The sequence below is a fragment of the Henckelia pumila genome, chromosome 1 (assembly GCF_033568475.1).
Source record: "Henckelia pumila isolate YLH828 chromosome 1, ASM3356847v2, whole genome shotgun sequence".
Taxonomy (NCBI): domain Eukaryota; kingdom Viridiplantae; phylum Streptophyta; class Magnoliopsida; order Lamiales; family Gesneriaceae; genus Henckelia; species Henckelia pumila.
This window is the reverse complement of record NC_133120.1, coordinates 81644621-81716709: the sequence shown is the minus strand read 5'-3', so window position 1 is coordinate 81716709 and position 72089 is coordinate 81644621. Positions and strand designations below refer to the sequence as shown.

The window sequence follows — 72089 nt, the reverse complement described above, 5'->3', positions numbered from 1 at the left end:
AAAGAAGCAGCCAGAACTATGATTGCTGATTCAAATGTTTCCCAAAGGCTTTGGGCAGAAGCAGTTAACACAGCTTGCTATACTCAAAACAGATCTATGATTAATAAACGATTTAACAAAACTCCATATGAGATCTGGAATGGCACAAAACCTGATATTTCATACTTCAAAATTTTTGGGTGCAAATGCTTTATCCACAACAATGGCAAAAACCATTTGACAGCCTTCGATGCCAAAGCAGACGAAGGAACTTTTATTGGTTACTCAGCCGTTAGCAGAGCTTATCGAGTGTTCAATCAAAGATCACTAACGGTCGAGGAAACCATTCATGTTGTTTTTGATGAATCTACTCTTTGTACAGAACAAACTCAAGGGAGCATAAATGATCTGAGTCATAGACTGGAAAACACAAATCTACAGGAAGAGAGTGACAGTGATCTATATCCTCCAAAGAAGGATGATCCAGCTCCCTCTACCGTTTGTGATCAAACAAGGCCAGAAGTGGATCCACCGGTGGATAACGATCCTCCTGCCAATAATGATCCAGTAAACGAGGACGTTCATCAACCAATTGATGAAAACCCTTTAGGGAATTATTTTAGGTGGAACAAAAATCATCCACCTGGGTTGGTCATAGGTGACCCTTCTGCTCCTCGAAAAACACGTGGTCAAATGATTAATGAATTCTTGCATGCAGCTTTCATATCTCAGGTAGAGTCCAAGAAGATAGATGAAGCCCTATCAGATGCCAGCTGGATCGAGGCAATGCAAGAAGAACTGAATCTATTCACCCGCAACAATGTTTGGCATCTAGTTCCTCGACCGGAAAATCAAAATGTGATTGGAACTAGATGGGTGTTTCGTAACAAGCTCGATGAACATGGCACTGTTGTGCGTAACAAAGCTCGACTTGTTGCTCAAGGATTTAGACAAGAAGAAGGCATAGACTTTGAGGAATCCTTCGCGCCAGTTGCAAGACTAGAAGCAATCCGCATCTTTCTTGCTTATGCAGCCTTCAAAAATTTTAAAGTTTATCAAATGGATGTGAAGTCTGCATTCCTCAATGGTCTACTTAAAGAAGAGGTGTACGTTGAACAACCACCATGTTTTGTCAATCCTACTCATCCTCAATATATCTATAAACTTGACAAAGCTCTTTATGGATTAAAACAAGCACCACGTGCTTGGTATGACACATTACTAAAATTTTTACTGGAACATGATTTCCAAATTGGAACGGTCGATAAGACCCTGTTTAAATTTGTAAAAGGTGATCATGTGTTACTAGTACAAATTTATGTTGATGACATTATATTTGGGTCAACTAACCCCAAGTTGTGCTCAAAGTTCTCTAAGCTAATGCAGGAGAAGTTTGAAATGAGCATGATGGGCGAGCTAAACTTCTTTCTTGGACTTCAAGTGAAGCAACTTGAAACTGGAATATTTATCAATCAGTCCAAGTATGCCAAGAAATTGGTAAAGAAGTTTGGAATGGAACAATGCTCAACTGCATCTACCCCCATGAGTACATCAATCAAGCTTGATAAAGATGAAGGGGGAATTCCGGTCGAGGTAACCATGTATCGAGGCCTTATTGGCTCATTGCTTTATTTGACTGCCAGTCGACCGGATATTATGTATTCAGTCTGTCTATGTGCTAGATTTCAAGCAGCACCTAAGCAATCTCATTTCATTGCTGCCAAACGAATCATTAAATATATTAAAGGAACTACTAATGTGGGTCTTTGGTATCCCAAAGATTCAAATCTTAATCTTATTGGCTATTCAGATGCAGATTATGCAGGGTGTAGAATTGATCGCAAAAGTACAAGCGGCACATGTCAATTCCTTGGAGATAGACTGATTTCGTGGTCAAGTAAGAAGCAGACATCAATTGCTACCTCGACCGCCGAAGCAGAATACCTTGCTGCTGGCAGCTGTTGTGCTCAAATACTTTGGATTCAACAGCAGCTTAAGGATTATGGAATCCGGTCGAGTGAAGCTCCAATCTACTGTGACAATACAAGTGCCATAGCCATCACTCACAATCCAGTGATGCACTCTAGGACAAAGCACATTGATGTCAGGCATCACTTTATCCGAGATCATGTCTTAAAGAAAGAAATCAAGCTAGAATACATCTCCACCGATCAGCAAGCAGCAGACATATTCACCAAGCCTCTACCGGACGCTAAGTTTTCATATTTTCGAAATATTCTTGGCTTAGTAGATCTGAGTTAGTATGCATGTTTTTAGGGAGAATGATTGCCATTATGCCATTAAAAGCTTAGCTATTACATTGCCATAAATATTGGCATATCATCCGCCTTTAACCAGTCTCTGACAGGCTTAGTACTAGCAGCCTTGTGCTTTGAACCAGTTGATATTAATTGGGCGCGGTGATTATATTCTTCAAAACTTTTTGAATTTCAAAAATACTTTTCATGACGTCACCCTATGGCCCATAGATTCCTATATATACTGCTTTATACTCGTATATCAATCTTTCACCTTTGCTAAAAGCTTTCATATTGTATTAAACGCATCATCGAATTACTCTCTAGATTTTGCTTATTTTCTGCTCTAGTTCCTATTTACAGCTATCATGTCGATCCAGAAGACCTGCCTGGCAATCAACTTTGACTCCGTGGTTAAGGCAAACAATGCAGGAATTACAGAGGTCTTCACCATGCTTGAAGCCTCTGGACTGAAGAAATTTCTGGAATGCAGTGTCATTTGCGATTTGCCTGTTTTGAAGGAGTTCTTCACTACCGCTCAAATCGAGCATGGGACTATCAAATGCGTGATCAAGACAGAAGTCTACTCTTTCAATCAGCAGTTCTTCGCTAGCACTTTTGATCTGCCCTCCAGGGGTTTGACAAAATGCTCGGATCTTCCAGACGGTAACTGCTCTTACTGGTTGAAGGAGTTCTCAACCACTGATGCTCCAATCAAACTGCCGGCCCAGAAGACATCTCTCAAAGCTCCATTCAGGCTCTTGACCAACATCGTAGCCAAGAATCTTCTGGCCAAGGCTGGTTCTTACGACAAAGTGACACTGGAAAAATTTCAATACATGGCGTGTATTGCCTCCAAGATCAACATAAACTGGTCAGACATTCTGTTCAATATTCTATGTGAAATGATCAGGGGCAAAGGGCAATCCGAGGGATTTGCTTTGCAAATCTGCCATATCTTGGGCGTCCTTGGAGTGGACTTCTCCAAAACTGAGCCTCTGCATCCCACCAAATGGCTCAACAAGTCCACGATTCACAAATTCCTGAACAAAAAGGAGACTGCGGTCGACACCTTGCCCGCTACCGCAAAGATTATTGCTATCCCACAACCGCTTTCAACGGTTCCGATCGTGGCCAAACCAGTCGACACCAAAAAGTCCGTCAAGCGCCAACTGATCATCGAATCTGACTCTAAAGACGAATCACGTGAGAATGTTCCACTGATTCAAGCTTTCAGCAAATCATCTCCTTCTCTATCCAAAGCAGCTGTGTCATCTACGCCTGCAGGCGAGAAGAAGAGGCAGCACAAGAAGCTAAAGTCTCTGTCTGGCCTTGCTCCTACCCTGCCAACGGTCGAGACCACTACCGCTGCTGCTTCTACTGCTCCTCATCCTACAAAGGGTGTGACAATCCGGGAAGGTGCCTTATCAGCTCCTAAGGTCACTCTAGCTGATCCCAAAGACAAAGGGAAAGGTGTGATGATCTACACACCCAAGGCTCAACCAGCAGCTGCGGTAGAACTCAATTTGATCATCTCTCACGTGCTCCGTACTGTCAAGCGTCATCTACAACGTTTTGACAAATGGCATCACTCCCGCACTCACTTGACACTCGCTCAAATATTTCCTAAATGGAAATCTCTAAACGTCATTGAGCAGAAGATGCTTCTATTTGCTGATACTGAAGATATCGTGGAGGCTTTGGGAAGAAGACAGCTCATAGACTTGAAGCTTCGAGGAAGCCTGCTATCTCTGCTAATTAATGAGCGTGTCAAGAATTTCAAATCCAAGAGTCCTACCGCTGCCGATGACTTTGTGATTTTGACTGGACTACAGGATAGTCTACGTCAAATCACTCAACTACTTCAGCACTTCCAAGCTCTCAACAATGTCAACACACCAGCTTCAGCAGCCTGTTTACAAGCTTATGTGCTGGAAGGACAAGTGATGATGAAGACCTTTCTCACTCAAGATCAGGGTGAGGAAGACGTCTATGCTTTTTCTTCTTCAGATGGGATTCTGACCGATCTCATCACTGCCGACCTCTTTCAATCATCTGCTCTAAAATCGAGTGTGGCAGCCTCTTCATCGGTCGACCCCTCCTCCACCGCAGTCCAAGCAGTCACTCAACCGAAAGTAGTTGTGATTGCTCACTCCTCTCCAGTGACGACCGCTCACACCTCTCCCAGTCGTCCACAAGATGTTTTAGAAATGGTAGCACAAGAGATACCTGTCACCTCTGTGACAGAGGCTCCTTGCAGTAGTGCAGCAATAGTGCCCCCAATGGAGACACCAAGCACTATTGTATCACCTGCATCTCCAGTACAGCAAGTGACTGATGCTGATCAAGCACATCAACCGTCTCCATCCACTGAAAAGTTTATGGAAGATCTCATTATGGATGAACCAAGTGCTGATCCTGATACTCCACCAACCATATTGGCTGCAGTCGAGACTATTACATCTCCAACTGTACCATTATTGGAGGGTCCATCATCTAGCTCTCCAGCCAGATCACCATCACCACATCATCGTGAGTCAAGCCCGGTTTCACCAAGAAATGACCCACAAGGGCAAATGCTTCAGACTGATGATTCTTTGATTGACGCCATGGCCGCAGCTCTAGATCATACCTTGATTAATAGGCTACATGAGCTCACGCAAACGGTTAGGTCCTTCTCTCAAGATATCACTAACTCCTCCTTCTCCGTTGATAATTCACGCCAGACGATGATTCGGCATTTCGAGACCGTGTCTCGAGACCTTGCTCGTATGACCACAGAGATCACTAATCATCATCTCACTCAAATCAACACGCTCTCTACCGTCTCTGAACAAGTTGTCCGATCCGAAAATCGCCTTCACAAGCAGTTGAATGATCGGATGGACACTATGCAAGCTACTCTACTTGCTCAACTCGATGCAAAGATTGACAATATGCAATCCTGCCTTGGCACTCAACTCACTGAGATCATCGTTCGACTCAACCAAGGTGATGCCAAAAAGGGGGAAGAAGAGCAACGTAGAGCAGCAGAGGCAAGAAGACGAGAAGAAGAGTCCAGAAGAAAGGAAGAAGCCGACAGAAGAAGAAGAGAAGGCGACAGGTCAGGCGATAGGTCGGGAGGAGCCAGTTGGTTCAAAAGATGAACAATCTTCACTTATCTAAGCTGCATCTCATTTTGACTTTCTTCTGTAGGTGTAATAAAAATGTTTATTGTACTTAATGAAATTCATTCTCTCAATGAAGTTCATTGTACTGCTTTCATATTGTTCTTGGGGCACTTAAGTTTTGTCATCACCAAAAAGGGGGAAATTGTTGAATCCGATATTTTGGTGATAACAAACAACAACTCATCGTATAGGAATGTGCTGCCAACCATTGTATTTCAAGAATCTACTACAACTTCTACCGGAAGCTTGTCAACCGCCTTTGCTCTCGACCGGCTGAAGTCACAAGCCTATCGACTGGCTATCAAAACCAGCAGAGGATAAATCTATCTACCGGAAGCTTGTTAACCGCCTATGTCTCTCGACCGGTTGAAGTCTCAAGCCTATCGACTGGTTATTCAAACCAGCAGAGGACAAATATCCCTACCGGTAGAATGCCAACTGCCTATCAAGATATCTCGAGACAAGAACCTGTGACAAGATGTTCTTTGCAGGATCCTTTATTAAAAGCAGAACCGGCGTATCAGAAGATTTGTTGACTCCTGCAAATCAAGACAACAGGTTGTACCAAAATGGCAAAAACACAGAATGACTGCAGATAAAGCACTCGACCGTTTATTCCAGTTTTGGACCCTGGAAGTTGTCTGCAGTGTACGATCCTCATGCAGAATCATCAATGCATTTATGAGCATTAAATGTGCATTCAATGCAGCATCAGAACGTTCAAAATAAAGACGTTGATGATTGACCTATTTAAAGGGAGGATTGCTCAAGAAGTGAACAACAACAACAACAACAACAACAACAACAACAACAAAAGGAACAAGTGATACGAGACAACGAAGAGAGACATTTCAATCACTTGAATAATATCAGAAGTCCTGATCTGATATACTTGAGCACACTTACAAGATCATTCATTTTGCTGCTCAAATAAACCCTCGCCTACAGTTCACATATCTGATCGTCAAGGATCATCCTAGGGTTTCCAAGCCTCTCGACCGCTCTGCAGTTTGAGAAGCTCAATTCAACTATACTCATTGTTGAAGAGACTTGAAGCTACTCTGAAAGCTTCCACCAGTCTGATAAGAACTGAGAATCTTATCTGTGTAAATCTAGGAGTTTCGGATTAGGCATTGGATAAGTCCTAAGTCTGAAGTGGGTATATTACAAGACGTTGTAATAACCAAAGTCTTCTAGTGAATTCCTTCCTAAGTGGAAGAAGGGGAGACGTAGAAGGATTAAGCCTTCGAACTTCCATAAAATCGTGCTTTAGCCTTTACTGCCATTTATCTTACATCCTGCTCATACATTGCTTTATAAACTTTGCATCACTAAAACCTCTGAACTAGTTCCGCACTATTTAAGTTGTTCAAAACGTTTTAGAAGTTGAGAAAACAGATTAAGTGAACTAAACCTCACTTGATCATTTTAAAGAAGAAGAAGAAAAGTTTCAGAGTGTATTCACCCCCCTCTACCCTCTGAACCGATCCCAACAGATAGTATAGATTAGGGGTGAACATTCGGTTAATTCGGTCAGAAACCGAACCGAATTAACCGAATTGCATTTTGGTTAACCGAACCGAACTGAATTTATACTAAAACCGATTTAACCGAATTAAAAATTGATTAATTCGGTTAACCGACCGAATTAACCAATTTTTAAAAAAAATTTAAAAATTAAAATTTTTATAAAATTAATAATTCAAATATGATATTTTTATCATTATAAAAATATATTGAGCTTTAAAAATTAAAATAAGAAAAATTAAGTAAAATATTAAATATAAAAACATTTAAAATATATTATAAATTATATAATAAGGCCTAATAAAAAAAATTCAAAATTTAATTATTTATAATTCGGTTAACCGAATTAACCGAATTTTATTTTAGAAAACCGAAAACCGAACCGAATTAATCGATTTAACCGAAATTTTATAACATAAAAACCGAATTTTTGAATTAACCGAACCGAATTTTCTAATTGATTCGGTTCGGTCGGTTAATTCGGTTTAACTGAAATTTTGCACACCCCTAGTATAGATTGTGTAAATGTATATATATATATATATGGATTTTTATTTTACTATTTATCCAATTTTCTCTCTCTTTTCAGTTAATTTAAGTGATAATATAAATAATACATAGATAAATAATATAATTTAATAAAAAATAAATAAAAATGATAGTTAATATAATATTTGGTTTGATTGATAAATTATAGTTTGTTTGATTTGATTGATTAATTTTTATATAAAATGATAAATTATCATTTTGTCTTTTTCAATTAATAAAATATAAATAATATTATTTATAAATGATAATATAGTAATTTAAATTCAATGATTTGATTAATATAAGATAAATAATTCATAATTTGATTGATTTAAGATAAATAATTAATAGATAGATTTGTCGCTTCTGCACACGCGTTGCGTGCATGATTAAAATATGAATATTATTTATATATATATATATATATATATTATTTTTATTTTAAATCAATTTAAATTTTAAAATAAAATAAAGGCATACAAATGGAGAAAATCATGGACAAATAAAGTTTAAAATAAAAATAGAGATGTTGTTCTATTTTTTGGTTTTTTGAAGGGTATTTTAAATATTTTGTATTGGGTTTCATCAAATTAATTTTAATTCGGTTAATAAGTTGTGCTCTTCTTTAATAAGATAGTAAGATAAATGTCTAAGGGTGTTCAAGTTGGTGGAGTAGGTGAACTATTGACCAGAGGTCATGAGTTTGATTTTTTCTATCAACACCTTTTTGAACTAGTCGGTTACATAGGGCTTGCCTAGTATGGTTTACCTGGATAACGTAGTTTGTAGGCTATTGCGTTAGTCCGGGGATTTACCCAGTGCGCACCGAAGGTAGCGGCTGTTCATAATAAAATTAATATTTCATCATAAAAAGTAATACATTTTTATGGTTGGTCCAAATAAGGGTTCATTTCAACCTACTTTTACAGACATTACTTCCATGATAGATCTAAGAGTCTTCATTTATCAATATATGTGATGGTCCTCATTTATCAATACATGCGAGGTCCACTAAAAATAATTAACTTCATATTTATTGGTAAATGCACACCGTTAGATCTATGTCAAGATAGTGTCTGTATAGGTAGGATCTAACTTATCACAAATAAGATATTTGTGAACTGAAATTGACAAGTAAGACGCTTTCGCAAGAATTCTTATAGAATAAAAATAACAAAATCTTGATTTTTTTTTCGAGGAATTAGTTTCAATATAATATTTTCTTTGTGATTATAAAATTTAAATCTCGACATAAGATTCGGATGAAACAACCATTTAAAAACTAAAAATATAAAATTATTAAATTACTTTGCCCCATTGAGTTGACAATGCTTTGCCGGTTTAAATATACAATTAAACATTTGTTAACACAGGTAAACGGAAATATCCAGGAAAGATAAGGGGTAGATTCGTAAAATCACATGAGAAGAAAAAAAAGGCTCCCTATATACGCGTGATTTTGGACCGGATAAACATCGTTCAAATCTCCCTCTCTAGACGGCCCTCTGTCGCATCGTGGGCAACACGAAAATCGCATTCATTTAATGCAATATTTTTTTAAAATTAAATATAAACAAATTAACAATAGATTTTAAAATTTATATTTATATTAACTTATTTATTTATTTAATATTTTTGGTATTTCGGTCACCTCAATATATAAGTTTCGTTTTTTTTATTATCTCTAAAAATCCAAACATGTTTATGTATTTGAGGCGAAGGAATTAATAATAATTATAATAAATGAAAAAAATGAAAAATTGTCTGTCATTTGGATATTTTTATTGTGGGGGAATCTTATTCTAACTTCTTGGCGGTGACTAAAAGAGAGGAGAAAACAAAGGGATGCTAGCTTGAAATACAAGAAACCATTTTAATGGATATTATGATCGGACAAATTAAATCTCTACTATTGTCGAAATATTTAAATTTAGCAACCCATTTTCATTATTATATAATTTTTTCTCCGTAAATATTAAGAAAAAATTATTGGAAAAACAAATTATGTATATACTTCCAATTTTATCTTTATTTATTACATTCAGAAAATAGTTACACAATTTTCAAGATATAGTTGATAGGAATACATTGATAAAGAAATTTAAAAATTATTATTAAATATGATGTATCTCTATATATTTGGAACAAAAAAAAGTGATCTATATAATCGAGACGAAGTAAGTAATAACAAATTAAACCCTTTTAAATTGAAGGAAAAAAAACTATAGACTTTGAATACTATAATATTTTAATACATATATTCGAGAAACGAGGGATTATACAGGTGGGATTTTAAAATTAAAACGTTATGCAATGGTATCTCTTATGAAACATGTATCTAAAAGGTTTGTTGAACTTCTTTAATTAACACAAGTTGAAATTTTATCTTCATGATTTTGGACATATATACAATCATTGTTAAGCAATGATAATGATATCATAATCTTTGGAATATGATTTGGTTTTTTATTTAGAATATTTTTCAAGTTAATTCCTCTTATAAATACAAATTCGTGTGTTACATAAATGTTGTTTTTGTTTTAAACTCTTTTGACTTTTCAGGTGACAAGTTCCACTTTGTAGGCATGGGATCTATAAACATTGATTTGTGGTCAATATTAAATTCTCATGCAAAATTTTTTTTTATGATAATAAATTATTTTGTTTATAACAAATAAAAGTATTGTGGAAAAGGATATTTTGAAGAATAAATTCTAATGTATTTCTTGAAATTAAGGCCAGCTATTACAGAAATCTCTTGATATGACAATAATAATATAAATGGCGTTAATTAATTACCATTTAATGATGTGAACTTTTGCGTAATTTCCGTTCATGTGATTGGATGAAATTAATTAACCAGCATATTTTGCTACATTTTTTTCATATAAGGGAAAAATGTTTAGTCTATCAGTATTCAGTATCCGCAACTTTTGAAAAAAGTAATTATATATATATATATATATATTCCTTAATACATTTGATTAATTAAGTATCTTGCCCAAATATTATAGCTTCCTAAATTTATCTTTCTTAAAAATAAATGTAATATGACTGATTATTTGTTGACTCGTTTGGCAAATGATTTTCATTCAAATTCTTTGTTTTTTTTTCTTTTGGGTCGGAATTAAGGTCGATTAATATTTAGATATTTAACTAAAATAGTTGGAATTTTAAAAATAATAATTTTTTTAAACAAATTCTTTTGGGTTTAAAAACAAGTAAAGGAAGTATTCAGTTGGCAAGTCAAAATAGGCAGATGTGACATATTATCCGCCTAGTTAGTATTCTCCCCTCTTTAAATCGGCCTTAATTTATTTGAAATATTTAGTCAAGACGTAATTTTCAAGTTTAACTTCAAATTTATTTTTTTAAAAAAAAACTAACCAATTTGTTTAAAGAAATGGTCTTTATTTATTTTATTTTTGTAATGAAGTTGATAGGTTACACCTAAAAATTTACCTGGGCCCGAGCCCAATCATAAAGGTCCACTCCAAATATTTTTGAGGTCCAAGCTTATCTAAATATTATTTATATTTAATTCAAGCAGACCCTAATTTCTACAAAAGCCCATAAGAGGCTCAAGTCCGTGAAACTCTCCGAATATCTATAAATAGCTCAAGTCACCTCATTATTAAGATACACACTTTCTTTAGCACGATAACGTTTTACTCTCGATTATTATTCTTTGAGTAATAACTGACTTGAGATATAATAATCGAGAGTAAAGTTGGGTATATTCTGAAGGCGGGGGCTCTGTGCTGTTCGCTTCTCGTCTCGCTTTCTAATATCTTGTTTATCTTCTTCCCTCTTTCTTTTATTCAAGTAGTGTGGCTCTACATATTCTTCAACGCGTATGTATTTTTCAGCTCTTTTCAGTAATTCCTCTAGGTTTTTGGGCGGCCTTCCTGCTATTGATTCCTTGAACTTCCGATGGCGCAAGTTTTGCTGCATTATTCCAGCTAACAAATCATGGTTCACGTGTAAGACTTCGTGAACCGCGTGAGTAAACCGCCGAACATAGTCCCTCAAACTTTTTCCTTCTTTCTGAATGATTGTGAACAGATACGCTGCTGTTTTCGGGTATTTCTTGTTAATTGAGAATTGTTGAATGAAGCAGTCAGTAAGTTGCTCCAAATTGCTGTTTTTGGATATTTCTTGTTATTTTAGTTTGAATCAGTGCTAAGAAGACGAAAGAAAAAAAAACATGCAAATTAAAAGACTAAAATGCAATTCACGGTTAACTGAAATAAAAATTAAAAAAAATACAAATTTAAAGGACCAAATACAAATTTAAAGGACCAAAAGAGGCAATTTTCTGTTTTTTTATGCGTATTTTCATCTTATATTTCACAATTCAACTAAATAATAATAAAATAAATAAAAGTACCCGACAAATTGATAAAAATCGATGGGTGAGAAAATGATATGTGAACATGAATTAAAATAACAATCAAATTGACGAGGTCGTGTAACTTAAATTATATTTCATAATATAATATATGATATTTAAAGGTTTTAGCAATATTATTATATTGAAACTCGTGAAGAAATTTGTTTTTCCTTTCAATGTTTTCTGTTTTAATTTTTAATTTTTCATTTTTAATAACGATTTAACAAATAACAATAGTAATAGACTACTCTGTTTGAGAAATCTTGTTATAACATTCTCCGGTCGATATCTTGGCAATTATATCTCGTATTCGAGATTGAATGATAACAAAAAATTTAGCCCAATTAAAACAAAATAAAAGTTAAATAAAATATTTCCATTCAAATCAATTCATTCAATCCAAACTCAACCTAAACTTCTTCCTGTTATCTATTTTGTAAAATTCTCGACCAAGATTTTGGTTATTTAATTATTGATGATTAATTCTTTTTAAGTGGACTTTTTTTTAATTTTAAAAAAAAATCAACTCCAAATTAAACAGCACATTTATACATAATCTCAGAAGCAAAAATTAAAAATTAGACATTGTTATTTTCAAATAAACCTACTAAATAAATCAACCATTTGAACATACAAGTAATTTGAAAATTGGTTAGCTATCACACTCGATTATTAAATCATTGATGACGCTTAGCTTATAATTAACAAAGTTCGTTAGTAATTCTGCCAAATCGACATTTTTTAGTGGTTTATATATTATTGTGTTCTATAGAATAAGTACCTTTAAACCAAATTTTAAAACACAATATATTTATGCTTTTTTTTAAGACAAACAATGTCCAAATCGCTATCAAAGAGATAATTATTTATTTTCAATCCACCCTTAGATTTTCTTGAATAAATCCAAGAATTGTAACACATGAAAGTTGAAACCTTAACAGAGTATATGCAAGAGGAAACTGATCAAACGAATAGACAAAAATAAAATTAGTGTTTTCTAAATGTCAACTAATCTTAGCCGCATAAGTTAAGGGATAACACCTATTTTGGTCTCGTTTTTTTCAAAATGATCATATTTTTTTTCGAGATGCCGAATTGGTCTTTAATGTTTTGTACGTCTCCCAAATTCATCTCTTCCGTCGTTTCGTCGTTAAAAATTAAAAGATAAAAAGTTTATCTCCAGATAAATACTCATTTTGGTCCCTTTTGTTTTTTCGTTTTTTCCCCAAAATAATCCCTTTCTTTTTTAGCTGTAAAAATGATCTCTTATGTTTCGTAATTAGTTTCAATTCTATATCTACGTATATTGACATTTTTACACAAAAATCGAGTAAAACTATTTAAGATATTACGTGTGTCCAAATAAACTAGTTGTAAAATATACATCAATATCAAAATTATTTTACAAAATCGTATCTATTGATACTCACTAAAATTTGAGGGTCCTTATATGATTTCTGAATCCAACCCGAGCCCAAACTCTGAATTGCGAAGTGAACCTGAAATCAAGCAAAGATTATTAGAGAGGCCGAGTTGGTGTCCCGACATAGCTCCTCCAATGCTCAAGCAAATAGATGAGCTAGACACCCCTCAAAATGAAAGTAATAGGTTGCAAATGAAATGAGTAAACACATTATTTATATGATGTAGGGGACTACGCATATTCAGTAGGGGACCACATGAATGTAACTCACGCTCTTTTCATCATCGGCTCGCCCTTATAAGAGGATTCAAGGTATGGCCTCGCCCATGAAGCGAGGCTTAAGATTAGAGACCTCGCCCTTGACGCGAGGCTGAGGCAAATGGCTCGTCCACCCTGGGTAGACTCTACCCTAGTCATTTTTCTCTACCCTCGTCATCTTCAACTCATTGGCTCATTTGTCACAACTCCAACATGGCTCTCTTCCACTGAGGAATCCTACGTAAGGCCTCATCCCTAAGGTGAGGCTGAAGCTAGGGACCTTGCCATTGAGGCGAGGCTAAGGCTCGTCACCTCGGGCGAGCTCTACTCTAGTTACTCTCCTCCACCATCTTCACCTTCTTTCACTTCTTCATTCTTCAATTTAGTTCTCCAATCCTTGGATCATATTAAGGACACTCATGGTTAGGGCGCAACTTGTTGAGGTTGAACCTCATGCTTTGGAAAACTAGTACATATTCACTCCCCCAGTTTTAACTTCAACTCCAACTATTTCGCCCATGATCTAGAACCTCACTTCTTTGCAAACATCTTAATACCTTAGCCTTTAGCTTTACTCTAATGGCTCGCACTTACTTATAACCAACCTATCTCCTTTCATCATCTACTCTTATGGGCTGATTTTACCACTTAGAGTTGGACCCGAGCCCTAATTCTTAGATATGGTCTCGAACTAGGTCTAAGCACGTGATGAGCTCATTCGTGGGATATCACCGAAAAAAATAAAAATGTTAATCAGATGAAAACAACCATGTCAGTTTCTTATTCACTAATATGTTATATGCAAACAAATTTGTCATGACTTTTTATTATTAAAATCACAAGTTTTAGTATTTCTCTTCGAAAACTTATTTACTATAACACAATATATATGTATATATATTAATTTTTGATTTAAATAACTTTGAGTTTAAAAAATAACTGGATTGCATACAAAAAAGTTCAAAAATAATATTCGAAGAAAAAAACTGCATAATTTAACAGTAACACACAAATAGAAAAATTGAATTATTATGATAGATCTAATATCTCATGATTTGTCACGTCAACAATATATAATTAATTACGCCTATGTATAAAAATACGAACCGTTGGATGCACGGTTTGAGTATTACTCATATGCTAGGATCTCATTTACCTATATACAGCCTATGTAGTTTGCGATAGAGTTCAACCTTGCATACTACTATATTAGATTAGAGCCGAAGGATACCTAGCGTATTTCGAAAGATAGCAGTTATGAATTTTATCTTCATAAAAAATTACATCCACCCCACTTTTTTAATCTAATATACTTAAATCTGATCACTGTGTGTGATTTTTTTGTGGGTATCAATTTTAAAAAAATGTTATGTTAGGTTTAGGATAGTGTATTACCCCATAGAACTCACCCTGCCCAATTATTTACTTCAAAAAGAAAATGGTTTTTTTTAAAATAAAAAATATTTAAAACTCCAAATTAAATATCTATTGATTTGTCCTTTCTTAAAAATAATAAATAAATTATCTAATTATAAATATAAAAAATTCGGACAGACAGCAATCCAATTTAGGATATAGTGGCTACCCATCACACTCGATGATTAAATAAATAATTGACGACTCCGTGCGCTAAACTAGTTGGTGAATAAATTAGCCACTATGTCATTATATTAGTGGTCTATATATTTTATTTTCGAATAATATCAAATATCATGTTTTCATTAAAAAAATATATTATTTAAAAATATCGAAAACACATATTGTTTTTTTTTTTATAATTTTTTGACGAAAACAAATGTCCAACTCTCAATTGGGAATAATTAATTCTCAGCCTACCTTTTCAATTTCTTGAACAAATCCAAGAATTGAAGATGCGACCCATGCAAACCTTAAAAAAATCTTTGTTGTAAGAGAAAAATTACCTTTGGGGTTTTCCAAATGTCAACTAATCTTATCATATAAAATTGCCCTTTTTCCCCCAATTTTTTTTTTTTTTTTAAAAAAGGTAAAACAAATTTATAATGAAAATGAATTATAAATACACCCAACTTGCATACGAACTAAGCTTAATATGAGGTCTGTCTCACTTTAGCAGCAAGTACATCTATTTAGCTTTCAATTTTATCCACACTTTTCTGTGTCTGTCACTTTCTTGAAATTCAAAATTTGAAAAGTTCATCTTCATCGTAGATTCTCCTTTAACTCGGCTTTCACATTCTTTTTCGTTTGAGTTTGAATCCAACACCATTTGGGCCTAAAAATTTCATAGTAATGGGTCAGACAACAAAAATATTGGAAAACAGGACCCAATTTTTATCTTCGAATGTTTTTTTTTGAATTTTACTCACACGTTTGTTTTAATCGAGCGAGTTTTTTTTTTTTTTTTTATCACAAAAATTTCAATAAGATTGTATAAGTTAATTTGTGAAACGAATCTCTTATTTGACTTGATTCATATATTATTTTTAAATATAAGTTAGATATATTCGTCTCATAAATATACATCATGAGACCGTCTCCCGTAGGAGAGACCTGCTCTCAGTGGCGGAGCCACACTTAAAGCCCGGGTGGCACAAAATTTTTTCAAAAATTATATATATTAATTTTGAAAGATTTTGGAATAATTTGATGATAACCCCGGTAGTTTATTCCAAAATATTAAAACATTAAGGGGATAAAAATTGTAGCCCGAATAAAATGAAATTTTTGGCTCCAACATTGCCTGCTCTTCTTTCATACATTTAACTAGCAAATACCATAACTCAATCTGTCTTTTCTAAGTTAAAAAATACAGTTCATCGTTAATCCTCAAATGATGCAGCAACATAAACCTTTCCGAATGAGAGATACATCAAAACAAAATCTACAATCCATTGTAATGAAAGAAATAAATAGAAATTTACCGCGTTGGGTACGGATCAAAATCTCGATCACATATATCGTCATGCGACCGAATAATTCGAGACCAATATTCATTTGCAAGTGAGATATTATGAGCAAAAATGCCAACATGAGGCATAAGCAATATGCGAGGATCTTACTTACCATATGATATGTCCCGGCTGCATTTATATGGAAGATATAGATTTGAGAAATATTCGAATGGATGATTTGAAATAGAACTCTACATCTAGATTTGAAATTCACACACAAAAAAAAAGTAATCGAGGATTTAAAATTTATTATCGAATATTCAAATGGATTCATCAAAAAGTCAGATGAATTTGTTATTATAGATTTGAAAATTTTAACTTGAAAGCCATTAATTCAAAAGAAACCTTATAAAATAACATTCTCTAACTTGAGGAGCAAAAAAAAATGATGTCCAATTAGGTTTTGTTTGGACATGTACTTTAAAAACGTTTTTAGTGTTTTATATGTGAAAAAACTTAAATTATGTGTTTGGATAAAATTTTTGTAAAATATTTTTTAAAAAATGCTCTTCAAGTATAGCTTTTTAAGAACACTTAGAGATGTATTTTTAGATGTTTTTAGAATAGAACTATGGAAAACAAATATTAACAACATAACTTTTGAAATGTTAACATGTTTTTATAGAATAGTTGTCCAAACACATATTTATTTTTAAAACAACTTTTTAAACATTTTATAAATTTTTTTAAAAAAATATTTTTATAAAAACATTTTATAAATACATATCTAAACGAAACCTTAATTTCTAGAAAATCATAATGGGCTCGCCATCATATTGTTTTGAAATATATTTGGCAATTTTTAAATAATGATATACAACTATATAGCAGCTTTGGGTTTGTTTGCAGCTTTAATATTAATATTAGGCCGGCCAAAAAGGCCCGTCTAAGGGCCTTTATTCAAGTGTGCCATTGGGCCTATAAAAGCCCTACATTGTACTTGGTAGCAAATCTTCGAGACTGGCTCGACGGTCTACACCCTAACCCTTGATTTTTTCCCCCTTTAAATCAGGATCTAATGAATGAAAATTGGTCAGTAAGCAATGACCATTTTTACAATCACAAAAACTTGTATAAAATTGTCTTATGTCTCAATTTTATGAGACGAATCTTATATTCGACCTGATCCCAAAAAAATATTAATTTTCATCATAGATATGAGTCATGTCAACCTCTCTCACGGATATAGATTAATTCGTGAGACTGTCTCACAAGATATCTACTATTATATAAATTTATTCAAATTATCAATCACATGAGAGATCTGATTATATATATATATTTTTTGAGGAAAGATCTGATTATATATTTTTAAATGACTAAATCTCATCCATTTTTTTTAAAATTTTAATAAACATAAAAAGAATGCTCGTGCTCAAACTCCAGCAATTTTCCAGTTATTAATAATATTATTGAAATATTTGAATCAAATCCGATGCATGGAGTAAGTTGAGGCGTCGCTATAGGAATATTAATTATATGTAAAAAACATGGAAATATTTTTTCAAACATTCCCACACATGCATTGTACATTGGGTTGGATGTGAGCCCTATCCTTTAATTATTTTGCCTATTTCTTGATGTGATCAATCGAATGACTAGTCGGCCATAGAGAATTTGAGTACACGTGTGTAGAATTATTGCAAGATCGGGCCTTGGATTATTATATTAAATTATATTTATGAAAAAGAAGTGAAAAGGGGAAGAAAACATTGAATTATTGATGGGTAATTTTATTATATCTTTTTTTAAAAAAAAGATAGGTCATGAAACATACGTTTTGAATAAATTCATGTAAGTAGTACTTCCAAAAACTATGCCACAAATCTTGTAAGAATCCACATCTAAAAATTGACTCGACCAAAGTTCGACTTGTCTTCGAGCTTGCCCGATAAAGATAGGCAAATGTTAGCTGCCAAAAGTGATGGGGTTCCTCTTATGTAAATTATAAGATCAATTACTATTCAAGAATTGCATCTATTTTTACCTTTCCAAAGAGGGAAAATAACTTATAGAGCTGTGGTTATTTTGTCATTGTCAATATCATTATCTTATATAATTTTCTCACTCGATTTAATACTTTTCTAAAATTTAGTGTGCGTGTGTGTGTTGACATGTGCATATTATATTATATGGTTTTGGAAATTCCCTCTTTTAGGGGTGGAGATGATGCCATTAGGGCATCATAACGGGGAAGGAATTTTGAAAGTGGACCTTCACCAACTATTTTCTTTATATTAAAAAAAATCCCTAATAAAAGCTCTTTATATTAGTGCTAGCCCCAAAAGTGCAATGGATTATAACTCAATGAAAAAAGTAGAATAGAAAAATTCAAGATTTTGTGCTGGTAGCCTCCCTTTGTATTTAATTGCCACTTCCATCATTACAACTATCATCCCCCACTTTTTGTACATAATGGCACTGTGGCTTCATGGTTGATCCCCAATTAAAAAATGTCAAGTTAATCGTAACAAGAAAAAGGAAATAATACAAAAATGAATAACATGTTTTTGAAGTATAATGATATCGCAAGAGACGACATATATGCGATGTCATAAAGGCATTTTTGAAATCACATGTTCATTCAATCGTATAATTTAATTTCACAACGGCGACAAAAATTTAGTAATACCAGACATTACAACGTTGATATGACTCATGTGACCAAACCTAGCTAGCCCATTGATTGTAGAAATAGTTATTATCCATATGCTACATCAAACTAGGGCAACTTTGATATAAATGTTATTTTAAAGAGAGATTAGAGTTTCATATAAAACTTACACAACTTTGATAGTTAATTAATGTTACATATCATACATAATGATGCAGAATCATCCAAATGGACCTTATGTAACCGTCTCCCTTGTGAAAGGCTATGCCCCAACCGATGGAAAATAGTCGTTCGATGAATGCAAAACACGCGAGTCGCGTATGGAATCATGCAGGACTCGTGCGACCTCAACAATGAAGGTATACACATGGAGTTTTCGTGCCGTTTGGCTCTCAAATATGTGGGTGTTTTTTTTTAGCCATTTTTCTTGAAACAACACTTAGAAAGGATAAAAAGAATATTTGAAAACAATATTTAGACAGTCAACTATAATCTTAAAACGATGCTGGAGTGGACGGCGCCCACCTAAGCAGGGCATTGTCAGCCTAAACCTAAGCATTAATAGAGAGAGAGTAGGCCTCATTTCTATGTGATGTGTTCACTCTTTTTAGCATTATAGGTGATTCATTCATTAATACAAAAGTGCATGCAGCATCCTCTACATTTCTTATAATAATAATTGATGATTGCTCGCAGTGGAAATCATATATATATGCTGAAATGCCCCCCCCAAAAAAAAAGAAAAAAAAAAGGCTGAAAAGGGTCTTTCTCTGCATCATTTCTACGCTTTTTTCATGGCCAGTTATGATTCATTTTTATTCACAGATGGAGGAAATTTGCAGTGTTTAAGTGTTCGTTTTTGTTATAATTGCCTGCTTCCAAGGGACAGCACACACAAAATTACTGTAAAGTGAACCAACAGCTGTGAGAATCAATGCCCCATTTGGGCCTGAAATGACCATTGCTCAACACTAAATCTTGTACGTTTTGGCATTCATTGCTAGCTTCTTAAATCAATTATTATTCTTTCCACACTCTATTTGATTTGAATTCTCCAAACTTTTCCTTTATTCCATTATTATTCTCATCCTTTGATTCATTCGGATTGTTAAGCTCGGAAAAAATTCCGTTCCTAAGAAATTTTAAATTCGTGCGTGCATGTTACATATATTTGGTATTTATATGAAATGCTCGGATGCACGAAAACATGTGTACGATTAAAATTTTGACATTTTATGGTTTGGTCGAGGACAATTGTCATCGCACACCTCCGTTGGATCTCGGTTTTGGGACAACTGTAAATTTTTACATGATGATAAACATAAAATACTGTTTTTGCTAGATTACGATCATTCAATTGGGGTGATTCTATGCTACATCGGGTGAAATACTCCCTAATTTTTTCTAGATGTTCGCGCGAACATCTTCCTAAATGACAAAAAAATATCATGCTAAATGACAAAAAATACAGGCGGGGTCTACATAATTTTTTTTCAGCAAGATGTTCGCGCGAACATCTTAATAAAAAACACAAAAGAAATGTATCACACCCGGTGTAGCATAGAATCACTCATACAATTGTGTCAATGCTTCTTTAACTATATGCATATTATGATTACACGCTTTTGCGTTTTTGACTAGCAAGTAGTTTGAAAAGACCATACGAGGGCCCAAACTATAGAAACAAGTACATTTTCAAGGTTTACCATTTACATGAAAGCTAAGGCTTCCACTTGTGCCTAGCATTTGGAAGCCAACTACGCTATCAAATAATTCTTTTTCATAATTTCACCTTTATTTTTGGCTTTACATTTTCAGTCCTTCCAAACACAACTTACCTACATTTGGTCTCACACATCTCCCCTATCATATATTCATATTATACTTAGGTAGTGCTTGAGAAAACTTTTAAAAAGCATTTTTTGGATTTTTTTTTAACAAAATTTTGAAATTTTGTTAAGAAAAAGCTAATAAGTGCATCCTAGATGTCCTCCCTAAACACTACCTTATTATATCTATACTATATATAAAGAATATATGTCCATTAGAAAAAAGAAGACAATATCTTTTTTATTTTTTTTTCAAAATTACTCTCATGTGACATAGATATTAGACATTTGTTATTTCTTTTGTTTTTTTGTTTATTTCGACATTTTAAATTGTAATTAGTCCAATGATAATTTTTACAGATTTGATATTACTATTAATTTTTTTAATATTACTAATATTTGAATATAAATCAAATTAATTAGAAAAAAATTATACAAGCACACAATGCATACACCCATACACAAGTTATTAACTCCGAGGTCGATTCCAAGATCGACCATATTTTATTACTAAAACATATGTTTTTATTTTGTTTCTTATCCATGCTCTAAGTTGAAGAATGGAAATGGATACTTGGGTGGCCAAATTTAAATTACTCTCATCTCCTCTTCACTTTCATTAATCCATATGGGCAGGAGCTATCATCATCTATTCATCTTAAAACAAGCAGGCTTTGATCAATTTCTTTATGCAACGCTATAAGCTCATTTTGTGTATGTGTGGTGTGGTCCCTCACAAAAGCATTAAAATTTGACAACTAATTATTAATTATTATCACACACCTAATTAAAAACAACTTGCAATGAATTACATAATCAACGAGCAAATCCGTGGATTTATTGGATACGTTAGAGGATCGATTAGTTCACGTGGAACTACATACGCCATTAAGTTGAATATATATCATGCATACAATAAAATAAGTTAATTAAATACTTCGAGAGTCGAGACGTAGCGTTCCGATTCATAAGCTTGAATATTAAGTAACCAATTAAGCTTTTCATTTCATGATTTGTTTTGACGTTATATGTTATAATCAGTGTCGTACCTATGATTTTTAGGCTTTAAGTTTAACTTAAAAATAATTTTTTCAACTTTTTAAAAAATTAATTAAGAGAGTTTTTGAAAACTAAATATGCAAAATACTATAGACTTAAATTATAAAAAAAACATATATATAATGTTCAAAAAATTTATAATGTCATTAAATAATCACTTAAATAAAACTTTGCTATTTTATCAGCAAAAACATCAATTATATGATAATATACGAAACTCAAGAAAATGAATGCAGCAGTTGAAAAAATTTCTTACACTATACCTAAACATGCCCACGAATAAAAATATCACAAACATTCCTAACAAAATCATAAAAATTATGAAAAAAACAAAAAAAAACATATAAGTCTATGAAATCCAAGAATCAATAATAAAAGAAAGTGGTGAAAGTTTTGAAATCCAAAAGTCACTCTTCATTAATTATCTTGCGATGTGATTGAAAATTCAGATTTGGAGAGAAAGATGAGTGATGAAAAACACAAAGATGCGGTAAAAATAATTTTTTTTTTTTGGAAAAATCATGACATTTTAAAAAACATAATGGCACACATACATTAATAATAGTTTATGAAATTTTTTTGGGCCCTCTTTTGGACCTGAGCCTGAAACGTCGGACTCACTCGTCTCATGCCAGGTCCGGGCCTGGTTATAATGAGTTCATTCATTCCAGATACTCACAATTAACCTATAGAAATCATTTTCATTTTTGGGGGAGGGGATATGGACCATACAGTTGTATCCATCTACGGTTCATTAAGAGGAAAATGAAACATTCTTGGAGAATGAATTAATTGTAGCGGATGGCATCCGCATAGGATGGAAAAGGATGGTGGCCAGAATACCATGTCAAAGATTATAAGCCGATCTCGCGTATATTAACACCCAGTTCGAATAATACTAGTAATACCAGTAGGTTCGATATGAGTCCGAAATTTTATGCTCTTATATAATATAACAATCGTTTTTTTTTATGTATATTAGATAAACCATCGAGCAAACCTTATGAATATGTTGATATATGAAAGCTAGTTCCATGTTGATAAAATATGTACTTCGATGTGAGGCAGCCAGCAAAGAAATAAAGGGACCAAAAAAAAAAAATGAAAAATCCCACTTTCCAATGAAATCTCACAACACCAACATCCTCTCCAATGTCGCACTCTCCAAAAACCCACGAGCACCATCAAGGTAAAAAAAAAACAATACAAAATACAGCAATCCAATACAAACAAGATTTCTTGTTCCCCCTTATCCCACCTAGAAAAGATGCACCAAGAATTTAAAATAATTTCGAAATTTGTAATTACCATGGAATGTGGATAATTTTGCATTATCTTCTAAATAAATTAGTAAATAAATCAGGAAATGACCAAAACGACCCTATAGGATGATTGATGGGTCCAAAGGGCCATTATTCAAATGGTGAGCTTCAAATATCATGTGGGTTTGTTCACTGTAAGGTGTAGGGGGAGCATCATACATTGTACGACCAAAAAACAAGAAAAAATGTGGTGGAAAGAATTAAAAATATGTATTTTTTTATGCAATAGAAAAATAGTAAAAAGGGGTTGAGTGGCCTAAAAAGTCTGGTTTTTTTTCTTTTTTGGTAGAAGGTACACTACTCAAATACAAAGAATCCCATGATTTCAAATCCTTTAAAAGTACACAAAGATTAAATAGAGAGTATAAATCTAGGAGAAAACAAAACCCCACAAATTTCAAGAGAATAGAAGGGATGTAGAGGAACAAAGTCAGTCGCTCGAGGAAGAAAAAAAGGAAAGAAGAGGCCAAATAGCACTCATACCAAAAGAAGATATCAATTTTATTCTCTAAATATTATAATATTTAAACATTGTTTCCTTGATATTTTTTAATGAAGGCAGAAGTAACTCAAGAAAAAGAAATAAAAGGGGGATTTGAAGAGTAGACCAACTTTAGTATAAGGTCTCCAATCACAGTCAATTCGGTCAAACTTATTACAACTCAATCTAAAATCATTTAAAGCACCACCAAAAAGCAAGATTTTACTTTAAAAAACTTGTACAAAATTGTTTATTTCTTTTTTCCTCTGTGAATACAAAGTATACAAACAAGCCACACCCTCCTTACCAGATAAAAAGGGAGAAATTGTATGAGAGTTCATGAGGATTTCATGTCCCTCAAATTTGCCTGCTTTCACTCTCTCTCTCTCTCTTTTTCCCCTAAGGAGAGGATTTCGTTTTCCCCCCTTCCTTTTTCTTTCTTTCTTTCTTTCTTTTCCTTCTTCCTCTGTGCGCATAAAACAATGAAAATGGCAGATTACTAATCATCTTTTCCCCTCAATAGGAAACAACCATCATTGCTCCCAACAATCTTTTCTCAATCTTAGAAACCTGAGCTGCTTCTAGCATTGATATTCCTCCATTTCTTTCCCCCACCTTCTTTCGATATAAATATCACTCTCCCTTGCTCTTTAATCCACCCTTGTTTTCTTTTATCTGTTTCCTATCATAAATATATATATTTACGATGGATCCTTCCTCCAACTCTGTCAATGGCTTCTACAGTTTCTTGACTCGAGGGATAGATGATCTTGAACGTCTGTTTCTGTCCAACAATTTCATGTCAATCCAGTTCCTCCAAAGGGTTTTGTCCCTTTTGAGATCTTTGCACACGCGGATGACCCTTTTGGTGGGGAAGCTTCGTTTGCCGGTTGGTGAAAAATGGCTCGATGAATACATGGATGAGAGCTCCAAGCTTTGGGAAGTCTGCCATGTCCTGAAATCTGGTGTTTCGGGCATGGAGAATTACTACTCTGCATGCCTTAACATAACTTCCTCACTCGACGGCCATCGCCATTTAAGCCCTCAGCTTTCACGCCAGGTGAATGAATAGTTCACTAGCAATCAAGATTCACTTTTTTTATCGATAAAGATCAGATTTTTATCTTGATTTGATGGCTTGTATGACATTTTTTTTTTGTGCTTTCTTGCTTATTTAATTTCTTGGTTGAACAGGTTATCCGGGCTATATCTGGATGCAGAAGGGAGGCCGTGGGGCTGGAGGAAGAAAACAGGTCTCTAATAGAGACGAGAATCGAACCACTTTCATTGAAATTCGACGAAAACATTTCAGTAGAATCAAAGCTAAACGGATTCAATGGATTCAGGGGAGTGCTTTATGCAATGAGAAATGTCAGTTCATTTTTACTCCTAATTCTGCTCTATGGATTAGTTTACTGCTGGCCCGAATCAAATTTCTCAAGAAACATGGGATACGAAGGGCGCCTGTTGTTCGGATCACCTTTCATGATCTCAACAAGCAGGCTGCAGCAGAGGGTGGCGGGTGAAATCGATCAGATATCGGGCCGACCCGGAATTCTGCTGTATGAATTCAGGAGATCCAGAGAAGCCATGGATGAACTGAGGATGAAGATGGAGATGAGGAGTTCACAGGGAACAGTGGACTGGGAATCAGAAGGAGGGATAAGGGAAAGTGTGGAGAATTTGAAGGATTGTTTTGGGATTTTGAGGTCTGGGACTGAGAATATTATTGGTCAGCTTGATGATTTTTTTGATGAAATTGTGGAAGGAAGGAAGATGCTCTTGGATTTCTGCAGTCATAGGTAGAGAGAGATAAGAGAATCAAGGAGCTTTTTTCAAAAAAAAAAAAAAAAAAGGAAATACAAGTGTAGGAAAAATTAGCAGTTGGTTGAATGTAACATGTTCATGTTTTTACCCTATTTTCTCCTATTATTAAAAAAAAAAAAAAAGTAAAAAAATCCATCCCTTTATTTTCTCTCTTTTTGAACCATATGTCCCCCATCGCTTTTGTGGATTCTTTGTTTTCACAGCAGCTAAAGTTGGAGAAAAGTGAACATAACTTTCTTCCAAAGCCCCCAAAATGGAAATCCCTTCAAAGAAAAATCAGATATTAAGCAAAATAATTAGGAGCTAAATCTATGATGGAAGCCAGATTCTGCTGTAGACCACAAACTCAACAATCATCAAGATTCCAGCATGAGAATCCAATGGCCAACAACTCAAGAAAAGTCGAGCCAAATTGTTATTTATCACTGTGTGTTTATTTGTTAAAAAAAGGAACATGACAGTACAAACAACAAGCTGTAATGCAGAAGAAGCAAATTTAACCAAACATAAAAGTAGAAGCCTCCCTGTTTCTGTTCCCGTCTTCCATAAAAAGAAAGCAGTGAAAAATATATTTAAAAATAAATAAATAACTGAAACAACAAACAGAGGGGAGACACCGGAGGCCAAATCTTGATATTATATATATTCATATGTGAGAAAACTACTTCTTTATTTATTTTAAAAAGGAAAACAAAAAAGTCGTTGTAGTGTTGTTTGATTTTGTTTAGTATTAGACTTTGTGTGCGGTAAAAATGACTGCTCATTCCCAGTGGGTGGTACAGTAAAAAAGGACTGTTGGATTCCTGGGTTTGGCTTTAATGTTAAAAGCAAATGCATTTTTTTGCACTCTGTGAAGCTTTTGTCTGGTTTTGTGTGTTTCCTATGAAAGCTATGGATTTTGAGGATCAAACATTTTGCCAACTCTATATTTATATATCAATTGTTAACTAAAGAAAATTGGGGGTTTTCTTGTAAGGATAATAGTCTAAATTTTCTTCTAAGTTTTTAAGGATGTATATATAAAAGACGGACATGACTCAAAACGTGTCAATATATTTTGATGTCTCGTCAACACCGTGACAAAAAAAGACTAAAAATCAAATGTAACTTAACTTACATTACTAAAAGCAAAGTTGAATATTTGGAAGATCGAAAAACTTAATAGATAAACTTAGAGCATCATTTTTCACTATTTCCCTCTTTAATACATCGACCAAACTATTTATTTTTAACTAAGTGAATTATCTTTAAGAGTCAAGTGGGTTCAACTTTAGCGAAGAATATAAAATTATGCTCAATTAATAATTATATGTGAAGTATATTTATGCTAGAAACCTAGAATACTTCTTTCGCATCTTGGTTTTTTTTATTATTTTTTTTATAGGAAAGAAAAATTGGTGTGTATTAGAGACCAAGATTAGTAATTATACGGGTTTCTTAATTATGGATAAGATAAGATATTGGTAAATAAATTATTAATTTACCTTCAAAAAAAATAAATTATTAATTTAATTGCCCAAAGGTACCGTTCGAAGTTATAGATAAGATAATAATAGTGAGATAAATAATCTAATATGATAAAAAAATAAATACAAAATGATAGTATTTGGTTTGATTGATAAATAATAGTTTGTTTGTTTTGATTGATAAAATTTTTTTAAAAAATGATAGATTACTATTTTGTCCTTTTAAAAATTATGAAAATTTGAATAATATTATTTATTAAAGATAATATAGTAATTTAAATTGAATGCTTTGATTGATGTGAGATAAATAATGAATTATTTGATTGATGTAAGATAAATATTTAGTAAATAGATAAACAATATGACAAATTAAACATGAAATTTGATAAGATAAGATATCGATAGATTACTAATATGTGATATCTTACATTAGTGAACTCCACATATATTGATGTATTGTTAAATTTTCACCTTCAGCCGCCCAATTAAGACAGTGCCTTAACACGTAGGATGAAATTTTCCGCATGCCTTAACAAATGAAATTTTCCGCATGGATGTATGATAATTATAAGATAGCAATTAAACAAGATCAATAAAAAAAAAAAAGAAACTGAATGCCGAATGGTTTCCATATTTAAAAAAAAAAAAAGAAGAAGAAAAAGACTAGGAAAAATAAATAAGTTAAACAGGTAAAGAAATCCGCATCTATTTACTCAAGGAATCTTCATTTTTAAAAGTTAAAGAGGGTACGCAAATCACGACAGAAATTTTTAAAAATGATATATTCGACATATGTAAAATAAAAGAAACAAGGAAGCAAAATGACCTCATGAATTTGATTTTTTTTAAAAAACATAATATTAAATGTAGGATAACTTGCATTGACCTCCCCTACATTTTTTGTTTTCGACATTCACCTCTTTTTAATCATTCCATGTTATAATTTGTACATTTGATAAGAGAGATGAGTGTCAAATACATAAAATATAGGAAAGATGAATGCAAATAACCCATAAAAATTGTATTACGTATTTTTAGTAAAAGACCAGATAATTATAAATTTAACTACGGTTGTATCATCGGATATAATTTTCAAATTTAAAGAGTAACATTTCTTAATTTAGCGTGGCATTTCAAATTATATGTATAAAAAGTTTCAAGTTGCAACTTACTCGCATGGAAATTTATATCATTTTAAGATGGAAAAAGTATACTTTTGGTCCTGTAATTTGCACATTTTTTATTTTTGATCCTGTTAAAAGTAAATTTGCAATTTTAGTCCTGTAATTTACATTCTTTTTTTATTTTTGGTCCTATTAACATTGAATTCGCATTTTTAGTCCTGTAACTTTTATGAATTTTTATTTTAAGTCTTGTTAACACTGAATTTACAATTTTAATCCTATAACTTGCATTATTTTTCATTTTTAGTCCAGTTTACATATAATTTTAATTTTTTTATCTTGTAAATTTCATAAATTTTTATTTTTAGTCATATTATCGATGAATTTATATTTTTAATTCAATAAATTTCATATTTTTTATATTTTTATTCATAATATATTATGATTTACATATTTTAAAACTTTTAAAATTTAAATGAATCAACAAAAAATCAACTAAAAATTATTCGAAAATTTTTTACACTAAATATCATCTTATAAAATACATAATATAAATAAAAGTATTAATCCAATATGAATCATTTTTTTCGGTTTAGTTTTTATATATATAATCTGAAATAGAAACATATAATTTTATTTTATTTTTAATCATATTAAAGGGGAATTCAATGGTCTTGTTAACACTTAGTTTTTATTTTTAGTCATATTAAAGGCAAATTTTTTATTTTTATACTATGTAATTTGTAATTTTTTTTTCTTTTTTTATTTATATTTCTACCAAAAATTGTTTGTGATAAGCATAGATGACGTGAATACTTAAGATTTGGTTAAAACAAAAATGACCATAAATCCAAACTCAAGAAACAAAATACCAAAACGAAAATGGAATTTTGGTCGGATATAAAATTTAAAATAAAACATTATATGGTTCGATTTCATATTATATATCAAAACTAAACCCAAAAAAACATGATTCACATTAGATTAATAGTTTTATTTATATTATGTATTTTATAAGATGATATTTAGTGTAAATTTTTTTTGAATAAGTTTAGTTGAATTTTTGTTATTTAATTCGTTTAAATTTTAAAAACTTTAAAATATGTAAATCATAATATATTATAAATAAAAATATAAAAAAGTATGAAATTTATGGAATTTAAAATATAAATTCATTGATAATATGACTAAGAAAAAATATATAGAAGTTACAAGACAAAAAGTAAAAATTCAATGCAAACAGGACTAAAAATGAAAAAAATGCAAGTTACAAGACTAAAATTGTAAATTTCATGTTAACAGAACTTAAAGTTAAAAATTCATGAAAGTTACAGGACTAAAAATACGAATTAATGTTAATAGGACCAAAAACGAAAAAAAAATGCAAGTTACAGGATTAAAATTACAAAATTATTTTTAACAAGATCAAAAATGAAAAATGTGCAAATTATAAGATCAAAATTGTAATTCTCCCTTTTAAGATGGAAATTTTTTTATATAATTTTCTTGGGAGAAGTTGGATTGTCAAGACGAAGATCAAGAATCTTTGCTCATTATTATCAGAAATTCGTTTTCCTTAAATGATTTTGTTCTTCAAGCTAGCAATTATTTTTATTAAAGTCAGATTCAGAATTCAGAGAAGAAAGGGTATATATAGCAGATTGCCAGGTTGCATACAACTCTCAAAGGTTCATGTGTATTATTTATTTTACTGCAACATGCATAAAATCATGATTTGAAATGATTGTGTGTTTACATATATGATGTAATATTTATAACATACTTGACCAGGGACGATTCAATCCGTCTTAAGTCGCACGGATCGATTCGTTACAATAGTTAGTACTTTTGCATCTTATATATGTCTTCACCAGAGTGGATTATTTGAAACGTTATACGTAACCTTCTTGTTGGATTCAAGTGTAAGATATTACGCTTATCGCGCAACCCGGTGTTTAAGAAGGATTCAGATTTTGCACGTCTGTATCTTTTTGTACTGATGAAGATCATAATAATGGGCTGGAGGCGCAACTCATTGAATATTTAGTACTCATCTGGTCCGTTAATTAATCAACTGTTTGTCCACAGTTTATTCTTGTAATTATTGGATAACCATCTTTTCCTTGCGTTTGTTATATGACAAAATTGGCATGATAATGGCTTCCGTAAAGTTTGACAACCGTGCAAATTTCGAATGTGGCTAGCTTTGGGCCAGAATCATGTATTATAGGCGTAATCACCAAATTATATAATTGAGGATGCTTGTCTTTGTTTGATAGTTGCATGTATTGAAACATAGTCATCAAATTTGTTAGAAATGTGCAGGCTGTAAATTGTAATCTTGTTTCAAAATGATTGACAAGTGAACCTCTCTATTCCAGAACTATTCAATGGTGTACACTTATGCAACGTAACTATCACTCCAAATATTAATTTCTTTATTAGTGATAGTGATAGCGATTTGATTTATTTTTAAATCTTGTCAGCTTGCTCAAAACACTCTTGAAGTTAAATCTGGTCGGTCTCCAGGTTGTTGTTGTCTCTTTGTATCTTTGTACATTTAGGATCCTATGTCATTGTAATGCCATTGCATCAAGAAATCTACACAACATCTCTCTTAAAACTTCTGATAAACGATGCTGCAGCAAGAACAATTTTTTATCCAACAATCTCTATTATTTCTTCATTAATAATGTCATATATATATCCTCCACTAGATAGTAAAACTCAGATTTCATCTCTGTTTATTCCTTCTATATATAATGACACCATCGATTTGTTTCGAGCTCTATGTACATATCTACTCCAAATTATTGGAGAAATCTCCCAGCTGCATATAATAGCGCTGATGCAGGGAGATAACTTATTTGCAATTTATGACATGATCAATATTCTCATCCCGAATTGAAATATCGTACCATGAAAGTGTAAGAAAGGAGTTGGGGAACAAACAAGACAGATATGCATGTCTGGGTTGTATCTATCGTACTCATGTCGTGTTTGGTCCATACTCAATAGGATGGTCACATTTTCTATACAAAAAGCTCTTATAGTATGCAGACGACGAATGGGATAAACATTCGAACAGTATATGAGCTTTTTCTGGTTATCTAATGATAGACGTTCGACCACATCATTTCTATTTTGTGTTTTCAATAACTATAGCAGAAGTAGCTGGATTGCGATTCAAATCGAGCTTTTTCTTATAGTTCTATAAATCTATATACTTGAAATATGAGCTTCATCCAATAGAAACTAGAATGATGGATCTACTTTTATGTGTGCTTATGCTATGGTTGCATATCATCGTTCCCATTGTGTGGTGTGTGGCTCAAAAATTTTGTCAAGTAAAAGCCGAGAATTGCTTCTTAGAAACTTCTCAAACACTGTTTTAGTATCGGGTTTTCATCGCTACCTACTTCATCTCTTTGAATATTATGTCTATTTGTATTTGTACTTGGATGTTTCGAAGATCTTTAACATTTCCGAGTTTAGATTAGATTAAGTATAGATAGCTGCAGGTGGAAGAAATTCCAAATGATCGATCCATACATCATTCCAAGAAATTCTCGTACAAGGCATATTAAATTTTAAAACATATATAGATGAATCCCTTTGCGTATAATCGCAGTCTAATGGAAGTTAATGCTATCGCATATACGAGAAAAAGCAAGAACTTCATCACACGTACATATGATGTAGTACTGGACAAATTAAAGAGGTCAGGGATAGGAATAGAAGCAGCAGAAGCAACGGCAGCGGCGTCTGAAGCAGCTGCAGTTCAAATACCGAAAAGGGCTTCGACGATTTCTCGGGTTCGAGGAAGCTGACGAAGTATCAGCGGCCGGCGGCGGCGGAATCTCCATCGGAATCTTGCTGTTGAGAAGAAACCTACTCCTTAATTCTTTTGCTTTGTTTCAAATTTTGTTATTGTTATTATTTATTTTGTCATTTAAAAGGCATGTAGATCGTAGATACGACCGAATGATCCTTTTATTTTTCTTTATGCACAGCATCATTCCTATCTTCGTGAATAAGAAACAATTGTTTGTTATTCAAAAAGAAACAATTGTTTGATTCGGTTACGTTGAGACGGTTTTCTTTGTCAATTTTGTAATTAGTGTATTTTATTTTATCATCTATAAAAAAAAAATATTGTTTTTTTAAGTCAAAAATATTTTTTGTAATTATAGATAAAGAGACCGTCTCATTAATATTCAATATAGATATATGCATATTTCTGTATTAGAAATTGAAATATAAAATAAATAAATAAAAATTCCGGTCTTCAAGAAGTAGGACAATCCGGTATAATTTTTTAGTTTATATATTTGAATGGAAAATTTGCGATTTTAGTTGTTTTTTGTTTTAGTCTTATAATTTTTTAAAATTTGTTTTAGTTTTATAATTTTTCAAAGTTTGTTTTAATCTGGTAACTTGGATTTTTATTTTGTATTTTGGTCTTTTTTTTTCAATCGAAAGTCACTAAATCAATTAAATATTACTTATTTAGCACCGATACTCTCCTATATGAGTCATTTAGCAAGAATTAAACATATGTCATACAAATTAAAATCCATTACACAAAAATAAAAAAAAAAGAATAAAGAAAAAACAACAGTCAATATTCACAATTCGGGTGAAAAAAAACTTGTCGTTTTATTTTATTTTGATTAAATATATTTTAATATGTATAATATAAGTTTAATTCTAACCACACGAGTCTTACAAGAGAACATCGACATCAAATAAGTAATATTCGTGAATTTAGTGACTTCCGATGAAAAAAAAAAGACCAAAACCCAAAAAAATCCAAGTTATTGGACTAAGACCAAATTTTAAAAACATTATATGACTAAAACAAAAAACACGTCAACTTAAAGGACTAAAATTGCAATTTTTCATATTTGAATTTTGAATACACAAGATAAAATCCTTTTTTAGGATAATTCATAATAACTTGAACAGATTAACATAAGCTTTCTGGTAATTGCTAATGAAACCCAAACTTGAAAGTTGAAACTACAGACCATATATTGCTTGAACGAAAAAAAGATGACAGAATATATAAATAAATATAAAAATATAAAACACCCAAAGGCCAAAAGTGGTTCCGATCGGAGACTGCGACCCAAAAATGGAGTCTTTATCCCAAGAACCATCGTCTCCCTCTAACATGGATTACTTCACCTTACTATTTCTCCGCCCTATCGCCGCTCTTCTCTTCTCCCTCTCCATACTCTTCGTCGGTCAGCTCCTCTCTCGCCGTCTCTGAATTTTTGCCTTTGTGTGTGTTTCTGCAAGCGATCTTTAACTTGTGTTTCTCGTCTTTTTCTTTTCTGGGCTATTGAAATTATTGTGCATCTTTTGGTATGTAATCGTGAGAGGTTCCATTTGATTATAGTTTAAGCTGAATTAATATGGGAAGCTGAAAGCATGTAGAGCTTTTGTTGATTTTAGGTACTGTGTAAACTTGGCCTAATTCTCTTGATGTGGTGCCTTGAAAAGTTGGAGCAAGTTAATTTTTCTTTCTTCGGGGTTTCTTGATCTGGGTTTTCCATATTTCATAGTTTTAGGTGCGGAATAATTAATTTTCCATAATGGGATTTTGTTCCTATTGGGAAATTTTGAAACTAGCTAACAGTGGATGTTTAGCCATAAATGTGGGGTCAATTGAAAAACGAATAAATTTCACTGATAAATGTTCGTGGTTAGATAAGAAGCGTCTCATTCATTGTTATTTGTTGTTATTGTTGGCGAAAAAGATTTGGTCGTGTTCCTTTTATATCTATGGTTTGTGTATAGGTTGGCTGTTGGCATGGAAGCTGGTTCTGGTTCATGTGCCTCTAGTTCAGGAGATCTTTGGTCTGCGGAAAAAGCATGTCAGGCCTAAGCCTGCTGGCCGACGAAGATTCACTCAATTTTACAACAGAATTAATGCCCAAAATCCCTCATCAGAATGGTAGAGTTCAGTGTCACGTCTATGCTTTATCATTCTCACTTTTAAGTTGTGTATTTTGATCAAAATATCTCTTTCAGGATAATTTTCCACAGTTTTTTGGCTGAATGTTATGAAATTTGATTTGGAGAGTGCATGTTGATTTGTAAAATTAAAAATGTGCGAGAACCTAAAGAAATAGCCACAAATTAGATGCATGCACCTTTAGAGATCTTCATTTTTCTCATTTGGTGTAGAAGCTTTTCTTGATGGTCATTATGTAACACTATGTGGAATCACCATTTTCTCATGTCATCGTAATCCAGATGGGCACTAGTGGTAATACTGGTCGATCGCGGCTCAAGGCTTGAAAATTAAGGTTCATGGTCTCAGATAGGTGCATGCCAAGACCGGAATGTGGCAGGTTGAAGCTTCGTTGTTGCAAAATTTTGTGTATTTCAAGTTCTTTTGCATGCTTGAAACTAAGAAATATCGGAACCCAATTTGTGTAATCAATCATGCTATATTTATTGTTTGGTAATGGCCACGTATTCATTCGACATTTTCAGTATAGACACTCGTATCTCTGCCATCCGAAATGGCAGATCAATGGTTTGTATCAATGTAATTGGGACCAACAATAGTATTGCACGCAAAGTAAAAATGTTAACCAAGTAAAAATGCAAGTATCAGGCGTACATATTCATAGGTAAGTGTTACGATTGAGAATGCGGAAATTTCTTGGCTCGGAAGATGCAGGGCCGAGCATCAACTTGTTATAAACATCCAACAATGTTGAATAGATCGTCACAGGGCTCTTTTGATCCTGGTTTTCACTTGTGTAACACACTTTTCTTTGGTTGTTTTGTTTTCTTCTGGAAGTGGTTCTGTACCAAAAGAAAGAACCATGAAATAAGAAACAAGATCTCATTAATTTAGAGTGTGGAACCAAATAAACCAATAATCAGTCTCACCTTTTGCTTTTCCAAGGCCTCATGATCTGTCCTCTCCCTCCATGTGCTCTTTCGAAGTTTGATAGGTCGATTGCCTACGTATTTACCTGCAGTGAGAAATTTTATACATCATCAAGAATTTTATACATGCGACCAGCACTAGACAAAAATCAAACAGGGCAGAGTTCAGAGTCGAGCTCAAACCGCAAGTAATGACTCTCGATCAATTAACTACGCCCAACGTTGTATTCCATAGCAGGCAACACATGAATACTAAGTTAAAAGTGTATTGTAATGGAGAGGCCACACTAATGTGATTGCCCATAAGTAAATACTACGTCACAAAAATAGATCAAGCTCATAAATTGTGGTCCATAGGACGAGCAAAGAAAAGAAACTTCACAAGTCAAACCCCCAGGATGACAAAAGCAACAGATGCATGGGCGTACCATTGATTTCCTTCAGTGCTCCCACGACGTCGGCTGGATTGGAGAAACTAACGAATCCATAACCCTTGGTTTTGCCAGTCCTCTTGTCCCTAACAACCTGCTTCATTATTAGCCCACCTTGATTTTGGGTAATTTACTAGAAATGTATGCCAAGTGAAAGGGGAATTATATCTTGGGGAGACGCCAAATACACACACAGCAACTCTCAAAAAGGAATAAATGCAGAATAATTTATAAAGCTGGACTTCAAATATTTCAAGTAAAAATTCGGGGTAGCGCTGCACATCTGAATGTTCCTGTCAGGTTTATCTGTTATGACCTAGATTATTCTATATGGACTGATGACTGAAAAGCTTCGCAATTAAAAAAAATGAAACATCAAGAATATATCGCTTGCTAAAGTTACCCTACCCCCTTCTCTAAACAGGTGACATTACCATCAAACATCAGGAACCTACAAGTCTCATTACGGAACTGCGGTCAGGTTGTGCAATTGTCATATCGTTTTATTGCCGCGGCAAGCATGTTAATTTGACTGTCAATCAATCTGCTCTTGAAGATCGAAAGCACCATGACAGGCACACCATAGTATAAACCAAAGAGAATTCTACCTCACTGAACACGAGTCAAAGGAGGGCTCTGCTCTTTAACTTAACGTCTGAAGAGAGCACGCAATACTCATGTACCGATTGTTACATGAGTACGAGAAGTAACATTAGATTATGAACAAAAAGGAAACAACTTACGACTGTAGAAAAACTTACTCTGGCCATGTTAAAGGAAGGAAATCTCGTAAATACTTTTGATAAAACATCATCATTCACCTCATTTCCAAGATCACCACAAAATAGACGATAATCATCTGTAAGTTACAAAATACCAAAGGTTAAGTTGCTTCCTGCAATTTTCGCAACAGAAAGAAAAAAGGACAAGAATAGGAAACGACAAATACATTGAAAACAATTAAATGTGATAATATGGGAAAGAATTCCTAGATAGGTATGCAATATGAGCCAAGTTGATATGCAGATGCAAATCAAGTATAAGCTTTGAAGTTTTTCTGATCCCAGTTTCGAGCTACTAAGCAAACCGATCTCAAGCAAAAGAGTCACAGTTCAAATGATCGGAACGTTTCATTATTTTTATCATTTTGGCAACATTTACAAATGGTTTTGAGGTAAATTGATGAATAAATAAATTTGGCCACTAGACCATAAAAAATACATAACTACTTTCCACAATGCAGACAAGTTGTTGGGATTTATGCATAGTTTGAAATCCTGAACACCGTAACCCAAAAATTCTCAAAGGAAAAAACAAAAATAATAGCAAACACTAACGAGGAGGGAAATTGAGAGGAGTAAAAAATAACGCGCAAGTCTTGACCTGCCCACATAATCAGAAAATTATACCATTACAAACATAGGGGACATAAAATTCTTACTTTCGGGCCACTCTGCAAGAGTTGGATCCTCCCAAGCCTGCCCTGCAGCTTTCCGGGGGATTGCTTTTTTCTTAGTCTCTGTTTTGTGCTCGATCTCGCTGCTAGCAAGTGCAGCCTTCACACTCTCAAGTGCTTCTGGCGTTATTGTTTGTGCATCTCTCTGAAACAATTGCTGTGCCTGTCAACAAGAACACAAGCATTCAGGAAAAAATAAGTCCATAAAAATCAATGCAAATAAACATACAAGTCGACGCAGTGTGCAAAGCATATAGTGTAGCCTCAAAACACACATCAGAAAGGTAATCAAATTCATACGATGAGTTCTCTTATCAAAGACGAAGTTTTCGTCGGGGCCTTCTATCACCAATACAATATAATTATACAGGAATTCAAAAGCCCCTCATTTTACCAAGTTGGAGAAATCCGTGACTCTAAAAAGGGAAAGACCCCAATATTTGAGATGACTCCTTATGCTGTCAATGCCTGTCATAGAACATGGTGTTATTTGCGCGCAAACAAGATGTTAACTCGGAACAAATCCTTGTTCGAGCACATCTATCTGAAGCATTTAGAGCATGCTAAATGCAAGAACTGAAAAATAGCTCACATACCCTGGGAAAGGGTAAGTGCACAATATCTAAGATGACTCTTTATGCCGCAATGATATTATATGCATCAACACAAGTTCAAAGATGTTAACTTAACTAAATCCCTGCTCAAGCACACGCACCCCAAGCATTTAAGTCATGCTAAAAAATTCAGGAAAAATAATAATAATAAATAAATAAATAAAAACACGCATACTATTCAATTATATCAACTATCCTGAAATTTCCATGACAAATTCAAAAAGAAGCGACAAAATGTAAATTCATGATTAATTCGAATGGAAGGAAAGAAACAAATTTGCCTGTTGAAACTGTGGCAGAGAGTAGACAGATGGAGGAGCGGGATACACGGGGAGCTGAACCGACGGAATAGCCGGCGGCGGTGCAGCTCCGATATACGAAACTGGAGGCGTCTGTTGGAGATGAAAGGGCGTGGGAAAGTAGGGAGCGGTGGAGGCTGCGTACGTGTATTGAGAGGTGGAAGAAGGTTCGGCTCCGGTGGTCGGGGGAATCGAAGCCATCGCAATCCCTAATCGAACTGGAATCCCACAAACGACGTTGTTTTTAAGTCCCTCCAAGTCGCGTAAGGACCGGTTTGGAATTTGGAGCAGGGAGAACCGAATATGAAAACTTGTAAGCCCGGCCCGTGTAATTTTTTCTTTGGATTTTTGGGGCAAAATTCCGGTTTAGTTCTAAATGTTTGGACACATTCTCGATTCAGTTCTAAATATTTGGACGTTCCCGGTTTGGTCCTAAATATTTCTCAAAAGTTTCCGATTCAGTCCTAAATGTTTATACGTTCTTGGTTTGGTCCTAAATGTTTTCTAAAAGTTCCCGTTTTAGTCCTAAATATTTTTACATTGCCGATTTTGTGCCAAATATTTCTCAAAATTTCCCGGTTTGATCCTTCCATCTACTCGTATGTTAAAACTAACACCGCGTAGTGTTATATCATTTATGATTGAGTTTTATATTATTTATTATATATTTAACATTAAACAGGTTGTAAATAAAACACAAATTTATTAGAGTTTTTATCCAAATTTAAATCAATTTTACACAATGTTCAAAATGAAAATATTAAATTCATGATGCTATAAAATAAAAACTTAAATAAAATAAACGAAACTTGAGGAATTAAAATTTAATGATGTTATTTCACCTTTCTATTAATTTTGTTATATTCTCATTCATGATGCTTGCACATTTAAGAAAAAATTTGGAGGTTAGAAAAAAATATATATTTTTTTAAAACTCTTTTTATAATTTAAATAATTAGTATTTGAGAAAAATTTACTATTAAATAAAACTTAATTTCATATCACTACTTTAACGGTGGTCAAATAATTCATTATATTTTTTCAATTGTTAACCATAAGTATTCTTCTCTTGAAAATTTATTGAAAATTTCAAATATTTTTTGAAATATGTAATACTAGTTATTTGCTAAAATATTTGTTTATTTGTTTGTGATTGATTTTAACTATAAGATTGCACAGTTCAATTATTTTTTTATTCTATAATTTTATTTGCATAATTTATATTATATTTTCATTTGGAAGAAATTATTGTTCATTTATTATTATTATTATTATTATTATTATTATTATTATTATTATTATTATTATTATTATTATTATTATTACCTTCTATTTTATTTAACTTTTTTTTTTATTTGTAAGTTTTTTTTATCACATTTTGTTTGTAGATGGAAGGACCAAACCAAAAAATTTTGAAAAATATTTAGGACGAAATCTGAAACGTAAAACTTTTAGGACTGAACTGGAAACTTTTTAAAACATTTGGGACCAAATCGGAAACATAAAAACATTTAGGACTGAACCGGGAATTTTTGAAAAATATTTGGGACCAAACCGGGAACGTTCAAACATTTAGGACTGAACCGGGAATGTGTTCAAACTTTTAGGACTGAACCGAGATTTTTCCCGAATTTTTGTATTTTGTAGTATATAAAAATTTTCATGAGACAAAAAGATTTTATTTCATCTTACTCGTTCAAAAATTATTATTTTTGTATCAAAAATATTATTTTTTCATTTTAAATATGATCCAAATCAATTCGTCTCACATAAGTTTCAACACTCAGTTGTAATAAATTCACGGTTCACTTCATTATAATCTACTCGGATAATAAAAAAAACTCAAAGAATTGAAGGGTATGGGTACACAAAAATACCATAGATTTTATGTAACATCGGATGATCCGCTGATCATCTCGCTTGAAAACAAAAATATGGGGTCCATCGGTATTTTTGGTTTAGAATGAGGTGATCGGTTGTTCATCTCGTGCAAATACACCGGAAGTGTTTCTCCCGGTGTATTTATACTTGTTTCGAATGATGTTATTTTATACATAAAAATGAAGTATAAAAAATTCACAAAATAAACTGACCTCCTAACATATATTTTCATAAAATCAATTGAACATATTAACTTCTTATTTTCCTTCACTTTTCACCATCTACAAATTGAATTCATTCTCTAAAATCATAAAAAAAAATTCAAACACTTCTTGTAACTTTAGGTCCGTACATTTTTGGGTCTGCTAGGAGTGGCAGTTGCTAGAAACATGGTTCTGATCTGTTCTAGTCTTGTGGCAACTTCCCTGATTCCCATCCTGGCTGGAGGTGAAATGGCCAGACAACTCATTGCTAAGCCAAGAACACAAGACACACATTGCTCCTTTGCAAAGAAATCCTGGTCTTCTGGTTTAAGCAAATGAGTATCCACAACTTCATGTATTGTGTTCTCCTGTAGTGACATGTTCACCCAATCTTTCAAGCTCGTTTCCTCGACAAACATTTCAGCTGTCGGTTTTTTCCCTGTGAAAGTCTCCAGAAGCACTATACCGAAGCTATACACATCGCCGCTGGTGGATACAATTCCCTCAGTCCCATATTCTGCATTGATATTTAACAATTGGATAGGTTAAAGAAGTATTGAGATCAACATTTTGAAGTGGGATTGTGTAGTGCAGATAGTTTTTACCTGGTGCCATGTATCCGATCGTTCCCAGAGTTTTGGTTTGAGCCATTAACTCGCCTTGGTCAAAGAGTTTGGAGATACCAAAATCACTAATATGAGCAGTCATGTCATCATCTAACAATATGTTGCTGGGCTTTAAATCGCAGTGGATGATAACTGATGTGTGGCCAAGATGAAGATATTCCAAGGCTGACGCAACATCCATCGCTATGTTCAATCTTTGTAACAAATCCAAATAGCAAAACTTCTGGGAATACAGCCATTCATCAAGGCTCCCACCACTCATGTACTCTAAAATCAAAGCTTTGAAATCTCTGTTGATGCAGCAGCCAATGATTTTAACTAAGTTCCTGTGGCGAACTTTGCTAAGAACATCACATTCTGTCTTGAAACTCTTGGATACTCTGTCTGAATGCAAATTGAAAACTTTAACAGCAATAACTGAGCCATCAGAAAGCACTCCTCTGTATACTGAACCAAAACTTCCACTTCCGAGCAAGTTGCTCTCATGAAAGTCATCTGTCGCCAGTAAAAGTTCTTGATATGAAATTCCACCCCACGAATCAAGTAATGTACTTTCACTCTCCGGTGTGCCTCTATTCGATTTTCTTTTCCTCATTAGTATTACAATCAAAGCCACTATCAAGATTGCTGATATGCATGGGGGTATAATATACTTAATCAGCTTGACAGTGTCAGTATTATTTGACCCTGCTTTTCCTTTACAGGGTGGAACTTGTAAGCGAGTTTCGCCACATAGACCGGAGTTGTTAAGGAACGATTGAGCAGTGAAGTTTGCAAAGTTTCCTCCAAAGGGAATTGGTCCTTCTAGTCTATTGTATGACACATTAAAATATTGCAAGTACTTGAGTTCCTCTAGTGACATTGGGATGAATCCAGACAAATTATTGAAAGAGAGATCCAAGGATTCCAAACCTTTTAAATTTCCAATATTCCCGGGAATAGATCCTTCGAATAAGTTTTGCGCCAAAGAAAGGAAAGATAAGGATTCTTGACCACCAATAGTACCAGGGATCTCACCTGAGAACTGATTCTGTGATAAGTCCAGTTCTCTGATAACATTAAGATTTCCAATAGAAGGTGGCAGGGATCCGTTAAGAATGTTCGTCGACAAATTTAAGGTCAAGATGTCATTCAGGTTCCACAAGTTAGAGGGTATACGGGATTCGAATTTGTTGGAGTCTAAGTATAGTCTTCTCATGAATTTGAGCTCACCAACACATTCAGGAATTGGCCCAATCAGCATATTGTTACTCAAGTACAAATCCCCCAAATTTCTCAACTGACAAAGATCACTGGGGATGTATCCATTAAGCTTATTGTATTCAAGATATACACGCTCGAGCCCTGTTAATTTCCCTAGAGTTCTTGGGATGAATCCTGTCAGCTCATTGCTATCCAAGTATAAACCTATCAAGCTAGTCAAGTTTCCAATCTCCTGGGGAATAGACCCTTTAATTCTGCATCCAAATGCCCTGAAGACCTTAAGTGAATCTGAGAAGTTCCCGATTGAGGTTGGGAGGATTCCATCGAGCTGATTTAATGATACTTCTATATACTCCAGCTGTCGACAATTTGTCAGTGAAGATAAGAATCTCATTTCTTGATTATAGTGCTCTCCTGTTAGATTATTCTCTCCAAGCAAAAGGCGGCTTAAGAGTTTTAGATTACTAAAATCAGGTATCGGACCTGAAAATGAGTTGGTGACCATGGCCAAGATATTGAGGTTGGAAGCATTGCTAATGGAACTTGGAATTAGCCCACTGAATCTGTTGTCAGACAAATAAATCTCTTTAAGACTGGGAAGCCAAAGTCCCAAGGTTGATGGAAGACGGCCAGAAAAATTATTGCCAGAAAGTTCCATCACTTGTAATGTTGAAATATTGAACATGGAGGATGGGATTGATCCGGAAAATTCATTGTTAGCAACATTAAATACCACAAGATTAAGTTTTGCAAGCTCTGATGGCAATTCACCTGTCAAAATGCAAGAACTTTTAGTCATTCATGGGAAAGTATCATCCCGAAACCGAAGTTTATTCTGTGGAATACACATGAAATGGTAAAAAAACAAAGATCAATATCAAATCTGCTCTCTAAAACACACCTGTAAAGTTGTTATTAGCAAGATAAAGATATTGCATCCCCGTGAGATTTCCAACTCCTCTAGGTATCTGATCTGTGAAGTTGTTTATGGACAATGATAAGAACGAAAGCTGTTTACATCCCCATAAGTGGTAAAAAATTTGGCCTGTTAGCTTATTGGAATAGAGGGACATCCATTCCAGGTTTGGAAGATTAAAATACATGCCAACCGGCAGGCTTCCAGATAGACTGTTGTTGGATAGATCGAGCCTTATTATGGAAGACATGTTGAAGATAAACGACGGAATATTCCCTGATAGAGAGGCTCCCCGCAAGTTCAATATCTCTAAACGTGTAAGATTGCCAAGCTCTGACGGAATTTCTCCTGGAGTATAATCAAAACTCAGATACAAGGATTCTTGCAAATGAAGGCCATCATATGTCAACATTATTTACCAACATGATTCTGATTCTGGTTTCAATCAAGTCAAGAAATCATACAAAAAACGATATTTCAACAAAAGCATCAAGCACTTTTTAGCTCAAATAGAAAAAGATACACACCGGCCAGGAAATCATTTATCCCAAGATACAGATTTTGGAGCTTTGTTAAGCTGCCAATTGACCTGGTTATGCTGCCACTGAAATGATTAAAAGACAAGGACAAATCTTGGAGCTCCTCACACTTGTATATGTTGTATGGAATTTCCCCATGAAGTTGATTACTAGAGAGAAACAGTCCGTTGAGTTTCAACATATTATCGCACATATCCGGTGGAAGACTACCTGAGAGGCTATTGCCAGCGAGATCGATGGAGAAAAGTGAAGACATGTTGAAGATACCGTGAGGTATCACACCAGTAATGGCGTTGTACTTGAGATCTAATGCTTCCAAAGAAGAAATATTGCCGATTTCTTGTGGGATATTTCCATCTAGAGAATTGTAAGCCATTCGTAATATCCTTAGCTTTGAGTTGTTGAATAATGATGTCGGGATGCTGCCAGAGAATCCGTTCCTGCTCAGAAAAATTTCCTCAAGTCTCGGTAAGGTTCCAAACCATGATGGGATTTCGCCGGCGAATGTGTTGGACTCTAAATTGATCACTTCTAATTTGATCAAACTAGAGAGCTCAAGTGGAATGGAGTCTGTGAAATTGTTCGAGCTGAGGTCTAAAGACGTGAGAAACGTCAAGTTTCCGAGATTTGGAGCAAGAATTGCACCCAAACTAAAACCCGAAAAATTCAAGGATGTGACTCGTTGATTCCTGGTGTCGGTGTTGCAAGACACGCCGATCCAGCTGCAAACGGAAGCATCGTTGGACCAGTTTTTGGCCATGACTTGAAAAGGGTCCACAGTGATGGAGTTTTTGAACGCAAGAAGTGCGTTCTTGTCCGAGGCTAAGTTAAAATCTACTTCAGCAGAGCAAATTGTGATGTTGTATAGAGAAAGTAACGTTGTGGCTGCGACGAAGGCAACAAATTTCGACATGAATTTGTGATGTTGTTCTACTTTGAGGAAGTTTTTGGGAAGGATATGGAGTATGTTCGGCTAAATGTGAATGATCATTGGTATTAATTTCTGTATGTGAATGGTTGTGTGAAGTGGGAAAAGTCATCTCCTCGAGAAAAATTTGCAGGCAAAATGTGTTTGATGGAGGATGGAAGGAAATAATAAATGCTAGGACCAAGTTTTGGACGATGTCACAATCTTGAACTTATTGGCTTAATAATTTTTTTGTTTTTTCAAACTAAAACTAAACAGAATTCATTCACGAATTGAATCGAAATATGCGAGTTGTTTTTTGCATTTTCGAGAAAGAAAGGGAAATAAATAATTATATTATATTATATGAAAAAAATAAAACATTTTGCTTTTTTGATTCAGTTACTGTTATGATTCAGATTATTAGGCCTCTGTAAGTTAAACCACCAAAACGCTGTACTGCTTGGTTTCGATTTCATTCATGCATTTCGATCATGGGACCCAAAAGCTCAACCAATTCTTTTTATTTCCTCCCAACCACGGTTCATACTCTCATCCGTCGAGTATATGCAATAAATAATGTGGGTCAGAAATTTTGACAATTTAAAAAACTGAAATCGTCTTTTTCAGTTTTAATTCAAAACCAAAGTAAAAGAACCAGAGCTACCATGAAATTTCTAATTCGAAAATAAAATTCATAATTGGGATCTTAAAATATAGTTGCAAAATTATTCAAGAATCAAGATGTTTGATAAAACTTAAAAGTCTTTTTGCATCAATGAATAATACATACGCGTGAATTAGGTTTGTTATTTCCGTAATATATTCCACCAAAAATTACTGACGTAAACAATATAATAAATCATTAGGAAAAAAAACAATATCACTAAATCACCATCTATATCGAACATACGCTAACCGGGATAAGATATACCAAACTTTGAGATAAAGATGAAGCAATGCCCTTCCCAAGAATATCTTAGCCAACACAACATATTATATTGAAATACTAGAACAATTATGATACGACAAGACACAAAGGTACAAAAAAATCCACGACACTGGCTCATATTTAAATCCTTCAAGTGCTCAACCGTCTAGGCAAAGGCTTTGATCACAGCAACTAAACATAAAAAAGGGCACTGAGAAGTGAGAACGACTAAATTCGACACACACTGAGGACATCAAACTACTGAGCCACTCGAACCAAGTCGAAGGCATTATTATCGATAACAGAAGTCACGGTAAAGTAGTAAAGATGCACCAACAGAAATAATAATAGGTGAAATAACATAGGAAAAGTGGACTCGGCCGGGACAAGCCTGTCACTCTTCTTCAGTCTCGGACTCGGCACTCTGAAGCCACTCCACGAATGGCTTCACGTTCTTCCAAATTGGGGAGCTTTTATTGACACCATTCAGGCCTTTCTCGTACCATTCCACTATGAACTCTTCTTCCAGCATATCGTTGTCATAAAGTGCTTTCAAGACCAAACCCACTTCTTTTACTGCCTCAGGACTTGCTTTCAGACAAAAGTTCTCTAACGCATGAAGCAGAATTGGCTTGGAACTCTCTTCCTCAACTGCAGCAGCAACATAGTTCTTCTTCCTCACGACCTCCTTCGAGAAACCTTTTCCAACTCCCTCAAACAGGGCTTCAAAAAAGGCATCAGTTCTCTCTTGGGCAGTGCCAGTGAGAGATTCCAAAAAGGGTTTGAGTTTGTCTGCGGGAGAACCTTTTGAAATATAATCCTTGATTGCACCAACAAGTTCCACATTAGCATCGACAGATTTAACTCCATTTCCCTGTCCATTAACTTTAGGTTTCTCATCCCTTCCTGGAGAGTTCTTCCCTGATTTTGGTTTATCTTCATTGGCTGAAAGCATGACCATACTGGCAGTAACAGCATTCAACTGCTCTTGAATTCTTTGTTGTGCGGCTGCAGCAGAGGTGTCGGTCTGCCACTCAACATCATCATCGCTGCCACCATCAGCAGCAACCACTGCTTCATTCTCATCTTCCTGACTACCAGATGGAGAATGGTCCTCATCAGAGAGATGGGATTTTTTCTTGCTGGATACTTTTGGGGCTGCGTCCTTCAAATTACCAGTTGAGCCTTTCTTCTTTCCAGCTTCTTTCTTAATTTTTTTCAATTCTTCATCGGCAGCCTCACCCTCTTTGAGCCGCTCCTTCTCAGCCCTCCGCATTGCTTTCTTGTCTTTTGATCCTTTCTTTGACTCGGGAGGGTTTTTGAGAATGAATGTCGTGAGCTTGTCCCTCATGTCAACGTCTGATACAAAACCACAAGCTGCGCATTTGAGATTAATCATTTGCGACTTTGTGATAATAATTTCAGTTTCAGGGTTCCCACAACCATAACACTGGACAAACTTCTTGATGAAGTTCTCAAGGAGTCCAGCAAGTTTTCCTGTATCATGGGCCCCATTGACATGGGAAGTACCAGTTTTCTCATCAAACTTGGATTGAGCTCCCAATTCACAACCAAAATACTTTGTGGTGTAAGAAGCAGGTCTAGCCAATGCCTTCGCAATGTCTACCATATTGACTATATTGGTCTTGATGCCATTTCCACGACCCTCAATTTTGGTAATCATTTTGGGCATCTTATACCTATAAAAGGCATCATCCTTGTTTCCGGCGCCAATATTCAGCAGAGCCATTTTCAACTCTTTAATATGTATCTCTGCATGACAACTCAGAAATTAAGCAGGCTATCTTTATACGGATGAAGAAAAAATAAATCATCTTCCATATGGTAAAAATACCTAGCTGAGGGGGCAGTCCACATAAACTGGGAATCTTGGCCTTGTATCTTGTATCCTTGCAATGACTCTAGATGAGTGCAGCCAATTTCGATAGCAAAATGCCTATCTTTTTTTCTTGACCAAGGACAATATTCTCCAAGTAAACCGATCGCTGATAAAAAGAAAGGGGCCTGTTCAGACATAAAAGACGTTTCTAGCTTGACTTCCTCCACTTTTGCTGACTGCAGTCACCGCAGTTGTACCAAGCAAACTGTAAAAATTTACGGGAATCCACGTTTAAGCACCCATATACTATCAACTAATACAGAAGACAACAAAAATGATAAAGTCCTTGGATCAGCAGAACTACATAATTTTTATGATTGGATTTAAATCAATCATTCAACATTATGGATAGGCGTGAAATTCACAAATAATTTCAGATCATTTGTTACTTCCTCGATATTAATCCCAACTGGCACACTTTTGATAAGCAGTAACATTGATACATAACGTGAGAGCTCGTATTAGTAATCCTCTGATCCAAATCGCTGAAAGAGTGCAAGAACGACCACACAAGCAAGTTCAAACAGGTACCCCTTCAGATAACCAAACCCTACTAATAACTTAAAATTATATATTTCTTCGCATATGTAATATAGAGAATCCTATGGACACTCGCACATATGGTGTTCAATATCCACAATCTCAAATCGAATTTCAGAATATGTATATAAAAGATAAACACCATGAAATTCAATTACAACTCCGTAAGTCATCGATTCAAAGTTCAAAGTCAATATCTAAAAACCAGCTGAAATCCAATTAAAATCTCTATTTTTCAGATCCAAACGACCACTAACAAATTCAAAACTAAAATCAATCGACGGGAAATCCAGATTCATCTCAAATCCCAAATCATTTAAATCTCAATCAAACAAAAGGAAATAAATCGCATAAGAATACAGATCCATAAATCAATCAAGCAAAAACAGCAACATAACAAACTGGATAGAGAAAATAAAAAATATAACGATCAACAAAACTCAAATTCAAACACGTAGATCCAAAATAGAACGAAATAAACAACAAATCGAAAGATTGGAGACAGAAAAATACCTTGAACTGGTAGGAGAAGGGAAAATTTAAAGTGAAGAAAGATTAGGTAGAGATTTTAAGCTTCGAATACGTGTCTGAGGATAGATTGGGAGATGGATAATGGAAGAGCGCATGTATTTATAGGGGGAGAAAGGCAGGAAACCCTGGCCTGGAAAAAGGATGGGAGGAGTAATAAAATTTTATCTCGTAGATATTTTTTATATACTAGTAAAAAATGCTTTTACTACACACTCTGTGTGTAAAAAAAAAAAAACAAATATGGAGTTAGTGAAAAGCTTTTAGTGAAATGTTAGGTAGAAAGGAGTAATTTTGGAATATATTATTTTGGTGTCCTCAAGATAGTTACTCTAACATACTCATCTTTTATAATATAGAATAGATTAATATTAATATTAACCTATCTATTTATATGTATTTAAGCGTTTATTATTTATTTATTTATGTTAGTAAAATTATTTTAAGGGTAACCATTATTGAATTAGTATGTACAATATTTAATTTATAATAACAATAATTATTATGTCTTTTGCACATAAATATGTTTTAGTGGAAGAAGTGTTTTATCATATTTGACTTAAAACTTGCTTATTATTTTATCTAATTTTATTTTAGTATAATTTGGACAGTGTTTTTTATTCTAAAATAAATTATACTGCTTGTTTTCGGAAAAACACATTTATTGTTATTGTTCATTCAATATCTTTCATCAATTTAATTTTTTTGAACTAGTCAAATAACTAACTTGGTGTCATGCTTTATTTTTTAATAGACCCAAAATACCTTTCTTTTCAATTTTTTTTTTCTCCATGTTTCTTATTCAGTATCCCCACATCTCCAATAACTCTTTTTGTCAATTTCAGTTCCCTTTTTTTCTAATTAATCTAACTTGTTAAGCATCAAAATTCATATACATAGTAGTTATTATTTTACACACGCAAATATGTGTGCACCGTTGCTAGTATATATAGTTATTACTTGGTCTTTGAAAAAAAACAAATTCAGTAACCAACCATAACTGCATGACAAATTTTATGAAGAAAGCCACGATTTTTGAAAATTTTCAAATCAAATCGTATAAAGTAAATTGGTTTAATTTTTTTAAAAAAAATAACCGTATAAATCACATTACGGAAAGGGTAGGTGACAATCAATGGTTGGTTTAAATTATGTGGGTCCCACTGAATTATATGGTGCCCACATGATTTGAACAAATAAAATACATACACATGTCCCATGGGGTAATACCCATGAGATAGGTTGAAATTTTCCCACTACCATATATAATTGTTGTACAGTACTCCGTTGGATACGAAAACATGATAATGTTTCTACAAACCTGAGTAACATTATCTTTTGGGTAAATTTCAAATCAATACCTAAACTTATTATTAACTTACATTTTAATACCTACTACATTAAAACTTATTTTCTACTCCCAGGAGAGAGAAAATTTTGTTTACAAATACCAATTCTACTCTTATCCTAATAAATCACTAAAAAAAATGAGATAATGGATACTAAAAACAAAACAAATCCAAATAGCATTTATATAAAAATTCAAATTAAAATTAAAGAACATAAATCATATCATATACATGCTTATGTTGATACAGGAGCAAGTATGTATCTAGCAAGTAAACACATACTCTCAAATCATTATTGGAAGAAATATGATAAAGGATTAAAAGTTCGAATAGGAGATGGATCAATAATCATGCTTGATACAGTAGCAAAAAAATTAAAAATAGAAATTGAGGAAACAAAATTTGTAATACCCATTATATACCAAATAGAATCAGGAATTGACATTATAACAGGAAATAACTTTTTAAGAGAATATCTTCATTTTACACAGTTTGAAGATCACATAACTTTAAGCAAAGGATCATCAATAATTTACATTCCTAAAATTCGAACAGCATTTCGTGTAGAAAATGAAGGATTTACAAAGAATTTTCATAAACGAAATACAAATCCAATAGAACTAAAATAGAAAATATTTCAACGATTAATCCTGAAAAAGAACTCATGAAAAAATTTCATGATATTTGTTCTGAAAATCCTCAGGACAAAATTAAGAAAAGAAAACAATTCATTGCTTCAATAAAACTCAAAGACCCTAATATCACAATTCGTGAAGCACCAAGAAGATGTAACATGGATGATGTAAAAATATTTAAAAAAGAGGTTCAAGAATTATTAAAACTTAAGATAATCATCCCTAGTAAAAGTCCACACTCTTCACCAGCTTTTTATGTCAGTAAGAAAGATACTGATAAGAAAATAATGGTAATTGATTATCGAAAAATGAATAATGCAACAATTATGGATGGATATTACATCCCAAACAAGAATGATTTACTATCTTATATAGGAGAAATGAAATATTTCTCCAGTTTAGATTGTAAATCAGGATTCTGGCAAATTCAGCTAGAACCACAAACACAACTACTTACAACATTCATCTGTCCAAAAAGACAATATCAATGGACTGTATTACCTTTCGGACTTAAACAAGCTCCAGGTATCTTCCAAAGATATATGGATGAATCTTTTAAACCATATGTGGATTTTTGTTATGTTTACATAGATGACATATTAATTTATTCAAAAACATTATATCAACATTATAAAGACCTCATGACAGTACTAGATATTTGTCATAAAGATGGAATTATACTTTCTGAAAAGAAAGCACAATTGTTTAAAATAAAAATAAATTATCTAGGATTACAAATAAAAAACGGAAAACATTGTTTACAACAACATATACTCAAAAAAATTCATGACTTTCCTAGTGAAATCAAAGATAAAGATCAATTAAAAAGATTTCTAGATTATTAACATATTCTGGAAATTATATTAAGAAACTTGCAGAGATAAGAAAACATCTACAAGTAAAACTTAAACAAGACTATAAATGGAAATGGTCGAAAGAAGATACTAATTACATAGATACTATTAAAAAGAAAATAATTAGTAATCTTCCTCAATTATATTTTTCATCAAATAAAGATATAATAATAATTGAAACAGACGCATTAGACGAATATTGGGGAGCATGTTTAAAAGTCTATAAAGGAGAAAGAAATTTAGAAGAACTTACTAAAACAGCTATCAGGAATAATAAAGAATTATATAATTATACATCAGGACTTTTCAAGGAGCACAACTAAATTATCACTCGAATGAAAAAGAATTATTAGCTTTAATATTTACAATTAGAACTTTTGAAATTTATCTTATCTCTAAACCATTTCTAGTAAGAACGGATAATATGAATTTAACATATTTCAAGACAAGAAAAATATCAAGAAATGCAGGGAGAAATGCAGCAAGATTAATTAGATGGAAATTGGAATTGAACCATTATCAGTTCGAGATCCAACATGTCAAAGGAACGGATAATTTATTACCGACGCATTAACCAGAGAACTTCATCCAAATTATACTATCCGTAGTAACGGAATAACAAAGGAGATCCTAAGTGATCCAAAAAATGACTACGAGTCATCCGAACATGCCTTAGAAAGCATGGAGAATATAAATTGATGAAATAAGATTTATATTCAAAAACATGAATTATTTTTATGACTTTTAGTCTTCCAAATATGCCTCAGAAAGCATGGGGAATATAAATTGATGAAAATGAGATTTATATTCAAAAAATGAATTACTCTATGAGTAAAACAATCAATCTCATTTATGAAGATTGGTTCAATTCTTGCAAAAAAATTTTATAAATGCAATGATACGCATAATAAAACTATCCGAGTTATTCACGATAAAGAGTTAAATTTCTAACCATTAATCTATATATATGTTTTATTGTGCAGGATGGAACAATTAAATCAATTAGAAGAACAATTGATTGACACAGATGAAGAAATTCAGATTCTTCAACAAAGAAAAAAGAATATAAATGAAAAAATTCAGAGGATAAAAGAAAAGATGACAACGTCGTCGTCATCATCTTCACCAAGCACACCAATCAAGTTAACCACTCCATTTGACAAAATAATGGAGATAGATGAGAAACAGTCAGTGGTCACAGCCAACACTGACAAAGAAAAAAAAAAGAAAAAAGAATCGGTGGACACAGCCAGCACCGAGAAAAATAAAAAATAAGAAAGGACGTTTAAAAGCACCCTTGAAAAAAAAGAAAGAAAGATGGTCAATTTACGACCACAAAATCAAATTTTTGAAAAAAAAAATTTCAGAAAAATACAGGACTGAATTCTTTGAAACATTAAACTATTTGAGAATGACCAAACCATCTGCAGGATCTTGGCTACAAACTTGTAACACACAGAGCATATCAAGAGTAAGAACACTGCAAGGTGCTCCAACGCATGAAGTTGCAAGATTCTTTTCAAATGGATTATTAAGTGGATTGGAAGTCAATCCCAACAATCAAGAAATAAAACTATTTTCATATCAATTAAGAAATAATATCATCCAGTTCAAGAAAGTAGTCTTTAAGGACGATCCAGTATTAACATTGAGTATTCACTCAACCCTTCCAGATTGGGATAATAACAAATTCTATCAACCAATGATATATATTCAATGTCGAAAACAAAAAGACAAGTTCTTATTCGAAGGATCAAATGAAGAGAAACCAGTAATGGATATCTCGACACTTCCTGAGATAAGAATAAAGACATTGATTGACATGATCTCAAAGACAGGAAAGATTGATGGAAACTCAAAGGTTAAAATAAATTTTGCAACTAGTAAAATTTTATTAACCACTGGACACAAGGAGACAATCTAAAAGAAAGATCAAGCCATGTTAGCTCAATTCGAAGCTCCGATCTACGAAGCAAGAGTTGAAATGACCAGAGAAACTCAACAAATGCTATATCAAAGACCAAGAACAATAATTTCCACTCACAAATGTGAACATTGCCAACCAATTCAGACAGAAGAAGCAGCTGTCAAAGAGGACAAACCAATAAAGAAATGATCTGAATGTGCCAGTGATTCAGATAGTGACACAATGTAAAAACAAAAGAAATCGTGGACCACACCACATGTGAAAGGCATCCACTCAGATGTAAAATGAGCTGTTTTCCATTATGTAGTGTCGGGTGATCCCCCTCTTCCTTTATTTTAAAAGTTTGTATGCGTTTCTCCACGCCTATAAAAGGAGACGTTTATGTTGTAAATGAAGAAGTGAAGTTTGAGTATCTCTCTCTTCTTAAGTTTCTTACAATCTGGTTCATACAAGACGTATGAAAACTATCAGAAACTAAGAAACATAAAATCAGAAACAAAATTAAGCCTTATGGCTAATAACTAAACAAGCAGGGCGTAAGGAGAATAAGGTTGGAAGCCAACCATTGAAGATTCATTGTTAGAGTAAACCTGGAAATCCATAGAGCAAGTACCAGTTGATCAAGTGATCGTTAAGGGAAAGCAAGGATTTGGCCCCTGCTCAAAACCAAGACTCATTCAATCAAGGTAACTTTTTCAAATCTCCTGCAGCCCTTAATTTAAAGAAATAGTCAAAATATATTAATCATGTCATCATCCTTTATAAGAAATGGAAGATTAATAATAAAAAAATGGTTTGAAATAGAAGATGATCATGAATATGATACATTTAATGAATATCGTTTAAATACTTCTGATTTAACCATATTCGAATCAATTTATCAACTAAAATTTGTAATAATAACCTATGAATGGAACCAAATTAATCTGAAAACATTTATCTGTTATAAATGAATCAGATCTGTAAAACATGAATGAGAAATTCATAAGAATTCCGCAACCTGGTATCAGAGCGGTTAAAATAAATTATTAATATCTGGATTAACTTTAGATATTGAGATTAAAAATTTATTTGATAAAATAATCTTATTAAAAGATTCATGCCAAATAAATGAATATTGGAATAGAATAAAAGATCTACAAACCTTATATTTCAAAAATCATAAAAAGGAACATTTTTCAAGCACCTGGAAAATGATAATACAAATTTCTGAAAATGAAGAAATTGAAAACATAACAATCTGTTATGAATAAGAATAAACTTTGTTATCAAAATCCGATCAACAAAAACAAAATAATAAAAGTAACAATTTTTATTAAATGGAAAATATATGAAAATAAAAAAGCAAATATCTTTAATTTATATTCTCAAAATATAAATTTTGATATAGAAAATTGTGAAAACAATTTGAAACATCTCAAGAATTGTCAATCTTCAATTGATAATTTCGAAGATTTTCAGAATCTATTAGAACAAATAGATTCAACAAAAAGACTTCTAATAGCTTTAAAAAATTAAAAAATTTTATCATCTGTTAAAATGACAGAAGTAACAATTCCAAATCAAAACAGTCAGATTGATGAATCTGAAGAAAATCAAGAGTATAATTTGAATATTATATTTAATCAAAGTAAGTTTGCTGAAATACAGAAAACAGGATTTTCTAGTTCAAAAACTAATCTAATAGATCAACCGGGAATATTAAGTAAGATTTTAAATTTTATTAATCCTAGGAAAAATTTAATTTATTATTCGATTCGTACAAAAGAACGATCTTGTAAAATAAACAACGAATTAAGGTCTAATACTTTGAAGTTATTAACAACTCAAGATATTGATACCATCATGGCAAAAGCTAATGAAAAAGAACGATATGAACTAAAATATGTTCATATCGGAGGGATTGAAATAATAGTATCAGCTCACTAGCGAGAAGGAATAGATACACCAATTGAAATCACAGTTCGTGACAAAAGGATACGTAATTTTGAGGATTCTATCATTGGAAAAATTGAAGGAAACTTATGTTACAAAAAGATGAAATTTTGTATTTATCCACAATACAATATATCTCTTTTTGATAAAAACATAAATGACTTTTTAACATTAGATTATTACTTTTATAGAAATAATCTTATGTTAACAGAAAACCATCCGATCAATATAAACTATGCTGTCGGTTTAGCAATATGTAATAATTCTCAAACAAGAATAATTTCAACAAAACCAACTATTTCTGTTGAAAGAATGTTTGAAAATATTACAAGAATTGAACACTCTCGAAAAGCATTTATTGAAAAAATAAATCCCTATAAAATATGGAGTTCAGATGACCTCCAAATCACAAAACAGTCTGTACCAAGAAGATCATTATCATTTGCTAGAAATGATGAAGATATTCTTGAAAATATTGGAACCATGAATCAAAATATTCTTAAAATTAAACAAGTTGTTGTTAATAAGTCAACCTCATCGCAATAACGTCCTTAATAAAATTAGAAAAAGATCTAGGAGATTTAGAAAATAATATTAATAAGATCAATCTATCAATACATGAATTAGAGAAAAATTTCAAAGAATATATTGATTTAGCAACGACTAGATTAATAATTGAACAAGAAAGACATAGTAATGAAATATTAAACTATCTTAAGAAGTTCTTCCAATAGATAAAGGAAAAAAAGAAAATGGAAGAAGAACCACCATTCAAAATTAATCATGGTATAGAAATCCCCTTAGTTATGTCAAACATAAGTATGGAGATGTTTAGTGAAACAGACCAATATGATTTTGAACAAATAAGAGTAAATACAGAAGAATTATATCATTCACATCAGGAATTGGAACAATACAGAGATATGGATATTTCAGAATCTGAAGATGATTATAGACCACGTTTAAATCTACGAACGAATGTAGAAGGTAGTGGTGGAAGAGATGATGAAGAATTTAAATATAACAGAGACCAATACTCTGGATCTTATAAAGATGTTAGAGATATTCTTAGAGAATAAAAAACATCAGGATTTGTGAAACAGAATATCTTAGATTTAGGTTGTTCAACAGCCAAAGAAAGAAAATCAAAGATAGATCATTGGACAAATGAACTATCAGTACAAATTCAATTAACATCATTATTAGATAAAAGTGAGAATATTCAAGTTTTAACTCATGGAATGATAAAAATGACATTGGTAGGAGCAATAAGAACTTGGGCTGAAAATCTAGTAATTACTAATCTACCACAAGGAATGACAGGACATCGATATTTCGAACTATTTGTTGATGCCTTGTACCAAGAATTTTTAGGAGTTTCTAATAATGACGCTAATTTAGTAGCAAAAAATATAGAACAAAATAGAGCAATCTTTATTCTGGATAATATAAAATTATGTAATTTATGTTATCTAGAAGAATTTATATGTGATTATGAAACAAACTATTATCAGTTAATAGATGCTGATAAAAAAAACATTATAAATTAAGTATTTTTAATAAAATACCTAATATACCAATAAATAATAAAGATGGATTCTTAACTAGCGCTTATGCTAAAACACTAGGAGGAGCTATTAAATTTATTAAAAACGTTATAACAAAGAAATGTCATGAAGTAACATTAAATAAAAGAATATCCAAATCTTACAAACAAAACAATAAACTTTGTTGTGACAAAATGAAATTCACAGTAAAAGAATACGGTTGTAAAACTAACGTGTCACACAAACATTTTAAACGACAGAAACAAAATAAATTTAATAAACCTTATAAATCTTTTAACAGGAAATTTATTCTCTATAAGAAAAAGAAGTTTAGAAGGAATTTCTTCAGAAAACCTTATAAAAGAAAATTTTATAAAAAGTTTGATAATAAAAAACCACCTTGCTCAAAAGGTAAAGGAAAAAACTGCACATGTTGGTTGTGCAATGAAGAAGGTCATTATGCAAATTAATGTTCAAAACGAAATGAAAAAAAAAAAAACAAAGTTAAACTATTAGAAGAAATATACACTATTGGATTTTATCCAGTAGAAACAGTTGAATTTTCATCAGATGATGAATATATTTATTATCTTGGATTTTATCCAGTAGAAACAGTTGAATTTTCATCAGATGATGAAAATTTTTATTATCTCGATGAATCAAGTGAATCAGATTCCGAATCCGACTCTACACTTGATAATTTCGAAAATAATAATGCTTCAAGATAATACAAGAGCATTTTTTGAAAATGCAACTCTAGGTACTAAACTCAAACTTTTGTTTGGCTTGAGTACCTATTTCCAAGTTGCCCTTATCTTTTTCTATGGAGATGAGAGAATTTTATTCACAACTATCATGGTACGTTGTGAATTGATATTAAAACATTGGGATGTTTTGAACACGTATTTCTACTTCAAAAGAACAAGATTTGTCACTTTCATGTTGGACTTTGGATTTAGGCATTGGGCTTTTCATTTTATGTGAATAAAAATGGGATAATTCTCAATTTGGTCTTTCATTTTAAGTTCCGTTCCAGAGTTGGTCCCCCGTTTTTCGATTGACCCAATTTGGTCATCTGTTTTTTGTCATATTTTCGCAATTGATCCTTTCGTCCAAATTTGTGTCAAAACTAACGAAATTAACCTGCTTAACCTGTTAAAGTCTTCAATTCTCACTTTTTCAACCGGTAAATGAATTTCATTATTCCCCAACCCTCTAATTAACCCTAGCAATAATTTCCCATAGAATCGAATTCCTCTTTAATGGCTTCAGAATTTGGCCTCTTTACATTTACGCATTGTTCCCAAATTTTATTTAAACCTAATCTACTCCCCCAAAGAAGATTGTGCGAGTCGAACATGATGCAATATTTTACTTTGCTTATTTATTTATTGGTATTTATTTTCTTGTTCTAAACCTTTTATTTTGCAATTTTTTTATCTGTTAATATTGTTTCGTGTTGTAATTCATCGGTTTTCTTTGTCTCCACAACTCGTTCTTCTTATTCCACTTATCCAATTGATGCGTCTGGAATTAATTTTTACTAGATAAGAGTTTTATTATGTTAGTTTTAACATTAAATTTGACGGAAGGACTAATTGCGAAAACATGACGAAAAACGGATGACCAAATTGGATCAATCAAAAACGGAGGACCAATCGAGAACGGTGTCTAAAACAAGGGGCCAAATCAGGAATTATCCCGAATAAAAATTGGATAAGTTGTTGGATTTGTTAAGTGGATATTTTAAGTGTGTGGAATAATAATGTTTCACATAGAAAAATAAATGTTTCGTGTGTGAGCTTATATTGTATTACACTTTATGAAGATATGAGAATGATTAGTCAAAAGACTCTCTCTCGAGCACCCTTGCGTAGGATTGCAAATCAAGGGTTCGATCCCCATTAAAAAGAGCTTGACTTGTGTATGAGTGCGATCTGGGTACGTAAAATGTCGGACGATCATGGCAAAAATCGTCTCGTCTACCTAGTGTTAGCCACCAGCCACCTTTTGGCAGAAGCTTATGCACATTAATCATAAAATTCATGTATTTCTTGGGAAACAGTCGTTTGCTTTACTAATTTCTTACTACTTGGCGTTATACTATCGTTTACTGTTACGTACATTCAGATTTCACTTTTATTGTTTTGTCATTGTTGTATTTAAGTCACATTAGTTATATACTGTATTTACAATATTATTCGACATCATTTCCGATTGTGTTTACATTTTGGATTTTAGCATTTTGGCTAACACTTCACTCAAGTAATGAAGTTCAAAAAATCATTTTTATACGTGAATGAATGAATATATCTTCTACTTTGGTTGTTAGTAGAAGGTTAGGTTTTCGTTTGGACATTTAACTTATAAAATGTTTTTAAAATATGTTTTTTAAAAAAAATTATAAAATATTTTAAAATTTATTTTAAGAATAAATATGTATTTAAACAAAACTATTATATAAAAACGTTTTTACAATTAAAAAATATGTTTTTTCTATCATATTAAAAAATATGTTTGGATTCTCATTATTACATTCAATTTTAAAAACATCAAAAAAAACACATCTCATTTGTTCTTTAAAAATTATATTTGGTGAACAATTTTTTAAAAATATTTTTAAAAAAATTCTACAAAAATATTCTCCTGACACACTTTATTTTTTTATTTTTTACTTGTAAAACACTTAAACATTTTTAAAATTGTTTTTAAATAAATTTAACTTATTTATTTTATTTATTTTCTGCAAGTCCCGGGGTGGAAAAAATCTCATTTCTGCTAATCCCTTTCATCTTTCCTTTCTTTCTTTTCTCTCCCCTTCTTTTCCCTTCAAACTTCCAAGCCTTAGTTTTTATATTTATTAAGAGGGTCGCCTAACAATACTGTGGAATCTAAGCTTCCATAATTACTTAGCATACCTAGAATATTGGATACAAGTGACACTTTCTAATTTAAAAAATTGTGGATTTTTTTTCATTCATAATGATAAAAACAAATTATGTGAAATTTTAAAATCCACCAAGATATATCCCGTTAAAAAAAAATCCACCAAGATATATTAAAATGTGTGTTCACCATAGATTACAGCCACGATTAGCAAACATGTGGATTGAGTGGTTTGAATTTGGAACGAAGTTAGGAACGTACTCCATCTCATATCAATTTGAAATTCATCACATTACTCGGGAAAAAAATTAAAATATAAAGAGGGGATTTCCATGAAACTCATTACTTAATATATAAGTTTAAAAATACGAGGGTAGCTCCATGGATACAACATTTCCCAACCTTCTTGAATTTAAATTTTGGATTTGAAATCGGGTACAATGTATAATATATCACCCAATAATCATATCATATCCACATTTGAGTTTATTTTTATACAGTTTTGGCTACTTAGAAGGTGTTTGGCTAAACTTATTAAAAATAGCTTATAAGCTCCTAATGCTTAAAAACTGTTTTACAAGGTTATAAGCTGTTAAAACTTATTTTAAAAATAAGTTGTTAAAATATTTGGGTAAACTTATTTTAAACAACTTAAAAATGTTGATATGTTTAGTATTATAAGATCTTTTTATTGTCAAGATTACTAAAATGAATATAATTCTATGAAAATAAAATTTTGAGTTATACACATAAAAAAATAGTTTTAGAATAAACATATATTAAAAAATAAAATTGTTTTAATATTTTACTTTAGAAAAATTTATGTGATTTGTAAATTTTTTAAGAAATAATATTTAATATTTAATGGATGGAGGATATGATGAAGATTTATGAAAATATTTAAGGATATTTTAGAGAGAAAAAATATTAAAATAAGATCTTTTTGAAAAAAATAACACCCCTTACTTTTTTAAAAACAGCTTATAAGCTGTCATACAACTTATTTTGACAGCTTATAAGCTGTTTTTAAAAAATTTTGCCAAACAAAATTTGAAAGCTTTTAAGCTTTCCCAAACACCCTCTTCATCGTATTTGTCATGCTATGTCGTCCCCATCTAGAATCAGTGGTCGATATTCAGTAAACAAATCGATTGCATCGCATGAAAAATAATTCAAAACAAGTTTCTGAATGCGGGTAACGAGGTGCTTCATTCAGGATAACATTCGTGCACAATTACACATCGAGTGAAAACAACTTACACCTTTTTTTAAAAAAATGACAATTTTTTTAACCTCTTGCACAAAATTTATTTACCAGTCCAAAAGGTTCACAAACCTTTGAACTATCCAGTTACATTATCTTTCTTTTGAGAAACTTCACATTGCGAGCAGGACTATTGAATCAAAAGCAAAGAAATTAGCTTCCACAAAACCAAAGAAACTCAAAAACAAAACAAATCTTACAGTCCAAACACAACCTAAACACAATTTAGCAATTAAGGTAGTGAATGCCATGAAACTCCTAGTAATAGGTGCAAAGACGTAACTGGAATTTATCTATAGATTTCTACCACCTCGAACACAACAAAGATAACAGACGAAGCATCACGGCACAACCAAAACAATCACAGGATATGACAGGATCAGAACAAAATAAGCAAAAATATCCTGACATACAAGGCGGTCCCAGTTGCAAGAAAGACATCATCAAGTTTCAAGAACAGATGGAGTGAAGTTCTATAGGCAGGAAGGAACGCCCGAAATTAAAATCACATTATAGCTGACAATATATGCAATAGCACCCAATACTAATCAAAATAATGAACATGCACCCCAACATGAGCCCGCGTTTTTCGGGCAAACACAAAGACAGATGAGACTTATCAATGGATCAGCAAAAGAGGATATGATCAACACAGGAAGCATTGCAGTGGTCAAAGCATGGGATAGGAGGATGAAAATTGTGGGGATGAAGTCTAGATTGTCATTCAATACTAGAATGTAACCCTTGCCTTTCTTGCATCCCATAGCCAACCTCAAACGTGACAATTTTGTTATCGAAGAGGTTGCGAAAGTCCTGGTGTAAAACTTGAACACGGACAGGGGCCCTCTTCCTCCGGTTTCTACTTTTTTCACACACACCTATCCCATGCCTACCAGTACCGCTTCCTGCTCAGACCTTTTACTTAAAGTCATCATTTCCATTTATACTAAACAAGAAAGACACGAGCACAATAATTCCCAACAAATACGGACACTGAAAGCTAGGGGAGGAAAATGCTAGACACACAAATAAAAATTTTCAAATAATATATGAGAATGTGCAACATTCACATCGACAACTTTTGTCATAATTCAATCTTCCTACTTTCACGTATTATTTATCCAATAACTGCTGGTGCAAATGCGATCAGATGAAGACAAAATAGTATCAACCCACAAAATTTAAAAATCACACATCCAAAACATTGTCGCCAATAAAGGAATCTGATTGTTAATAAATTACAATCCCAAATTCAAGACTAATTATTAGTTGCCCAAATTGTCAGGAAACACCACACAACTTAACTGTGTACTAATAAAAATTCATGCATTTGAACTCCATGACGCAAATGGCATTCTCTCCTGAAACCACAATTAAACATAAAGCTCCCACTGTATTATATGTAAAACAGCAATTACCATGGTATGGATCATCAGCATTATCACATTTCGGCCAAACCCTCACGTTGCTTCTCCACATTTAATTTGCATATCCTCCCAATTGTTTTGCAATGACTGCACATGCAGATAAGAGGTTAAAAACAATTACTAATTAAAACCTACTTCCCAAAGAATCTGACAATTATTAGTAAGCTTCCAACGAAAGAGTAGACCTGTCCAAATTTCTTCCAATATTTTCCCCCTCGAGCGGCGCAGCTATGCGCGAGCCCTCGCGCACAGGTGCAGGTCTCCCACTCCTCCCCTGCACCTGATTTTGAGAAGTTGGTTGATTGCTATTCATCATCATCATAAACTTCTCCATCATCAGAAAGATCATCAAAAGCTCGAACATCCAACTGGTAGCGAAGTATTCCTCCAATTCCTCCAAATCCTCGACAAAACTGAGAGCCCTCTTGAGATTTATTGGTAACAAACTCAAGTGTGCAACCAAACCGCCTATACTCATTGGCAAACCACTCGAGCAGTGATAATTTTTCTTGAACCTCCAATTCAGCATTTGATTCTTGATCACGGAAGTGACTCTGATCAGTCTCTTGATCTTTGTTCAAGTGTTTGACAACAATTTCACCAGTAGAGCTATTCTTCAGAGTGTATCTAGTCATGTCCAAATTTTCCCACACAATGAGTGTCTCAACAGCACCCATTTCCAGAACTTTTAACGTATCTTCAACACCGAAAACATACTTCCCAGTATCCTGACTGATCTCCTCAAAATACTTTCCGATTAAACGCTTTTCTTGAATAAATTTCACATTGGAGAGAATCTCAGCAGACAGCTCAATTGCCTGGTTGAAGCCATTTTCTCCTCCATAAGAAACATCCACCACATTCAAAATCTTTGCCTGAAGACGAGGATCAAACATATCAGACTGGCTGAGCTCAGTCTTGAAGTCAGCTGATCCAGCAAGTATGAGTCCTGAAACATTGGGCTGACTTGTCTGCGGATTGATGTAAAACTGAGTGGCAAGCTCCGCTGTTTTCCTCACATAGTTGTGACGCTTCTCCATTCGCAGTCGAGCAAATCGCAAAGCAGATTGCCCTCCTCTTCCATGTTTCTTAGGGAGGTCCACTGTGAATTTATGAAGAACTTCTCTGGTATTGCCACTCAATGTCCCAAAAAGGGTTCCATTACCATCCATAACAATAAAACCAAACTTATCATCAGATTCTAAAAGCTCGTTGAGTGCCTCCGTGTGGAACTTGTTATCACACAGATAAAGCGACGCATTTATAGGCCTGAAAGGCTCAAAGTCAATTGTTACTTTCTTTTCCTTCCCATCATCGGTGACTATTGTTCCAGTATAAAGCACAAGTCCATTTGGTGGAACCTTATTGTATAATTTCAGCCTCTGCTGAGCAGATGTAATTGCACCCAAAACAGATTGACGATTTACTCTGCTTTTGATGTTTGATGCAGTTCCAAATTCATCTCCAAGCATCTTTGTAACACGGGCTATTTGATCACGCGGAGGCATAATAAGAGAAATCATACTGGTGCCATTGCCACGAGCAGCTTCCAATGCCTTGATAAGCTTCTTGATTTTCCATATCTCGATGTTCTTGTCAGTTTCATGACCATCCGACATTTTTGGACTCTAAACTGCTGGTGCAAAAAGTTCGAAATGTCAAATTAGGATGATGATTGAATAATGCAACGAAAAAAAATAAGGGTTAATTATAAAAACCAACTGAAATATTAAAGATAAAATATTAGCACTTTATAAGAGAAGATGAAAAACCTAGGACAGCGAATATAATAATATGTTAGCTATAATAAAATTTCAGCTCTGACAAAAAACCAATCGTTTAGACATAATATCACCAATCAGATATATTAAAAATGCAGTTGGGGGGATGGGGGGTGAGGGGGAACAAATATCACTACTTCGATTTAAAAGAGATGGAACAAGAAGGTACCCATTCCGTCAAGCAATCCACCACGTTACTAAATTAAAGTAAAAAGATAAACAATAATCTCAATTATCAGATCCAAATCGAACACCACGGAGTTCACAACGAAATCAATCGACACGAAATCCATTCAGTTGCATATTATAATCATAATCAATTAAAAACGTAAGCTCATCCGAATCCCAATCTCAATCAAACAAAACAAAACAAAATACATAAGATTACAGATCTATGAATCAACCGGGTAGAAACTGCGAAATGACAAACTGGATCGATAAAATAAAATTGTCTGATCAATAAAACTCGAACTAAAAACATGTAGGTCCAAAAACAGAGCGAGAAAACGATAAATCTAAAGCTTGGAGAACCAAAAATACCTTTAAACTGGTAGGAGATGCGAGGATTTTGAGTGCAGAGAGATTTTAAGCTTCAAATACGTGGTTCAGGACGGAGTGGCAGAGACGTGAAGGAAGTGTGCGTGGATTTATATGGGGAAAAAGGCAGGAAACGGAGGAAACCCTAAAAGCTAATATGAGGCCTTCGAGATCTTGGAATATATAGTGCGAGGAAAAAAATAGGATAGCATCTTGTTAGTTTTTTTGAAAAAAAAAAAAAAAAGTCTTTCATAATTGCATTTCAGTAAATTATTATTATTTTTTTAAAGATGGATTATTCTAATTCATTTATTAGTATTTTAATTTAATACTAGCATCTTGTTGCACGCATTGCATGTTAAATAGTTTGTTTTTAAAATGATTGTATTATATACTAAATAAAAAATTAGGAAGAAAAAAAATAGTTAAATTAAAAAGAAAAAAAATAAATCATAGTTGAGAGTAAAAAATTGAGATAGTGGAAAGAACAGTTTTTTTTTTCAATTTATTGGTCATACCAAGAGACCAATAACTCTTACATAATATATAGTAATAGATATTAGCATCTTGTTGCACGCATTGCGTGTTAAATAGTTTGTTTTTAAAATGATTGTATTATATATTAAATAAAAAAATTAGGGAGAAAAGAAAAAAATAGTTAAATTAAAAAGAAAAAATAAATCATAATTGAGGGGAAAAAATTGAGATAGTGGAGAAAACAGTTTTGTTTTCAATTTATTGGTCATACCAAGATACCAATGACTCTTACATAATATATAGTAATAGATCTTACATAATATATAGTAATAGATTTTGAAATATATCTATATATATATATATTATTTAATACACATATATATATTATGGGGATATTCAACTATGATTTGATTCTTTGATTCGGTTTTAGATGGAAATTAGAACCAAACCATATTTTTATTGGTTTTACAAAATTTTAAACCAAACCATGAATTATTTATAACCAAATCAAGTCAAACCTTGAATTTTGGTTTTGATCGAATTTGGATGAATACTTTTATCTGCTTGGATAGAAGTATTTCATATTCATGAATTTTAAATGCACTTTTGTTGTTCAGAGAAGTAACATCATACACATCAAATCAAATTATATGTTTATATGGTAATTCATGATAATTATGATGGATTTTAAGTTCATCCAATAAAGCGGTGATTTGAAATTCATTTTAATCCATCTAACTAATGTGTAAATAATTAAATTATGAATTTAAGATTTCTATATGTTTCATTGTTAACACTAAAATTGTAATCGAAATCCATAGATTTGAAATACTTACATCCAAACGCAACCTTAGGTTTAGATTCGATCTCGTAGTGAATTAATGCACAAAAAGTTAAAAACATGAGATGTTGTGATTTGAAAAAAGTAGAATTAACACGTTTTTTTTATGTGGAGGAATCGAACTTGAATCTACGCCAATTGACGAACATGTGAGATCAATTAGGTTACAAGCTCGTCTCATAAGAAAACATTTATGCAGACCACAAATTTCGTAACTTGCATATATATATATATATATATATATATATATATATATATATTTGTGTGTGTGTGTGTGTATATATATATAATAATAGATCTAGATATCATGGGAATCATAGGAAGGTTCGATCTAACTGGAAAATTTATTAGTTAAATCAATTTTTACAAAAAAAATATAAGGAGTTTACCGAGACTAATTAAGTAGATCAAGATTCAAAACAAATATCCACAATGCTCTAAAAGCCATTACTCGGCACAAACGAGCTGAAGGGTAGTACATGAATCTGAGCTACTTAATGTTAACCTCGAACCTTATAAAAAATTTTAACCAACCTTCAGATTACCATAATATCATCGACCATTACAATACCATGGTCATGTCGTAGGATAGTTATGATCTAGCATAGAGGACTTAGCCTGTCATTAGGCTAAATCAAAAATAAAAATAAACAAAATATACAAAATAAAAGAGAATTACTTACAAAGATTGCGACCAGAAACTTTAAACTTTTATTACTAGAAAGACTTTTATTACAAAAGAGAGAGATAGAGAAGAGAGAGAGGCGAGCAAACTCAAGCGTGCCTCTAAACTTACAAAACACACCTATAAATAGGAAGAGCCGGACATCAAACCCCGGATTCCACGCTACAACTTTTATTAAAATAATAAAAAGTAAAGATGCATTATTACATCTTTTAAAAGTAATATGACTTCTGACAATCTTTATAAAAGATGAAAGAGATATATTACCTAAAAGATTCCTTTTTTATCCAATCTTGGACTTGAGCGATGCTTTTAGTTTTTCAAAAGTTTCATCAATTTGATTTTCTTCAATATTATCATCTTCGGGATCTTGTCCATCTTGCATATGCATTAATTTGATAAACTGATTATGGCTGTCATTTGAAGTCATGGACTGATCAGATTTTGAATCAGTACTACCAATATTTTTAAACAAATTTTTTTTCATTTCTTCAACATATAAGTCGATCATCTGTTCTTTTGAGTAGATTTCTTGATATTTTTGAGTGATAATTTTGAAGGGACTTATCACATCAGATTGATTTCCCTTCTCCTGTTACGCAAAGTCATTTTTGTATTGAGAGATATTTTCTTCCATTTTTTGTAATATCTCTATGCCATGTGGCTTTCCAGTTTCAAGATCATTTCTGAGCAATTTTTCCCAGAATTTTGATAAACTTTTCCTCCATAAGCAAGGGATTCCATGATCATTATATCCAAATTCTTGTTGCCATTTCCAGATCCATGGGATGCCGAATTCAATAAAAAAATTGCTGGATAAATTATTGTTGACCCAATTTGTAGTTATGTTATGTATAACCTTTGGAGAGAATCTGATCCAATCTTCAAAGTAATTTTTGAAGTCTTCAGGAAGAATTTTTTATGAAGGCCCAAAGAATTGCCACCAGTTTATTAACCAGTTAGGAATATTATCATGTGAATTATTTTCACATATTTTCAAGAACCAAGAATGTTTTCTTTTTGAATTTTCATAGAATAGAGTTGTATAAAAACTCTGTATATAATCTCAATAATTACATTTAAAAGCAATTTGCTTTTGAGTAGAATAGAATTCTTTTTCTGCTAATGGAAAAATTCCCCATTCTTCAATAGAAATAATTTTCTTAATAATAAATTTGGAAAAGTTATAACTTTTCGTTTGTTAAGTATTACTCTGAAAATGGGTAATTTCCACTGTTTTGGTAGAGATTAAGAGGTTTTCATAATATTCTCTTGGCTTGTAAGCACCATGAACATATGATGTATGTGATAGATATCTATCCATGATAATCCAAGGAGTATTTTTCCATTGCTCATCTCTTTCTTCTATGAGAAGAATGATTTCTCTATTTTTATTTTCAGTATATAATACTGAATCATTTTCATTTTCTTTTGCAATGTTTGCATAAGATTCTTCAGAATCAGGAATTACCTTATTCTTGCCTTTTTGTTTCAAGAATTCTTGAAACTCATCATATAAAGGATCATTTTTTTGGATAGTATTACTATCAGAAGAACTAGAAATATGTTGGCCTATGAGGCGTTGATTTCCAAATTGGGCTATCAGCCTTGGAGCATTGCCAATATAATTTGGGGGTTTTTCTCTTCCTCCTCTTCCTCTATAAGAGGAAAATTCACCTCGACCCCTATTCATTCATGTCATTATTAGATAAATATTCACGGGTTAAGAAATCAGGAAGATAATTTTCTTCTCCTTTTTTATAAATAATTTAAAAATCAAAATGAGCTAAATTAGCTTGCCATCTGGAAAATATTTTTTTAGAAATATCATGTTTAAAATCTTTATTAAACATATATTTTGCAGATTTGCAATCTGTTTTAATAATAAATTTCTGATTGTAAGGATCATTCTGAAATATCAGAATACATTTAACAATAGAAAGAATTTCTTTTGCAACTGTAGAATAATTTTTCTGAGCGGAATTTCACTTTCCTGAATGGAATCTAACAAGATATTCTTCTTTACTTTGGGGTTTTAATTGTTTTAAAATACCTCCAAAGCCTATATCCGAAGCATCTGTTTCAACAATTTTTTCCCAACTAGGATTAGAAATCATTAAGCAAGGAATATGTTTAATTTTTTCTTTAATTTTCTTCACAGAATTGGTATGTTGATTAGTCCAAGGGGAAGGATTCTTCTTAAATCTATCATATAAAATAGTAGTATCATTAGCTAAATTCTTAATATAAGCAGATATATAATTTAAACTACCTAAAAATCTTTGTAATTGAGTCTTATCAGTAATAATATCTGGAAATTTATTACCAAATTCTATACTTCTTTGAAAAGGGATAATATTACCTTTGTCAATATTATGACCTAAAAATTTAATATTGGTTTGAAATAAAACCATTTTGGGTTTAGAAATAACTAATCCATTTTGAATAATAAGAGTTTTAAATATATTTAAATGTTTAAAATGAGTCTCAATATTTTTTGAGAATATAAGAATATCATCTATGTAAACAATAATAAAGTCACTATAAGGGGTAAAAATATCATTCATAATCTGCTGAAATTCTGAAGGAGCATTCTTCAGACCAAAAGACATAACATTCCATTCATAATGTCCTATTGGAACATTAAAAACAATTTTATATCTATCATCCTTATCAATTTGGATCAGCCAAAATCCTGACTTTAAATCAAATTTAGAGAATATTAAAGCATGTAATAATCTATCAAGAAGATCTTTTTTATTAGGAATAGGATGCCTAATCCATTTTAAAACTTTATTTAAAGGTTTATAATTTATTACTAGACGAGAAACACCTCTTTCAATCTCAGAATGTTTATTGACATAAAAAGCAGTACAAGACCAAAGAGATTGGGAAGGAGTTATCAACTTTTTATCTAAAAGAGATTGAATCTCTTTCTTACATAATTCTAAATATTCGAAATTCATCTGACAAGGTCTTGCCTTGGTAGGAATATTTTTTTCATCAAAACTGTCTTCATAAGGAAGAGAAACAATATGTTTCTTACGATTCCAAAAAGCATTGGGAAAATCATTACAAATTTCTAAAGAGAATTGGTTATGAAGCAATTTGATTTTATCCTGTAGTTTAGGATTTTTCAAAGTATCATCAATAGTTAAAGAATCTATTTCTTCTTTTAAAGAATTAATATGAAAGATTTTTCTGTCAATATGATCTTGAATAGAATTCAAAATTTTTAAATAAGGTTTAGTTATAAACTGAAAGTGAATATTCTTACCATCATAAGTACCAATTATACCTGTAGGATTTATAGAAATAATAGGATAAATTTTATAAAGAAAAGGCAATCCAAGAATGATTTGAGTGGAAAGGTTTTTTATAAAAAAAAAACTTGTTTTAATACAAGTCTTATTTTTACAAATATAAGCTTCTGGTAACTTATAATTTACCTGTAATTTTTCACCTCCTGCATGAGATAGAGAGTGAGAAGTTTTATGAAAATATTTTGAAGGTATTATACCTTCTTGAATAACATTTAAATCTGCTCCACTATCAATTAAAGAAATAAAATCTTTTTTATAATTATTATCAATTAATAAAGTTATTTTAGTATACCATTTTTGAGATTTTATTCTACTAAGAACAGATAAATGTTGTTCTTGGTCTGAAACATTGTTAGAACTATTTTCTAACCCAGGCATTTCTAAATCAGAAATCCTTCTATTAAAACGAATATTCTCATGTTGTAAAATAACAACTTGCTGTTTAAGTTGATCAATTTCAGTATTTAAATTATCTAAAGTCACAGGAGTATTAACACTGTGTTTTTCTTTTAAAAGCTTTTTTATTTCTTTTAAAGAATAAGTCTGATCATTTTTCAAAAGATCAGTATAACTAGTAGAAGCTTTATAATCAATATGATCAATGATAGAGGTACGAAGATTAGGATCATTAATTAATTTTAAAAATTCAATAATTTTATCATCAGATAAAACATTAATACTTAAGTCATCAAATTGAGATTTTAACTTATAAAATTCATCATTATCACTAATATAATTGCAACAATTAGAAGACTGACCTTGGATGCAATTATCACAATCTTCTGAAGAGTTTAAAGAATCATTATCAAGATTAATAATATCATCAGTTTCTTGACTGGAATCAGAAGTATAAGAATCTTCAGAGTAATTTTTCATGACAATTTTGTATAAAGTATTTTTAATATCATCAGAGATATCAAAAGATTTAATTTTCTCTTTAGCCCAACATTGATTAGCATAATGTCCAGGTCTCCAACATTTATGACAGGTAATTAAAGGCTTTTTATTCTCATATTTTTTTCCAAAATTGTTTCTTCTTCGCATCTTTCTGAGTATTACGAAATTCTTTTCTCTTTTGTTTTTTCAATATTTGTCTCTCAGACAAATGTCTCTTCGTATGAGGTTTATCTAAAGATTTTTGAATCTTCTTCTTGGGTATATCAATCCCAAATTGATCACAAAAATGACCAAGTTGTTTTCTTTCAAAAATATTTTGTCTTTTTAACTGATTATTTAATTTTAAATCATTACATAAAGATAAACCTTCCTGAATACAAGTACTTATTAAGTTACCGTAAGTATAATTATCATACTGAATAGAGATATTATCTTTACGAAGAACTTTTCTAACTCTTTCAGCAAAGAGATGAGGAAGACCATCAATAAATTTGGTTTTCCATTGATTGTTATTACAATCCGGTAATTCATAAATTCTAGAAAGAAAAGTATCTTTATACCATCTGAAATCAGTAAGAGTCTTACATTTCATATTACTCAAAAGAGTTCTAATATTTTCACTATTATCAGTAAAACGACCAGTAAAATGTTCAATAATAGTCATTATAAGACTATAAACAACATTTTCAGTCTGGTTATTATTCTCTATTTTAATAGAATTATAAATATCATTATTTTGTTGTTGAGATAAATAATTATCCCACCAACCTTTAAGTTGGCCTGTAAAACCGGAAATAAGCATTTTTGCTATATTTTTATCAGTATTATCAGTACTTTTACATACAGTACTATACATAAGCATTCTATGAGCAATATTATAAATCTGCTTATCAGTTAAACCATCAGCATTCCATTCATAAATATTTTTCCCATTATAACTATTTGATATAATATACTCTTGTTCTTCATTAAGAACATCTAAAGGAGTAGAATGAGAATAGTAATAACGATTTTGAGTTGGCCTATCAGCCCATTTCATCTTTTGAATTTTATCTGTATCATCATCATCAGTATTATTATTACTAAATGATGCATTGTCATTAATAACAGAAATATTCATACTTTTAAGTTTTTCTGTTAAAACTTTTCAAATTCAGAAACAGAAGATTTAAATTTAAAATCTTGAATCTCTGGAGGATATTGAATAGAAGAAGAAGCAATAGAAACTATATTTCTATCTTTCTTATCTTCAATGTGTATATTAGGCTTGATCTGTTGTATAGCCAATAAAATACTATCGATATTCTTTTTTAAAGAAGCCAATTCTTCTCCTAAAAGAATAAGATAAAGATTAGTATAATTTTGCTTTTCTAAAAGTTGATTATAGTAACAAGTAACATATTATCCTCAAAATTTTTTGAGAAAGCATTAAAATTTAAAACATTTTCATTCTTTTCTATTTGAAAAGAATTCTGTGGAGGATACACAGATCTCTGAATATTTCCAGAAGAAATTTTATAATTTCTTTCTATAACAGAAATATAATCAACAAGAAAGGTTTTTATAAACCAAGGAACAAAATAAATCATTTTATTCTTTTCTGTACATTCTTTATAAAAAGTAGTAATTATATAATCAAATTCTTTT

General features: G+C 32.4%; 6 protein-coding genes across 9 annotated transcripts; 2 read left to right on the top strand and 4 right to left on the bottom strand.

Annotated features, from left to right (window-relative positions):
• Positions 1-24055: 24055 nt before the first annotated feature.
• LOC140875569 (uncharacterized) lies at positions 24056-25728 on the top strand. The gene is made up of 2 exons (XM_073279286.1): positions 24056-24834; positions 24969-25728. The coding sequence occupies exons 1-2, from the start codon at positions 24481-24483 to the stop codon at positions 25578-25580; spliced, it is 966 nt and encodes a 321-aa protein (XP_073135387.1). The 5' UTR covers positions 24056-24480; the 3' UTR covers positions 25581-25728.
• Positions 25729-33232: 7504 nt separating this feature from the next.
• On the top strand, positions 33233-34822 carry LOC140880951 (uncharacterized). 2 transcript variants are annotated; one of them, XM_073285859.1, is made up of 3 exons: positions 33233-33440; positions 33997-34158; positions 34456-34822. In XM_073285859.1, exons 1-2 carry the CDS (start codon positions 33329-33331, stop codon positions 34155-34157), a joined length of 273 nt encoding a protein of 90 aa, XP_073141960.1. In that variant the 5' UTR covers positions 33233-33328; the 3' UTR covers position 34158; positions 34456-34822. The 2 variants fall into 2 exon arrangements, with proteins under 2 accessions (XP_073141960.1, XP_073141970.1); XM_073285869.1 differs by having other exon boundaries at positions 33238-33440; positions 33997-34153.
• LOC140880940 (uncharacterized) lies at positions 34788-38161 on the bottom strand. Of its 2 annotated transcripts, XM_073285843.1 has the most exons (6): positions 37886-38161; positions 36976-37153; positions 36296-36393; positions 35532-35628; positions 35104-35189; positions 34788-35016 (listed from the first exon to the last, which is right to left on the bottom strand). In XM_073285843.1, exons 1-6 carry the CDS (start codon positions 38102-38104, stop codon positions 34963-34965), a joined length of 732 nt encoding a protein of 243 aa, XP_073141944.1. In that variant the 5' UTR covers positions 38105-38161; the 3' UTR covers positions 34788-34962. The 2 variants fall into 2 exon arrangements, 1 of the variants encoding a protein (XP_073141944.1); XR_012149764.1 differs by lacking the exon at positions 34788-35016 and having other exon boundaries at positions 35149-35189; positions 36143-36393.
• A 1844-nt stretch (positions 38162-40005) lies between these two features.
• On the bottom strand, positions 40006-44319 carry LOC140879802 (uncharacterized). Its single transcript, XM_073283716.1, has 4 exons — positions 43260-44319; positions 42718-43080; positions 40593-42587; positions 40006-40504 (listed from the first exon to the last, which is right to left on the bottom strand). Exons 1-4 carry the CDS (start codon positions 44182-44184, stop codon positions 40125-40127), a joined length of 3663 nt encoding a protein of 1220 aa, XP_073139817.1. The 5' UTR covers positions 44185-44319; the 3' UTR covers positions 40006-40124.
• Positions 44320-45157: 838 nt separating this feature from the next.
• Positions 45158-48208, bottom strand: LOC140878252 (eukaryotic translation initiation factor 5-like). The gene is made up of 3 exons (XM_073281855.1): positions 48063-48208; positions 46965-47214; positions 45158-46882 (listed from the first exon to the last, which is right to left on the bottom strand). The coding sequence occupies exon 3, from the start codon at positions 46857-46859 to the stop codon at positions 45504-45506; it is 1356 nt and encodes a 451-aa protein (XP_073137956.1). The 5' UTR covers positions 46860-46882; positions 46965-47214; positions 48063-48208; the 3' UTR covers positions 45158-45503.
• Positions 48209-61688: 13480 nt separating this feature from the next.
• On the bottom strand, positions 61689-64357 carry LOC140877700 (eukaryotic peptide chain release factor subunit 1-3). Of its 2 annotated transcripts, none has more exons than XM_073281264.1 (3): positions 64223-64357; positions 62087-63537; positions 61689-61988 (listed from the first exon to the last, which is right to left on the bottom strand). In XM_073281264.1, the coding sequence occupies exon 2, from the start codon at positions 63518-63520 to the stop codon at positions 62207-62209; it is 1314 nt and encodes a 437-aa protein (XP_073137365.1). In that variant the 5' UTR covers positions 63521-63537; positions 64223-64357; the 3' UTR covers positions 61689-61988; positions 62087-62206. The 2 variants fall into 2 exon arrangements, with proteins under 2 accessions (XP_073137365.1, XP_073137359.1); XM_073281258.1 differs by having other exon boundaries at positions 62087-63534.
• Positions 64358-72089: the final 7732 nt, after the last annotated feature.

Bases quoted from the DNA above. Each gene is read 5' to 3' on its own strand.
- LOC140880940 (XM_073285843.1), bottom strand. From the start codon at position 38,104: ATGGCTTCGATTCCCCCGACCACCGGAGCCGAACCTTCTTCCACCTCT. The intron at 36,394-36,975 runs GTAAGAATTTTA...TGTAACTTACAG, and splicing joins TCTTGCAGAGTGGCCCGAAA to ATGATTATCGTCTATTTTGT. The intron at 35,190-35,531 runs GTACGCCCATGC...TTCTCACTGCAG, and splicing joins AGCACTGAAGGAAATCAATG to GTAAATACGTAGGCAATCGA.
- LOC140875569 (XM_073279286.1), top strand. From the start codon at position 24,481: ATGGATCCTTCCTCCAACTCTGTCAATGGCTTCTACAGTTTCTTGACT. The intron at 24,835-24,968 runs GTGAATGAATAG...TTGGTTGAACAG, and splicing joins GCCCTCAGCTTTCACGCCAG to GTTATCCGGGCTATATCTGG.
- LOC140880951 (XM_073285859.1), top strand. From the start codon at position 33,329: ATGGAGTCTTTATCCCAAGAACCATCGTCTCCCTCTAACATGGATTAC. The intron at 33,441-33,996 runs GTCAGCTCCTCT...GTTTGTGTATAG, and splicing joins CCTCTCCATACTCTTCGTCG to GTTGGCTGTTGGCATGGAAG.
- LOC140878252 (XM_073281855.1), bottom strand. From the start codon at position 46,859: ATGGCTCTGCTGAATATTGGCGCCGGAAACAAGGATGATGCCTTTTAT.
- LOC140877700 (XM_073281264.1), bottom strand. From the start codon at position 63,520: ATGTCGGATGGTCATGAAACTGACAAGAACATCGAGATATGGAAAATC.
- LOC140879802 (XM_073283716.1), bottom strand. From the start codon at position 44,184: ATGTCGAAATTTGTTGCCTTCGTCGCAGCCACAACGTTACTTTCTCTA. The intron at 42,588-42,717 runs GTGTGTTTTAGA...GCATTTTGACAG, and splicing joins TGCTAATAACAACTTTACAG to GTGAATTGCCATCAGAGCTT. The intron at 40,505-40,592 runs GTAAAAACTATC...ATATCAATGCAG, and splicing joins GATCGGATACATGGCACCAG to AATATGGGACTGAGGGAATT.